The following is a 72,089-nucleotide window of genomic DNA, read 5'->3' as shown; positions in this document are numbered from 1 at the left end:
AATGAAAAAATCAAATTAATAATTTAAAAGTTGAATAAAAAAATTCATAAAAAAAAAATAAAAGTAATGATTAAAAATAAAATGAGCGATTGAGGTGTGCAATTTTGGATTTTCCAGCATTTTTCAAAATTAGGACGAAATTTTTTTTTAATTGAAATGCCTTCGATTGTAAAATTGCAATATATTATTAAATTATATTTTTATGTAAAAACAAAGAAAAAATAATAAATTATTGAAGAAAAAAATATTCGTACACAGAATAAAAGTTAACTTGATTCAAGTAAAATATTCTTGAACCAAGAATACTAGTTTAAAAAATTCAATTTTTTTTTGCTTCAAGAATTTATTTCTCGGCTCAATAAGTTTCAGGATTCTTAAATCAAGATTTGTATATGCTCGGTTCAAAAGTAAATTTTTTTCACACAATAAATCTAACTCTCAAACCAACTAACAGATTTACCTGGGTCAAGTAAAAATTTTGACGCCAGGTGGCACCTCGATGGGTACAGCGTCTTTGCTTGTTTTTCTCGGTTAGTTGTAGTTAGTTTTGAATTGTAAGTTCACAATTTGAACATCAAAACATAAATCTCGCCGTTGATAATTATTTTTGTTTAATGTATATAAATATAAACAAATTATGTTATCATAATACCTAGAGTAGTAAATAATTACTGTGTTCATACTTTAGAGATTTTCACAGTAAATGTATTTAATTTTCAATGCTTATTTACTGGGTTACCTCAAATTATCTATTATTGAAAATGTGGTCATTAAACAAAAATATTATTTAAATTTTTAGTACAAATAAATTTTTTTCTAAATAAAAATATGCATTAAACTTCCAAATCAAAAATTAGTATGAGTAACTATTGTAGTAATAAACTGATAAATAATTTTAAAAAATATATTTGTATATTTCTGAATCGAGTAAAATAACATCCTGATTCACAATATGCGCCGTACTCAAACTAAGTCGGTATCGTCCTGAGTCAATATTATCGGCCTCAAACGAAGAGAAAAAAAATTCTTGGGGGAAACAAATGTGAATCTTGATTGAAAACGAAAAATGCTTCCTTCAAGAATCAAATTTTTGAAAGAAAAATTTTTATCTCCGTTTAAGAGTAATAATTTATTTATTCAAGATTGAACTTTTTTTAATTGAAAAGTTTAGATGTTTTGAAACAAGAATGATTTTAAAAGAAAATAATTTACTTGAACCAAGTCAATTTTTTTTCTGTGTATAAATATTCATGAATATATTATCTAAAATTGTTCATTTTGCCTCTTTTTCACCTTAAATCTTTTTTTTTTCTCTTTAATTAAATTACACGAATAACGATAAATTCAACCTCTTATCAGTTGATCTTATAAATATATCTCACGGTTGAGTTGAAATTTATCTAAAGTGATGCCTATTCACACATTAATTACATTATAAATCGACATTTAAATACTGTAGGTATAACCTAAGCTGAGTGAACCTCAACCGTGAAAAGTCCTTGATATTGCTCTCAACTCTTTTCGAAAGGGATATATTGAATAAAAACAAGAAGTCTCTGTAGTATTTGTGACAAACTCTTATATATTTAAAATCCGATTGTTTTATACGATTTTTAACATCGATTCCTGTTTTTAAATTGATGAAAATAAGAAATAAATTTTCATTGCGTGCTAGATAATTTGTTTACATAAATATAACTGTCACGATAGGTGCGATATAAACGTATGGGTTATCGAGAATAAATGCTTACATTACGTTAGTTTTCCTCTTCTTCCGGGGAATCGGGATTATATTGAGTTTACGTATATAGAGGGCGTTAGAACGAGTGCATATAATAGCAGGTTCTACCGATATTTATAGTAATTAGGCGTTCTGGATAACGTATGCAAGTGGTCTGATTAAGAATACGTGGGGTATTAAGACAAAAGTCGCTATATCTTTACTGACGATCTTGCTATTTCGTATGCCAACACATTTATTTACATCTATACATATGTGTTAACAATATGCACACCAAAAAGAAACAAATATTCGCTCTCCAAAAGACCTGCTGCTGCACGTACATCTTAAATAAATGAATCCAAATGAAATTGCTGCATTAACATTTTTGCATGCAACATTTTAATGTGTACAATTTGCACACCAAAAAACAATGAAAAAAAAAAATTACGAATTCATTAAAAAAGGGCTTCGACATTGTTTAAAATAAAGTCTTTAAAAAAAAAATCCAACAGGCATTAAAGTTTAATAGAGACATTTAAAAAATTTGAATGCACACCCAAATATTATTAAAAATATCAGTATACCAAAAAAGTGTCAAAAAATATTGAGATGTATGAGAAATAAAAATGAGCTCATGTGAAATTAAAATGCACACCAATAGATAAATGAAAGCAATTGAACAGTTTTTTTGCACACCAAGACATTACTAAAAATATCAGCACACCGAAAAAGTGTCAAGACATATCGATATGTATTAGAAATAAAAATAAGCTCATATAAAATTAAAATGCACACCAATAGATAAATGAGAGTAATTGAATAGTTTTTTTTCACACTAAGACATTATTAAAAATATCAGTACACCAAAAATGTGTCAAGAAATATTGAGATGTATCAGAAATAAAAATGGGCTCTCATAAAATTAAAATGCACACCAATAGATAAATGAGAGTAATTGAATAGTTTTAATCCATAACAGGACAACGTTGGATATATAGTCATACTATTCGAATCTGAGGTAACATGAAGAGAAATAAAAATGAAATAAAAACATGCAATAGTAAATTTGGATGCACACCAACAGGCAGCAAAATTATTAATTTAAATTTCAGAGTATTTAGATAGTTTTTTGCACTAAGACATTATTATAACTATGCTCACACCAATTAAAATATAAATAAGCTGAAAACGAAGAGATACTTAACAAATAACTATTACACACCATGAAGGCAAATAATTAAGACAGCCAATGTATTTAATGCAAACTAAAAAATTTTATAATTAATCTTTATCTAGTAAGTATAAATCTCTAAAAAGATTTATAAATATTTAAATAATGAAAAAAAATATCGGTATCAGATATTTCTATACTTGCACACCAGATGCACGTACACTGTCTCTGCGAATATTAATCAAAGCTATAAAAAATTAAGCACTTATCTGAATAAATTATCACAAAAAATAAATAAAGTTGAGCTGAAAAAGTACATACTCCTAAAAATGTAGATAACAAAAATGCATACCATAAATACCTCAGTATCATATATTAACACATATAAATCTACATGTTCCACGAATGATAAAAACCAATCAGGTAAATAATTATACTGATAATCTTGTAATTTAATATGGGTAAAACAATAAATAAATTGTTGTTGTGCTTTAGCAGCTTAGCATATTCTCAAAAATAACTTGTATTAACAAACCAATATTTAAACTGTCGATCACGTGTAGATCTAACGAACCGCATCTACTCGTCGTCACGCTAAACATTTTTTTGTACTCAGCATGTGTTTACTAATTACATACTCTGTATATAGTTACTGTTTATTCCAGCCCATGTATAAGTGCACAGTAATTAAGCATTAAGGATAAACATACGCAAGTGGTACGATTAAGGATGTATCCTCTTGTAGGTAAAAAGTCCTATCGCTCGTTTTTCGAACCAACAACATTCGATATCTCGCTCAACGATCGAACACTTACATGCACACATACCCTACATATATAGATAAACTGAAGAACTAGTGGATAAAAAGTCTGGCATATATATTTTTATACTATTTGTTTGTATATGTGATTTCATCGTCTTCTGACCCTGCAGAAAAGTTTAAATCTCCTTCTCACTCTTAACCTCTTTCCCGTTTAGTTCTCTCTTTCGCTTGCAACACTCGTCGATTTAAACGAACGGATCGGTTTATCTGTCCAACCGTGTCCAAACAGCAGGACCTGGGTTACATATACTTTTTTTGTTTCTTTTTTTTTTAGTATATATTAGTTTTTTGGTTTCTTTGGTTACTTGGTTTTGCTTGTCTGGTTGCTCTTTCGCTCTGCAATTTTATGCTGTACACCAGAAATAAACTAAAAAACGACAGGGGATGTTTATTTTTTTGTGCGTTAAATTTGCTAGCTGTTTCATTGTATTTGCAATTCAATGCTCGAAATTTTTCTTTCATTTCAGTTACTTGAATAATAAAAATATAAATTAAATAAATTTAGAAAAAAAATTATCTATGGTAATTAAAGTAAACAAAAAAAAAAGATAAGGGAGCAAAAAATTTTGTAATTTTGAAATTTCAAATTTTCTAAAGATTTTGAAAATTATTTTTTTTAATTATCTGACTCTTTTTTGTTTTCGAGTCTCATATAAAAATGTGTTGATTGGACATATTTTCAGAACCCTCTCCAAAAATCAGCTCGATAAGAAATTTTTAAGAGGTCGCTCACAAAGTTTGGAAATTCCAAAAATGATTGAAATTCATTCGGATTTTTCTTTTCTAATTTTTTTCTTTCTCGTGGCAGCAATAGTTTATATCTGTAAAATAATGAATATGCTGAAAATTCTAGCCCAAAATTTAAATTACTAAACGTCACTATTTTGGACGTTTTCAAGCGACCCTTGAATATTAATATTAAAGCATCTCAATTTTTTCGCCATCAATTTTTATCATAACGAATAAAAATAGAACTCGAGACATAGAGAAAATTAGTTATTTACCCGAGTCGAAATTTAAAGCTGACATTGAGACTTCTAAGGTAGTTTTTATTTCGGACTTGCGGGATTTAAGTAGGCTCTATTCCCATATTAAATTAAGTTTGACTTTGGTCCCCAAAGTGGACAAATTTCCATTTGTACCAGATTGATGTCCAAAATCGGGCCTGAAGGGAATAAAAATTACGGTTGTCTTTGGACCCCTACAACCTATTTGATAACAATAGTAATAATAACAATAATAATAATAATAATAATAATGATAATAATAATAATAATAATAATTCTATCATTATGTTTTATTAAGACATTTTACATTTAAAAAAATGTGATCAAAATATCAATCGTAGGTTAAAAATTTTTTTTCCAGCATTAAAAACTAGTAAAATAAAAAAAGTGAATAAAAATGAAAAAACTGTTGATTAAATTGTGAGGATAATTTGGGCCATCGTCATCTAAAGTAATTAACACAGTTAATCAAGTCAACATCAATAAAACTAAGGACAACACGTATAGATCCATGGATATTCCGGTAAATAAATAAATAACATTAACACATAAATGGAAACAAATATATGAGAATGAGCATTGCACACGGAACTGAATGCTTATCCTTCAAAACAAAATATTCGCATGCCAAACTACCATTAAAACCCGCCTCGGAGAGTGCAACAGTGTGTTAGGGTGCGGATTCTCCGTATACAGTACACACAGCTTACAGATATTTTTAGTATTATATTCGTCCTTCGTTTCATCGAGGTTCAAGGCTCACAGCCGCATGTAATGAGACGTTGATTTAACTTCACGGCCATGAAGTTACGATTTTTCACCTTCCATCCACATCAGAAACGCATACCAAATACCGACATTTATCTAAATTATATACCCCTGCAATCCAATATACTTTTTTCACCCATCGTCCGTCGTCCATCTAATAGATATTTTATTATATTTAACAATAAACAATAACTTCCTGAGATATATGAAGAATAGACGTACACACACTCAAATAATAACGAGGTCGAGGTTTTTCTTATAATCCTAGACGATTTGGTATGCTCGCCGTAAAACATATCACACATGTCTACGAAAAATTCAAAATTCTATCTTCGAAGTTGGAACACACGCAAGAATATTGATGATCAAAAATATATTTTTAAAATATGTATTATAAAATACCACTACTCCAATCATCTTCAGTCCATTTATCTTTTCTCTCTCATCTTTACCTTTATTATTTATTCAATATTTCGAATAATTTATTCCTTATTTATTATTTTTTTATTTTCTATTATAATTTTATTTTATTTATTTTCATGTATCTTTATTATTTATTCGTAAATTTTTTTTATATATAGCGAAGAAAATTACGTTTTGTACGTGAGACATGTCGAGGAGAGCAAGAAAACTTGTACCGTAAGTTTATTACTAAAAAACTATTGAACAAGAAAACATCACCTAACTTAAACCGCCTACGTTATTTGTATTTGTGAAAAACAAATTAACCTGAGGGATTCTGGTTAAAAATCTTTAACTCAAGGTCTTTATGCTAGTTATGTATATATAAATATATGTGTATTTATATATATTTACAGTACAGTAACAGTTAAAGTGTGGGTAACGTGAATTGTGAATGTTGCTGTCTACTATATAGTAACCCACGAACGTCTACAGAATAGTATACTAAAATAATGTGCATTGAGTTGGTAGGTATTTTCAGTATGATAGTATGTACTTTACTTGATTTCTGCCTTTACTCTTTACTTCCTTCTTTTATAATATATATAAGATACAAAATCACAAGTTATTCTTGACGTATTTCATGCCGAGATCAGGGTTTTTTAAACTTGCTAGAGAACTTTTAAATTTATGAAAAAAGTGAAACGTTAGTGATTTCATGCGATTGAAATGGAGGAATTTCATATTTATAAATCTAAATAATTGATTGTGATTATTTAAAACTAGATGTGTGTATGTTTTCGTCTACCCGAGTAAAAATGAAATTATTATTTTTACGAAAAAATTATAAATTTTTATCGAACGCCGCACCACCGCTGCACCATACCGCCGCTGCACCACCGCCGTTTGGCGGACTATTCCGCCGCACGCTAAAAATATATTCTGCCAGCACCGCCGCACCGCCGCTGCACAACCGCTGCACGACCGCCGCACCAATGCCTAAGCATAACCCCAATTTCAAAAAAAAATGGCATTTATATGCCAAAATATCTTGTGATTAATTAATTAATTTACCCGGTTTATGGTGAGAGAAATTTAATTGTCCGGTAAAAGTGAATTATATATGGCCATACATTAAAATTTTCAATATATACATAGCCATGTATATAAATTTCAACTAAATTAAAAAAAAAGACTTACTCAATTTTAGTAGTTTTTTTTTTCTTTGATGATGCGGAAATCAATCAGATTTGTGATGAAATTAATTTCTAACCGAATAGAAATTTTTAATTTAGGGAAAAAACGCTATAAATATCAACCAAACGCACACGATTTAGTAGGATTCGAACCCGGGACCTTATGCACGAAAGACCGACGCTTTAACGACTAGGCTACGCTACCGACAGTGACTACTAAGTTTACTTGTGCTATATGAGATTGAAAAGAATGTACCACTTTTAAATCACTAATCAAAAATAATTTACAACAAAATATCACAGCTATGGTGCGGCGGTGGCGCAGCGGTGGTGCAGCGGTATGGTGCGGTAGTGGTGCAGCGGTGGTGCGGCGGTCGACAAAAATTTATAATTTTTCCGTAAAAATAATAATTTCATTTTTACTTGAGTTGTCACGGCGGTGGTGCGGCGGTGGTGCAGCGAATAGATAAATCTTTAGTCGTCACGGTGGTGGTGCGGCAGTAGTGCAGCGAATAGATAAATTCTTTAGTTGTCACGGCGGTGGTGTGGCATTTATAAAATAATCGGAATTGTCACGGCTATAGTGGAGCAGTGGTGCGGCGCTTAAAAAGCCGTGCAGCGGTGTTGCGGCGGTGGTGCGGCGGAATTCTGTTTTTACTCAGGTATATATATATCTATCCTAAAAAGTTTGGTGTTATGTCACCGCTTATAGTTGTCATGGCAACAGTTGCTATGGAAACTGTTGCCATAGCAACGGTATCTATGGAGACTGATGACATAGCAACCGTCGCTATGGAGACTGTTGACATAGGAACGGTTGCTATGGAGACTGTTGACATAGCAACGGTATCTATGGAGACTGATGAGATAGGAACGGTTGCTATGGAAACTGTTGCCATAGTAACGGTATCTATGGAGACTGATGACATAGAAACCGTCGCTATGGAGACTGTTGACATAGGAACGATTGCTATGGAGACTGTTGACATAGGAACGGTATCTATGGAGATTGATGACATAGCAACCGTCGCTATGGAGACTTTTGACATAGCAACGGTTGCTATGGAAACTGCTGTCATGGCAACGGTTGCTATGGGGATGGTTGGTCATGTTAGCAGCTAATAGAGACAATAGACATTTATGATGAATATTATTAATTACAAATTTTTCATAAGGGGAGCGTGGAAGATAGTTATCAAAACATTAAAAGAAGTAAAAAATAATAGGCACTCGTCATTTCACGATTTAACGATTTTTCGCCTGTGGCTCGTAGCAACCACCATACTCGTCCTCATGCCAATACATCATAAGCCTCACACTCATGTCGCGACATCATGATTGTCAAATTATTCGCTCCTTATTACACATAGAGCATAAACTACCATTAACTCATATGTTTAAATAAAGTTTCCTATAATTTTTCTCCGTGTCCTATATAAAAATATATGTTTTTCGTCTGAGCGGAAAAAAATATATATTCTGAAGTACACGAGGAAATATAACGTTAACAATTTATTGAAAGGGAAATTTTGAGTTAAAAATTAGAATAAAATTTTGTGATTCAAAGTTGTAGTTAATAAGCGAAGAAGTTTAGTAACTTTTATCCGGTGAGGATTAAAAAAATAGATTTCAGTATGATTTTTTTATCTTCGATCTATAATTTAATAAATGATTAATTAACAGAATTGTCAATAGAGCACACTTGGAATTAAATTTCCGGTAGATAAATAAAATAAATTTTAATTTTATTGATAATATAAAAATAAAAAATTCGAAAAAAAATTATTTAAATAATTAAACAAGCAAAACTGCATAAATAATGAACTAAAAAATAATCTGGAATCATAAAACTAGAAAAAAAAAAATCACGCCATCAAAGCCAGCTGGTTTATGTTAAGATCTACAGTGTCCCAAGTGTAATCATGTAGAATAAAATTTTTTTAGCCATTATAAGAAATCCGATATACCACAACTTTTTTATTTGTTTATCTTCTTTTTTAAAATCACGTAAGTCAAGAGGCTTGAAAAAAAAAAAAAAAAAAAACAAGCTAAAATGTCAGAAATAAAATTCATAAAATATGAATGAAAAATAAAAGTAAAATAAATGTTGGCAATATGACAATTTAACGTGTCACTTTATAGATAAACTCGTCGAAATTTAAATCTATAGTGTAATTTTCCTCGTCCATGATCTCTGTTGTATACACAGTTTATATGTGCGGGTAACAGTGTTGTTATTAATAGCTGCTGCGCATTATCGTTCATGCATAGCCGTGCGAAAAAGTAAGGAGTCACTAATCTTCATGAATCAACCCAGCGAAATGTATTCGTATGGGGCAACTTAATTGCATATACCGTCACTTTTGTCGTGCACACAAGTAGAAATGCAAGAAAAAAAAAATACAGAAGTTAAGAAAAACGCAAATGAAAAATAATATATATATATATATATATATATCTATATATAATCTACCGGGGTCGATATTGCTAATTCTTGTTATTTATATTTCGCGTTTTTTTTTTTTTTTAACACGATAACGTGGGACGATGCCTCTATGCGATATACATATCAAAGTGCGTAATGACCTCGTACGAATTGTTAACTCAGCTAATATATTAAGTGAACATGAAGGAAAAAAAAATCAATCAACTTTCCATTTTTACGTTTTATTAAATGAAAATACATTTAAGTTTTATTCATAACATTTTTATTTAATGTCGGTTAACTTTTTTTTTCTTCTAATACGAAGTGCATCCATTTTATATTCTACCGCTATAAATTAAGAGCTCAAGTACACAATGGTATCTTTATTTTTATAATTTCTTATTTCTTGTTATTTTTTAAAAATATGGTCTCACGGAAATAAGAAACTGTTAAGCTATTGTACGTACTGGTAGTTGTGATCATTATTATGTGATTTTATAACCTTAAATAAAAATATAATAGCCTAGAATTTTTTCGTATGGTTAGTTTGTTTGAAAATAAATTTATTGTGGTTGAAGTATTAAAAGTGAAATTTTATGCGAGCTATGTCAGTGCGTTTAATTTGGATATAATTGTGCACACCTAAAATGCAACAGCCGTACTCTATATCGTTTATTGTTAGAAATTTTTTAACGGTTCCGTGTCGTTAAATTGTTTTCATAATTTATTGCCTAAAATTATGAGAAATGTCTATTATTTAGATTTTTATATTTATATCAAAGTTAATGAGTGAAAGATTATAATTTTCTATTAATCAGTACACAGAAAAAACAGTTAACTTGGTTCAAGAAAAATAGTGTCTTTTGAATTTTCTTTCTTGATTCAATAAAAGTAAAACACTTGATTCAAAAACGCTTTTTTGATTTAAGACAGTAAATTCTCTTGCTCCAAAAAAATTTATTTTTGAAGCGAAATTGAAAATTTCTTTGTTTAAGAAAAAAAATTCTTGGCTAAAGAAAATAAGTCATCTCTTGCCAAAAAATCAACGCTTTGAACGAAAAAAAGTTTAACTTCGGCCAAAAAACTTTTTCTTGCCTCAAGAAAAAAAATTGCTTACTCCAAAAAATCAAAGTTTTGAACGAAAAAAAGTTAACTTGGGCTAAGAAAAAATTTCTTGGCCCTAGGAAAAAATTTTCTTGCTCCAAAAAATAAACGTCTTGATTGAAAAAAAAAATCCCTTGGGCCAAGAAAAAAATTCTCTTGCTCCGAAAAATAAATTGCTTAAGTGAAAATAAAAGTTGCTTGGGCCAAGAAAAAAAAATTTCTTGCTCCAAAAGTTTGCTTCTTCAATACAGACTTGAATTTTTCTTAGTCAAAAATGTATTCTCTTTCCGACGGATTGACGTGTTAATTCTTTTTTTTTTTTTAATCTGAAACGTAATTTTTTGTGTTTTTTTTTTCCGAGCAAAGTTATTCAAGACTTGAATTTCAAGTAAACTTTAATATTAAATATTAAAGTCATGATGTATTATAGGATACACTATAGTACAATTCAAAAGGGTACGTGTAGTTCTGTCAAATGACAGTAGAGTATTCAAACAGAATCGTAATGAAATTTGGAATATAAAACTTCTGAAATAAATGTCTTACCAGGGACACTACATGTCGTAGGCGCGATCTCGTGGCGAGCACTGAACTACTTCCGCTGCTGCTGTCTAGCACCCGTGACTTTCCCCTTCTCCATATCGATCTTTTCTCCCAAGAAATTTTTTCTCTTGGCTTAAGCAACTTTTGTTTTCTTGGTCGGAGAATACAAAAATACTTGCGTAAAAAGAATAGTACATAGTTCCAAGAAATTTTATTTTCTTTAACCAAAAATATGCAATATTGCTACAAGAAAATAATGTATCTTGCTTCAAAAAAAATATCTCTTACTTTAAGAAATATAAACTCTTAAAACAAGTGAAAATTTTTTGATTTAAGCGTAAAAATATGTTGACGTGAGAAAAAAAATTTTGATTCAAGATAAAAATTTGAAGATAATTGTTTACTTGGGGCAAGTAAATTTTTATTTTCCGAATCGATCAAAAAAAATTTCAAGAAATTTTCATTCAAGAAGAATGAAGAATATTTTCCTTGATTTAAGTTAACTGTTTTTTCTGTGTATGCTTATTATGACTGAGGTGTGCATTTTTTCAAACTATGTTAAACGTTTAAATAAGTGAAAAATCCATGAACAAATTAATCAATTACGTAGTTAACATATTACATTTATGTAGACTAGGGTGATCCAAAAAATGACAAATTTTATTTTTTTCTCGGAAACTTAAAATCGACTTGAAATCGATCAGAAGCCAATTTTTTTTATGAGCTTGACATTAAAATGAAAATAACTAGAAAACAATGCAAAATTCGAAAAAACTTTATTAGAAATAACTTCTAGGGAATAAAATTGTCTACAAAAAAAGTCCTATGATATTTTGTAATAGGTCTGATAGTTTCGCCGGAAAAGTAAAAAGATCTCAAAATTCAATATTAATTCGACTTCAACCTCAAATAACTTTTGAACAAATAGATTTATCAAAAAATGATAAGATACTTTTTTTGTAAAGCATTCAATTACCTACAAACAATTTCTTCCAATTATTCCCATGATGCATCGTTAGAACCTTATAAAAATCAGAAGACGTAAAAAAAATCTTTTCCATGTTACTCTTATGGAAAACAGAAAAGTGCGATGAGGAATCTCTTAATGTTAATATTAAGAGCTCTAATTTTCACAGGCGTCTTCTATTATCTAAGTAAAACTTATGAACCTGTTTCCAAAAAAAAAAAAAAAATTTGTCATTTTTTGGATCACCCTAATGTAAACGTAAAGCAAACAAATTATCGAACTAATAATTTCGAATTTTGATCCTAATGAGATTTTGAAAACTTCTATAATTTTAAATCTATAAATTCTTATAGAGATTTTCATCTCTGAGTAATTTTACATAAACATATTGAGATAAATGCAGACTAAAATGTTTTTAAATTAGATCTACGTTCATCAATTAAATTCCATTAGATCTTAAGGGGGTTCCCCCGTGTGATGGGTTCAAAAAATCGATTATTTATTTTTTGCATAAATTGATTCCTTAACATGTGTAGAATGTGCTGGTAGTTGATTTTTAAAAATTCAGAGTCGTTATAAAGACAGTTAGAAGCAGTCAGAAGAAGCAGATATTCGGAGCACTGATGAGTCAACTAGTAGGAGGCCTATTGTGACGAGTAAAAAAAAACCAGAATTGAAGCAAGAATAGAGCAATCCACTTTGACAGACTTCTAAAAAGAAACTGAAACTTCAAACGTGTTTTTCTCAAAACTGTGTTTGTCAAGCTTTCCTCTATTATATCTCGAGAATGGTTTCACCGATTCACTTGAAATTTATTGGGTAGACTCAGCGATGTAGGCGCACGGAGTGAACTAGAATCATCTAAAAATTTCGAGTATTTCTATTTTTTTGTAACGGAAAAATAAAAAAAATTATGCAATTAATAACTTTTTTTTCAGAAGTCTGCCGGAAAAACTTAATTTTCAATACTTGCAAACGATTCTAGTTCACTCGATGCATTTAGACTTACAGATTAAAATGTCGCTTTTTAACTTCCCGCTAAGCAAATTGTAAATTTTCAAAAATTCGGGAAGTTATTGGTTTCCGTCCGATTTACGAAAATCAAATTTGCATCAGATGTCGACGTTTTGAGGTCCTAGGAAGCTATTCTGACTAATTTCAAGATGATGTCCGAGTGTATGTATGTATGCATGTACGTACGTACGTATGTAAATACCTGTATCTTTTGAACGGATGAACCGATCTTGAACTTTAAGGTGTCATTCGGCGCGGCTTGTCAATATCTTGAAGCTGTAGGAAAATTAAGCTTGATCAGTAGGGCTCGTTCAGAGATATTCAAAAAAAAAAATTTTTTTCAAAAGTGTTTTTTTCGGATAACTTTTAATGTGCTCGATGGATTGATTCCAAAATGGACTGGGCTCTAGAGCTTTATAAGCCGCGTCGAATGCCACCTCAACCATCAAAATCGGTTCATTCGTTTAAGAGAAACCGTTGTCGAAAGAATTAAAAAAAAAAAATTTTTTTATTTTTTTTGAAATATCTCAAAAACGACTCGATAAATCGAATTCAAAATTCGATCAGCTTTAGAACTTGATAAAACGCGTCAATTGCCACCTAAACCGTCTTAATCGGTTGATTCGTTTGAGAGATATCGTTGGAGAAAAAATGGTAAAAAACAATTTTTTTCGAAAAGAACGGCATACAAAAGTATTTTCGAGCTCGAAGAGCTTGAGAATATATTTACGACAAAGTTTTCGAGCTCAAGGAGCTCGAAAACAGCGGGAAGATTTAAGGCTGGCCCGCAGGGTCAACCGATAGACAGATTTTTTTTCCAGAAGCCGATGAACCAAAAGCTCGGAGGAAGTGAGTCTACTAAAGTAGAATCTCGCTATATTTGACCGCTCTCTGTATTGGACCAAATTCTCTCTCTATATTTGACAATCCTGTCTTCCTCTAAGACTTTTCATTCGGTCAATCAAAAAAAACTGAGTGGCAGATAGATTTGAATGTTCTTGGGCTATGAATACAAACATTAAGTTCTATTAATCTAATAAATTTTAATCACTTACTTTAAAGATATATAATATTTAAACTTACTTTACAATTTTCTGAATTATTTGACCTTTTTTATTGCACAATACAATATTCTATTTAGTAATTGAGGTTATATACAGATAATATCATAGAAACTGTTTTTGCACACTGCGCATAAGAGACAATAGTGTTGCTGTAGTGCAGACGAAAGGACGAATCAAATACAGAGAGAGATTTTACTGTAATACTTTTTTTATCATGTGAGTATTTTGCAAGGGGTGTGCATTTTGTGTCAACACTTGTTTATCTTTCATAAACAATTATTAGTATGCAAGTAAATGAATAATATATTTATTATAATCTAAGCGTTTACGAGGGTGTGTATTTTGATAAAATATTTTAATTTATACTTGCTTATCTTTTTTAACTGATCATAATTATGTGAATGCGTAAATACTGAAAAATATATACTTACTTCAGTCACAAATGCGGTGAAATTTTGAAAAAAAAATAACTTATCTATTTTATTACTATAAATTAATATCTAGAGGTAAAGAATGCATATTAAAAATAAAGAAAATGTAATCGGTTTATTTTTAAATTATTTTTTTATTATTTTGATAAAAAATGATATAAATCGGGTACTTAATAACAAGATAATAAGTATTATAAACAAGAGGACTAAATACAAATGTACAGTGGTTTTTTTTTTTTTTTTTGTATTTTTCATCATATTTTTTTCTCCTTCAAAGTTAGTCATTACAACTTCTTTTAGTTATTATTAATAGTTTATATAACTTTATAAACTAGAATTCATAACTTAGACACTGTTCTGTATTATTTTGGTTATTATTATAAATATTTTATTACTTTTTTTTTAATGAATATCCTTTATTACGTTTAATGATAAAATCTGACATATTCCAGCTTGTACGAGTACATGCTCATGAATAATAACGTAAACTTCTCCATAATTATTTCTTACTTTGCACTCACTCTCTCTCTCTCTCTCTCTCTCTCTCTCATATTGTATTTATATTCTTTTATATTAAAGAAAAAAATTTTTTAAACCATTCTACGACTTCAGGAAATTAAGACAGAAAGAAACAAGATCAAAAACAAATAATCAATAGTACATAAAAAAAAAAAAAAAAATACATATATATGATGAAAGAAGCATGAAATTATATTTCAAAAATACAAACGAAAAAAAGAGTACATTTCATAAAATGATAAGATAAGATAAATAAATGACTGTACATAATAGTCATTGCAAATTTTCTTTGTGTAAAAATATTGCTACATTTTGTTGCGTTAATTTTTTTTTAATTATAAGCTTCGACGATGGTAAAAAAATCTGTTTAAATACACATTTTGTTTTTCACGTGCAAATATTAATCTGCGCACAAAATAGACACACCTTTGCCAAAATAGTGGATATACTTTTTGTTTAATATATATAAATTTTATTTTTTTTTATTTAATGAATCTCGTCAAGGTGTTCTCCGAATAATTATAACTGTAATCTCGCAGTAATTATTAATTATATTGCACTTTGGTGTATTCCTTAGTTAATTAACTTATTAGCATTGTTTCAACTGCTCGTAAACGAATCAAGACAATTTATTGCAACGAGTATCTATTTATTCATTTTTATAAAATACCCAATTTAAATTTTGATAGTTTTCATTCAAAATTATGTCTTACTAGTGTGTCGTTGTTCGAACAATTCAAACAATTTTATTGATATATATATTTATATATATTGCTTGGCAATTGCAATTTAAACTGGACTAGTTCAATGAGTCTTTAATTAATTAATTTATGTATTTATTTATTTATATTTTGTCATGTAACAACTGCGAGTTTTAAAATTAATCCACGCAAAAAACCTTGACGTGAAACATTTTTATTAATTTTATTTTTCTTTTCTTATTTTTTTTTAAAGACGTATCGAAAATAAGTGCGAAAAGTGAAGAAGCATGTGATGCCTTAAACTTTTTCACTATAATAATTTTACGATTAACTTGTTTTTTTTTTTTAATTAATAACCCGGGAAAAATGAATCATATATGATCATATGTTACTATTTATGGTCATACATGGAAATTGGCAATACATGGCCGCATATGACTATACATGGCCATATATAGTCGAATATGAGTACATATGGTCACATATTAGTGCATATGGTCATATATAGTCATATATGAATGCATATAGTCATATATGAGTGCAAATGGTCACATATAGTCATATGTTAGTGCATATGGTCATATATAGTAATATATGAGTGCATATGGTCATATATGAGTGCATATATGACTATATATGAATTCATATGGTCTTATATGAGTGCATATGGTCACATATAATCATATATGAGTGCTTATAGTCATGTATGGTCATATGCATTCATATATGACTATATATGAATGCATATGGTCATATGAGTGCATATGGTCATATACAGTCATATATGAATGCATATGGTCATATATGAGTGCATATGGTCATATATAGTCATATATGAATACCCACGGCCATATAGATCATATATAGTTTGTTTTTCCCGGAAATAGATGATTATAATTTAAAATAGAATACAAAGATAATAAGTTAATATTTGCGTTATCAGACCCGAAAGAAAATAAAACCTCACTCTTTTAAAAATTAATAATGATAATAATTAATAAGTATTTTAATATTCAAAATTCAAAAATTCAAGCAACATCTTTTTAATACCAAAAGTAGATTTTTAAAATAATTTTCACACTTTCTTTTTATATATATATATATATTTAATTGGACATATATACATACTAAAATTTTAAATCTACCGCCTATTGCCATTTTTAATACACAAAGTCAAGCGTGACAAACGCATCAAAATAATTATTATCAATTTCATAATTATTATTCATATTGTTATTATTTAAATATTAATTTATTATTATTATTATTAATAATATTAATATCTTTATTACTGTTATTATTAAACAAGTCCGTTTGTTATATAATTGTTATCGTAACGTGAGCAATTATCAAAAAGTATCTCGATTTTTTAATTAATTATAAGTATATATGTTTTTTTAACTAGGTACATTCTTATGTAATTGAGCATAATTTTTAAACTTGAGAATGTATGTTAAGATTTAAGTATAAAAAAAATAAATTTATTAATTATTAGTCGAGATTCTTTTTGATTATTTTTCATAAAATTCAAACTTCGAGAAGTTAAAAATAAAATTTTATGGTTTATTGTTATTTCAATTTAAAATTTATACTAAATTTGAAAAATGAAAAGTTTTTAATACATACCAATTTTTTTTTTTAATGAGTTAATATTGTCTAGGGAGTATTATATTTAATATAATATAAATATATAACTTTTTTGAAAAAATTAACTAATTTCGAATTCAGTTTTTCAATAAATAAAAGTAATTTTTCAAATCCTTGAAGTTTAGGTCATTAGTCGATAAATTCTTGTTCTTCCAAATATATGTTAACATTTATTTTAATTTAAAAATTTATTTTATTTAATTGGTGATTTTTTTCGTTTTCATTTAAAATTTTTGTCATGTTAGATTTTATTTTAAAATTCTAAGTATTTATACATGAATATATATAATTTTGTGAATAACTATGTTTCGCTAATCACTTTTTACGCAAATAACCGCTTTCCCGAGAACAAATAAGCCAAAGAAAATTAACCTCCTTCAATTTATATATTTCTCTTTAATACTCTTATTATTTTCCAAATATCAAATTACAAATACTGATACTAATATTAATATCAAATGTCCAATTGTTTTAAAATCACATAAAAAAATTTTTTTGGCACCCGAATCCCCACTGCAATATCAAAATCCAAATAATTGTTTCCTCAATTACTAATCATTTTACAGTCATTTACTTCTTACGCGTTACAGATTTTTAGAAGTAGCCAATAAAAAGCCGTTGAAAATCCATAAGGACACAAAAAATATTTTTTTTACCGATAAATTTTTTTTACAAAATATTAAAATTTGTTACATTAATTCGAATTTTTACTCAACTTTTTTTAAAAATCCCTTTGGTACCTGGGGTCTATAAGAGCGCAAATACTTTTTTTTTTTTACAGTTCGATAACTTTCTAATTAATAAGTAAGAAAAAAAAATTTAATGAATACAAATTTTTTTACCGGGATCTTTATAATTCGCGAGTGCGATAAACGCAAATAAAAAAATTCAAAATCACGAAAATTAGTTTTTGTCAATTTTTTGAATTTTCGAGACTAAAAAGACGAAATAGTTTTTAAAAAAAATTTTATACGCCCTTATGGCACTTGTGGTGCGACTTTTATTTCTTTTCATTAATTATCGTTTGATAGCAATTTAAAATTCTTGACCACTAACACGTGATTAACATACGTTAAAGTGTAAAAACGTAAAAAAAAAAAAACATTTTACGATTAATGTTAATTTTTATTTAACGTTTAATATTAAGCATCGACACACTAATAAATAAAAACAAACCTTTGGCCATTAAATAATTACTGTTACTAACTAATATTGGCCATTAAAAACTTAAAAAAAATCTTAAACGCAATAACTATTTACTCTAGTAAGCAACTGAGCGAAGACCAAAAGCGAACCAAACTACAGTGAAAATAAAAAAAAAGAACTAAAATAATTTTTGTAAAAACCGCGGAAATTAAATTGATATGTGTCCATTCTTTGATCGTAATCAACTTCGTTTACGGTACCACTGACAATTATTTTTCATGTTATAGTATATCATATATTTGAAATATTTAAAACAAAGTTTTAAGTATAAATTAAACGCAGTCAATTTATTAAAAAAAAATAAATTAAATTAAAACTATTTCATTCTGAAATCAACACGACCTCCATCAATGTGATTGATATCGTTTAAGATTATTATAATTATTATTTAGTTAATTTTTTCTTTATTAGTTTCCAGAGTTAGTCACAGCCTGTATTTGTCGTATAGTCACAAGTTTTCTACCATACTAACGCAACTAACTTATATTCTGCTTGCGATCTATTCTATCCAAATTATTTAAAATAACACGGAGAAAAAATTTAGCCTCAAGTTACCGTAAATTGTCCATAATGCTGCCATAAGCATCAAGATTATTTTTAGTATCAAATAAGAACAGCTCCATACACACATATGGTTATTGTTTACACACTAAAGAAAAGACCGAAAATTGCTGCATAGCGAAAATAACATTTTTGTGACAGACACTTGAAATCTACGACATTTAGCGCCTATAGCCGGCAGCTAAAAATATTAGATAAGATACAGCTGGTAAAAAAGATACCTAATCGTTCTAATAGTGACGTCATCATCGGATTAAAAAATATTGTTTAGTTACATGTGCGACAGCAAACGACCAAAAAATATCGAAGTAACTTAACGAGCCATCTTGTGACAAAATATATCATCATTTTAATTCGTCCACTTATCGACTTCTCTCTTATTTTCAACAAATACTCAAAATAATCTTACCAAATAAATATACGCAGATTTATAACCTGCCATTTATAGGCACTAAATGTACTAAATTTCAAATATCTGTCACAAAAACTAATGTATTTATCTAGTACAATCGAGTCTAAGACGCTCGTGTGTTGGTACCCTCGCCTTCGGCTCGGGCACCAATCTTCAAACTCGCGTCTTAAACACGATCGCACTCGATAGATAAACTACTATATTAACAATTAGAGAATACCCGGAAAAAATGCTCAGATATGGTCATATCTATTCATTTATGATCATATATAAGCTAATACATGACCTCATTTATGATTATACATGATCATATATGACTATACATTAGATCCGAAAAATGGTCCTGCAAGATCATGTATGATCATATATGACTATTTTTCGGATGTGATCAGATCTTAGTATTCAGACGTGATCGTATATAATCATATCTGAGTATTTTTTCCGGATACCAGCTTTTACTTACCGCATAAATTAAAAAAATTTAATACTTTTGATTACCCTAGCGGATCTGAATTACGATACTTACCGTAATTTACCGCAATTTACAGTAAAAATATGGTAATTTACCGCAGTCTGCAGTAAATTACGGGATTTTTACCGCAATTTACGGTAGTTCTGTTGGATACCGCAAATTGCGGTAATTATCGTAAGTTACCGTAGTTTGGATCCACTAGGGTATATGCTTCAACTAAAAATTACTACATTTTCTGAGCGTCTAAATTGTTTGGACCATACAATTATTTTCGTAAAAATTTTTTTCATACGTATATATCTTGGGAATCATTTTCATAAATATGGTTACCGCTGCCATATTATATGGAAATTATTCCTGTAATATACATAAAAATCATTTTCATGTAGTATACTAATAAGCATGGGGGCATAAGTACAGAGATCATTAGCACAATGTATGGGAACTACTCTCATATGTTTATAGTATCTTTTGCAAATTGGTCCTATAATTTTTTCTCCGTGTTTTTAACCAAAATGATAATTTTATTTAAATAATAACATGATTGTTCAAGTATCAGATTGATGTTAAGCTTTAATCCTCCATTAATAAAATTATTTTTCTTTAAATACAATCCTAAAATCACTTAAGTTTGGCCCTGCATTTAATTTTGTACAAAAGTTACATTTCAAGACCGGAGTGATAGGCACTATTTTCATTTTTTTATATATTTTTTTTTCTTCTTTACACTATTACTTATTTATTTTTGTTATATCCATTTATCGTTTCTTTCTTTCTTAAAGTCCACGAAAAAAAAAAATAGAGCGTTATAATAAAAAAAAAAATTTCATAATTAAAATTACAGCAATTATTCAAATTACTGAAACTTTTTTCGTTACTTTTATTTTTATCTTTACAAATGCGAAATCTTATAAATCACAAGTTCAAGTCATTGGGGTAGTTGTTTATTATTATTAATAGCTTTTTTTTTCTTTTAAATTAAGTGTTAATTAATATTACGTAAATGTAAAGAACATGAGATCAAAGTTTGATAATATCTCGACGCTTTTCCTTCGATGTAAAAAGTTAAATAAAAAACTTAGACGCCAATAATAATAATAATAATAATAATAATAATAATCATAATAATAATAATAATAATCATAATAATAATAATAATAGTAATAGTAATAATAATAATAATGTGTTTATATGCATATATATATTGATATTAATAAAAAACAGACAAACGAAAACCAAATATTAAATATTTTGAATCAGTCGATGACTAATTCGCGTGGAAATAAAATTTTTTTTTCTCATTGCTACAATCTCTAGCTGATCCGAATCACGGAAAAATTACCGTAGTTTCCGGTAATTTACGGCAATTTGTGGTATTTTTACCGTAATACAGTAAAATACTTCACTTTACGACGAAATACCGCAAATTTACTGTAAGTGACTTACGAATACCGTATTTTACCGTAAGATACCGCAATTTGCGGTAAAATACCACAAATTTACCATAGTTAACTTCAGAAGACCGTATTTTGCCGTAAAATACTTTACTTTACGTAATGAATAACAAAATACCGTATTTTACCGTAAAAGACCGCAATTTGCGGTAAAATACCGCATTTTTTTCAACACCGTAAATTACGATAATTACCGTAATTTACACGAATGAGCCGTAATTCGGATCCGCCTGGGAAGTAAATAATAATAATGAAAATATTATATTTATATATATAATTAAAATAACCTCGATTATTTTAATTTTACAACCATCTGTAACACCACTCATGATTAAATATTACTCACAATTTAGATAAATTAAAAAAAGATTAATGCCGAGCCATCGCATTGAAGCGACTCTCAAAATAAAATCGCGACATCGCGATAAGGGTTTATAAAAATTTTAGTAGAAAAAACTTAAATTATTAAATTGCTTTTCTTATTTTTGCAAATATGTATGAATAATTAATAATAATAATAATATATTAATGAATGTTTCTAACGATATACACAACAAAGAACTCGCGTAACGCACGGCCAAAAAACAAAGTTAAACAAAGCACAATTGTTATTGTGTACAATAATCATTAAAATTATTTATTTACTAAACAAGTCCAAGATAATTGCAATGTAAAATAAAATTGTTTGTTAAATATTTATATTACATATATATTTATATATTTAATATCAATAAAATTAATTAATAAAACTTTGTTTTCGCCAAGTCGTTAGAACAGTTCTCTCTCTTAGTTTGTAAAAAAATTCATTTTTCTTTTATAAACTAGTATACTACAATACATACAAAAACTCTTATTTAATAAACCAATTAATTATATATTTATATTTATGAAATATCAATTATTGTTGTTATATATATATCATACAAGGATGACCGATTCGGACTTAAAAATAAACAGTTTGATAACTCGTTTATTATAATAAGTTTTTAATCTCCGCTTTGTCACGTGACTCGACATTTTAAGCCGTAAATTTTTTTTTTTTTTTTTTTTTTTGCCTAAAATATTCATTCTGTACGGCAGACGGCAGTGAAAGACTAAACACACACACGCGCGTTAATTGGACTTTACGCGTTATTTTGTAGCAATAACAATTTTAAAACGCTCGCCCGAATGAGTTTCGTGGAAGTTTATTCTCATAAGTTGCGAACTAGCTTTTTATTTATTGTTAAGGATAAATAAAAAAAACATGATCATTAATCAAATAAAAAATATAACCAACTTTAAAACACATCGTGTTGGTATTCCTTAGTTATTTTCCAATATAAACAACAAAACCCGAATTAAATATGACCATAAATGTGATGAACAATCGGAACATTATAGGAATCACTCTTGTTTGTTAATATATATTTTTATTTAAATAAATATTTCTTTTCTTTTTGCATTATATTAAAAATTGGGCCATTCACTGTTTACGCCGATGCCCGAAAGCATGTCCGCGACATCTGGTGTGCAAGTAAATGGGAAAGGTGATTCCGCGCTGTTTGAACTCGCAGATTCAAACGATTCTAAATCACTTGTTATCGATTCGATGTCAAGATCAAGCGCGGAACTGTATTCTGATGGTGGAATCTGAAGCAAATCCGTAAGTGAATCTAGATCAGCCAGGCTACCATCCGTAACAGCTGCTGTGGGAATCGCCGGTTCTTCTATTTTAATTGTCGGATGATTATTCCTATGGTTATTCATGGAAAGACCACCAGTGGGAAGCATCGCCGATGTACTCCTGTCAACCGGTTCTTGCTTTATCAAAACACTGTTGTAATTGTCGAAGTGCAATGAGTTGTTGTTAGTGGACGGACACGAAAAATTGTTACTCCTCCCTAGTGTGAACTCGTGGTGAAGATTAAGTCGTTCGTTCGTAAACTCATTGCCAAAATCCATGTCGTTTTCTTGTTTTATTTTTGGTTGTAAGTTATTGTTGTGATGGTTGTTATTATTGTTGTTGATGTTGTTGTTGTTGTTAATCATTCTTGTTGCACCAGGTACATTGGTAGTTGTGGTAAGTGAAACATGATCATGGTAGTTGTCTTCATAAAAGCTCGCGGATTCTGGTGAATCCGGGGTATCGCAGGATGGACTGCTTGGTACTTTAGCGGTAACATTTGGTGGCACTGGTGTATAGTCCATAGAGATAGGCCTCTTGTCAAATGCTAATTTTATTTTTAGCCTAGACACGGGATTCGTCGTAGGTTGAGCCTGAAGCCTCTTCAAAGATGTTTGGTGGCTATTGGTGTTGTTGTTTGTGTCATTGCGTGATTTTGTGGATATTGTTGTCGTGGCAGTCGTTATCGTCGGGCTGGCTGGGGCGTAAGACGTTGGTGAGGACAGTGGCGAAGATGATGATGTTGAGGACGCAGATGAGGACGAGGAGGACTTTTTTAATTTCTTAGCGTCTTTAGATTTGGGTGGTGACGGCGGCTTTGCTGCCTTTTTCCTCGGACGATATTTGTAATCTGGATACTCCATCATGTGGAGTTGTCTCAATCGTTCGGCTTCCTCGATGAATGGTCTTCTTTCAGCGTCGTCCAGAGTCTTCCAACGTCTGCCGAGTCTTTTACTTATTTCGGCATTGTGCATGTCCGGCTGTACTTCACAAATCTTTCTGCGTTCGATTTGCGACCATACCATGAACGCGTTCATCGGTCTTTTAATATGATTGGGGTTATTTTTCTTAGTCTGTAACATAAAATAAATTTTACCGTTAGTATAATTCACGCTGTAATAAACAATATGTGCTGCTTAATGGAATTAAGTAATTCAATGTCAGAAACTCATTAATAATTTATAATTGTTTTCAGTGCTTCACACCTCATTTTAACTGTCAGATTGTGGGTATCAAGTAAAATTAGGTCAATAAGCTTTTTAAATAAAAGGATAAAATGCTAAAGGTAACTACTTGTATTGAATTACTGAATTACTATGGGTAAAGATAGGTAGATAGATAGATAGATAGTATAGTATTATATGGGTTCAAATGAAACGGAAAGAGGGTTACACATTGAACTGAACACCTGGATGTAATTTGACTTTCATATCGTCCGGCAATAAAGATCCACCCTCGCCCATTATACCGAATTTATTAACACGATTCGACCACACCTGCTCTTCTTATTTTTTTCATATTTCTTCTTGACGTACTTCCGCATTAACAAAAGTGTCATAAATTTTATTTTAGCATCACATTGTCAGATTGCTTTATGATTTTTCATTTCAAGTTAATGGATCTTGTGTTTTTTTAATCATACTTCAACCCAAAATTAAACATTATATCCCTAATGTAAAAAGGTTAATGTAATATAATAAGTATTTTTATACAGGAAAGATGGATACAAAAAAAAAACAGAATAAAATACAAATGTGGTTGCAATGGCGCCAGTGCTACCAACACATACGCATTCAAAGCCAATCAGTGATGTCGCTGGCGACTCACTGTCGTGTCTTGAAGACTAATCCGTACTTTCAGTACAGTTTAACTGTTTAAGTCTGTATTAGAGTTAAAAGTACTCTTCCGCATCAGCTTTTGCGATTATCGGGTTTAGTTTAACTTGTTTGTGTATTTATGTATCTACTGATGGAAGATGAAGACACACGCAGTGCACTGTCTACTATATATCTACGGTATGTAATACGGGAATCGCTCAAAGAAATCGCATTCTCACGTTTGTCATACATTAACCAGTTAATGGACATACAGTGCTTGAGTAACTATTATTTTATATGCATAAATATTTGAACATTGAGGGATATATATTATTAATTGGTTAACTTATTCATTATTAATTATATTGAATATATGGTGGATATGTTAATAAAGAGAAAACGAAGGTATTTTCTCTTATTGCTTAATAACGCAAGTTAAACCCACAAGTTCTCACGACAACTTTTGTCACCTCTGACGCCACTGGAAAACTCGTCAGTCTGGTATTATGATTATACATATATATATATATATATATATATATATATATATATATATATATATATATATATATATATATATATATATATATATATATGTATAATACTCCACAGATAGTGTAAATATAGTTAGTAGTTGTCTCAACAACTTGTTCTTATGATGTTTCTACTTTTATATGTTTCTATGTTTCACAAACAACTTTTAAACAGTGATGATTTCTGTATGTATGTATGTTCGTATAGTTGGTTAGATACACGACATTGTGATCAAGTTCAATAATGAGAAAACGCGTGCAGACTTTAAAAGTGGGTATTGTGCATCTGGTTTGTTCTGACTAAAACTCGAATCGTCTCAACTGTATAATTAACTATTAAGAACTTATATTCAATCTTTGATGCATTGAATATTGAGTCATATCGGAATACTTCAAATTACTACAATTAATATGTAAAAAGTGCTCACCGCATTGTAATAAAAATACTTATTAAATTGCATAGAATGTTTTGTTTTCGTTTTAATTACCCAAGTCTTTTAATAAATTTGTCAAGTTTTAATTGTAGCGGCAAAGTTTGTTAGATAAATTCTGAGCACACCTTTTGCTTTTAGGTGGTGTGCATTAAAAAAACCGTTTTACGATGTTATAGGTTTCTTTTCTTTTTAAATATGAAAATTAGGTAAGAAATGAACCATAAAATATTTAAAACCAAAAATAACTTATAAATAATAAAAAAAAATTCTTGACTGTATAAGAAACTTTTTATTTTTTGTTTGTTTTTTTTTTTTTTTTTGTTTATATATATATGCTATTATTACATAGTTTTTTTTAAATATATATACATATATATATTTCCTATTAACTCGGCTTTACTTCATAACGGTAAAAGCAATAAAAGTTTGAGGAAGAGGCGTCATAAAGTTAATGGTTAAAAGATGCCGAATATGTTGGAAGATTTCCTATATCAATTTAATAACACCGGGGTCATTATACTCTAACCCGTTACAAGGGAAAATATTTAACAAAACAATATCATAAAAATAAAATTTTTCTTTCTGTCTTACGTTTATTTATTCTCCCTCACAACTTTACTTTATTTTCGCGTGCCATTTTTCAAAAATCCAACGCAAATTTATGATACTTCATTTTAACAATAAATTTTTGTTTTCATTCACAAAAAAAAAGCAATAAATAATTATATTAGTGCTAAATTATTTTCATCTGTATCACAATTTTTTATTTATTTATACTCATAACATAAAACCGGTGTCCTCTTAAATCACTTTTTCTTTAAAGAAAAGAACAGTAACAAAGAGCATAAAAGTACACCTCTTTAAAAGTGTGTAAAATCTTTAGTTCTCATTTGATTTCCCCGGTGAATAAAAAAAAGTAAATAAATAAAAGCAAACGGGGTGGCAAATCTATTTCGGGGTTACGCTTTTATTTAATATAAAAGATAAAATGAAAAAAATAAAAAATTAAGATAAAAATAAATCTTCAAATGTAACAAACACACACGCAACTTATACACGATATGACTGACTTTGTGTTAAAACTCGGCCATAGATCTCTTGATCAAAAGAGCATGCTTTCATTTTCTTTATTCTTTTCATTTCTTTCATTTTTTATTCAACTTTTTTTTTCATTTTTATTTTTTTTTTCTGTTCACCAATCAACGTCTGGTCGTAAAACTGTATATAAAGACATGGTCCAGATCCCAGAAGTGCACTGAGAAAAATGAAGCCAAGATGAAAGGAAAGGGAAAGAAAAAAAAATAAATAAATAAAAAAAAAAGTCTATAATAAAAAATGTTGGAAAAGCGTTACTGGCATTGAGTATGGATATGTGCCAAGTACGTGTTAACCCTAGTTTATGTCTGGTTTACCACCTGGCCTACTATGCTAATAATTTATATTATAAATAATAAATAATAAATAATATAAAAAATGAATATTAGTACGATTAATTATTATTTAAAATTGGCTTCTATAATTAATGCGGATTATAATTGATAAACATGTACTGAGAGTATGCAGAGAGGATGAACTGATAATTATGCACAAGTGCGTGTGCTTGAGACATCACATCAAAGTTACTAATAATGTAAGCGATTTAAAACGCTTACAATGACGCGGCTTGCAAGGTCTCACATAATTATTACCAGCTATTGCAACGTTGTGTATCTGTTTGCTTCAATTGCTTCTACTATGCCCGTTTGTCTATGTTTTGATACTCAGGTTGTGTGTACGCATATTATTGCGCCCTATTTTTAACAACAACAACGATAATAACAATAGTAGTAGTAGTAGTAGTAGTAGTAGTAGTCGTAATATTAGTAGTATGGTATGCATATTATAATATGTATATCAAATGTATTATATGCATCACCATGAAACTGTGGTACATATGCACATTCGGGGGCAAATTATATTAGCTTTGGTTAGCAATTAGCATGATAGTAAGTGTGCGGTTTCAAAGGACATGCGGCTACCATTTATGTACCGATCGGATTTCTTAAGAGTTATATATTTTTTTTTTTATTTCAAAGTCGCATAAACAACGAAGATTATGAGCGACTTCAGTAGTATACATATGGCACAGTTTACATAAGGTAAGAATTAGATTTTATTGAGCAATTTTAAGTTTATTAGCAGGTTTAGAACTGTAATTAAATTGTTTTTGTCATTTAAACATTCTGTTATTTCCGTTAGTAGTTTGATGGTCCTGTCTGTGGTGCCTGGACCTTTACTAGAAGATGTTGGATTGTTAGTGTTGATTCACATTTTGGACATTTATTGGTGGGTGCTCGTGTCATAAGATGATTGTGTGTTATATTAGTGTGACCAATTCTTAACCACGTAAAAATTACTTGATTCGTACGGTTGTTAGATGATGGAGGTTCTTCCCATACATTATTTCTTACACGATGTATTATAAATTTGGAGTTCCTCCACATAATGTTCCATTTAGCCCAGATGAAGTTAATTATATTTATTATTCAAATTTTAACTATTATTGTTGTAGGAGAGGCGGGAGGCAAAACTCGCCTCCTACCGAAAAAGCAGCAATAGTGTTTGAATGACCCATTCTACCCCTTATATCTCAATTTAATGAAAAATTTTAAAGTCTTGATTCCGGGTCTTCTATTGAGTGGGTTATTATTATTAGAGGAGTGAGTTTTTAAATAAGGCAATGAAGAATCGTGAATTTGAACTTCAAGTCAAGGTGGTTTTATTAAAAACTTAAAATACATTTTTTTAAAATAAGTTGAACATTTAGAAGTGACTTCAGATATTTAGATGATTCAAAATTATGTGGCTTCAGACAGTTTTCAAGGGAGCGATGAATATAAAAATGGTCTAGCGCAATTTCAAAATGATGCTGTTGCTAATTTTTCCGCTTATTTACTTTGGACGAAAATGATTTTTTAAAATTTTTCAAAAAAATATTTTTATAAGCTTTTAAAAATTAAGCCTTAGTTTCTGTCAATTTTTAAATTGGATGTTTAATCTAACGCAATGTTAGTTTATTGTCTATATATATTTATATATTGAATACAGCCAACGGAAATTTTTATTTGATTCCTATTACTCATTTAATTATTGAAAATTTATGTAAATACTTTTAAAATTCAATTATGTAATTTCTAATCTAAATAATGTTTCATAACAATATCTATTGGAATAACTTTATTATAAAAAATAAATATATATAATATGCTGTCTTATTGAATTTAAAATTAAATCCAAAAACTTTGATAACAAAACTATAAATTTTGAAAAATTGTCATTCAATTATTGTTAAATATCCAGAACTTGAATTATTTTCTTTCAACTACAAACGTCTTTAATAAATTTTTCATAAAATGTTGATTGTAGGTAATTTAAAAAATTTTTTTTGCAACGAAAAAAAAAAACAAAGTTAGAATTATAGTTTTGAAGTTATAATATCGCATTTCGTAAATTTAAATTATTGATGGTAAGTATAAGTTATTGTGTTGTAAAGAAGGAATAATGTATAGAGAAATTATAGGATTCGTAGACCCTATTCGTGAATTATACAAATGAAGGGGTCAGAGAAAAGAGGGAATAAGTGCTGGTTTATTTTTAGCTTTATTTTTATAAATTTATTCTACTTGCCACGATAAAAAATAAATATAAATTAAGATAGTTAACAATAAAATAGTAAATATTTGAATGAATACAAAGTACACGGAAAAAAAAATTGCAGTTTAATTTAAAATGCTAACATCGTAATTTTTCCTATTGATTATTGTAGTGTTGGACTATATACCTTTAACATGGGTTCTTACTTTTTTTTTTCTCGCACTCAAATAAGCGAATGGTATTATATTTGTTGCACTAATACAGTAATCACGAAATTTGGCCAAGTTTCCCTCTTCAACAAACGAATATTATCAAAAAATTAAAGCGCACTTCGCTAAATTAGACAGTAGTTACGTCGTTTTACAACAGAGGCAGCACTGTAATATTTATTTTATTTAAAAGTAAATAGACAGATAAATAAAGGAGTAATTATAGTTTTTGAATTGTAATTATTATTTTATTATTTTTACGATGTTACCATTGTAATTTTTGAAATAATTTTTAATCCAAAAAGTCTGTTTAATTTACGATGTTAGATAGTAAAAAATGTAACCTACCCGAGGCAAAAAACAAATTCGGATTTAAGTCTCAAAGTTCTCAATGAGATTTTTAAGGATCAATTTAGAATGTTAAGATTGACAACAGCATAGAAAGTTATCCTAGTTTAGCCCTCAAAGTAGTAGTTACGACCAATTTTACCTCTTTGAGGACTAAACTGAAATAACATAATCTGGATTAGAGCCTCAAAATACTCAAAATATACAGAAATAATTTTATTCATATTTGAACCTCAAAAGTCTCATTCAAGTACTAAAGTAGAAATACTTTCTGGGCGGCAAATAAAATATCAAAGGAATTGAGGCTTTTGAGGACTAAACTAGAATTTGTGTTTTGACTCGGGTACATAGTAAATTTTGAAATAAGACATTTGAAAATTGATGCTAATGAAAGTATAGTCCACGATTACGATGTCAACATCGTAAATTTTATTGGAATTTTCTTTCCGTGTGAAATAATAATTAAACTTAATCATTTTAAATGCTGATAAATAATAACAATAATTATATTTTTCATTTTTCTTTTTTTCTTGTTTATTAAGAAACAAAAATTTAAAATCGTTATAGACACGTAGTCTCGGAATCTTGTTCTACATGCAGTAGATAAGAGTGATCTCAGTGATGAGGAGAACGCGAAACGTTGTCACGTACGCACTTTATGCTCTTATACACGCAAAGTGGATATAATAGACACCAGCGGCGACGTCTGAGCAAATCAGTACGCACACTACTACTCATTACTCAGTACACTCAGTACTCCCAGAGAGTTATTGCCGAAGGCCATGATACCGAGTTGAGATGCAGGCTTGCCTCTCCAAGTGACCTTAAGTCTCCTTACTTCCGTCAGCTGCAGGCTAATGGTGAATAATATATAATAATATTCATGCGCTTGTCATGTTTTTCTTATTACACTAAACTTTTTATTTATTTACTTATTATTATTTTTATTACTTTTTTATTCTTTTGTCTTTAATTCTACTCAATCATTTATCACAATATTTACAATTATTGTCGAGTAAAAAAAAATAATTTGTCACACCATATTTTAATCATTTAATTGCCGTCTACATTAATCACACTAATTAATTATAATTATAATTTTTAATTGTGAAAAAAAAATGTTTTTTTTTTTTTTTTAATTACAGGTCGCGGACTGTACACGGGCAATTGAACTTGAAAATAGATAAGTATTGTATATTGGTGGCAAAAGACTAAGTAGGAAGTAGAAAAAAAGACAAATGTGCGTACAAGTGCCACTAGATTGTACTGGCAAGGATCAAGGCTTTTGCGCAACAAACCGCGGACTCGCGGAATCTCTTTGTCGCTTCCTAGTCGGGCAACGCACGTCCATGGAGAACACGGAATTGTCATTTTGTCTTGAGAACGTGAGAATAAACTTCAGGGTTTTTTTTTATTTCGTTTATTTATTTTTTTTTATTTTTACTAGTCCTGTAATGACTGCAAATTTTTTTAAAGGCATAAATTATTATCAGCTTTTACTATTCTATTGATTGAGCAAAATAAAAGCTGGATGTAAATTAACGATTGAAATTAAAACGTCACACACCGGAAATCTTATACTACTATCGTGATTACAGGGAAATGGCAAACGACAATTGTACATATAGTAGAGTATTGTGTACGGAAGTCATAATTCTTTTAAGTGTTTTGATGATTTATCGGTTTGTTTAGCAAATTTTTTTTTTTTTTAAGATTCATGAAGAAAAAATAAAGTAAGCGGAATTGTAAATTGACGAGACGATTGTTCTTTTTTTTTAATGTAAATAAAATTTTCACACGCGACTCATTAAAAATTTAACATCATTTAAAAAAAAAAAAAACAAGTCTTACAGTTTGGTTACAAAATTTTTCTAATAATTAAAAAGAAAGAAAAAAAATGATTAGTAACTAAAAATACTTAAGTAAGTTGTCCGAAAAAATAAATATCACAATGATCCAAGCCGACGTAATTAAATTTTTTTTTTATTTATAAAATTATTTCAACCTTGACAGTCATCTTTTAGTTTAATGTTATTTCGTTTTTTTTATTATTATCATAATTATTAAATTATTAATTTTTTTTTATTTTGTTTAGAAAAAAAAATTTTTTTTAACGAGATAATTTAAAATTAGTGGGATATCTAAGTCTGATCTCTGTCAGACTAATAAACGTGAGTAAGAAAAATTATGAAATCGTTTATCACCCGCGATCGAATCTCAAAATGTATTTATTCTTGAGACCTTGAAATCGCGTGAGTGGATTGATCTGTCTGTCTTTATTCCGCTCGTTTTATCTTTTTAATTTTATTATTTTATTATTTATGATGAGACATAAATAAAAAAAACGTCATAAAGTTTAATGAAAAAAAATTCAACATTTAACAAAAAAAAAAGTTTAACAAAAAAAAAAAAACAATTACAGAGTACGCCAGAGAACCAGTATTAGTTTAGAAGAAAATAATCAATTAGATACACTTTACACACCTTGTTTCCAATAGGTGCAGCAGCTAATGTTACTTATTATACAAATATATAATAATAACAATAATAATAATAATGAAATCTGTATTTAGCATTTGCTACATAATTCACAACTTTCAAAGAATTAATTTATCTTCAGTAATAAACAGTATTTATTTTACATTAATGTTATTCTTAATATGATATTTAAGAAATGTTTTAAAAGCCCCAATTTCCTCTTCTCTTATATTTATTTGTAGATCATTATACCACATAAACCTTCTATAGACACCAAAAAAAATTAACTTGGTCGAAGTAGATTATTTTCTTAAAAATATAATTCTTGTTTCAAGCCATCTAAACTTTTCTATTCAAAAAAATTTCAATCTTGAATAAATAGATTATTACTCTTCAATGGAGAATACAAAATTTTCTTTTAAAAATTTTACTCTTGAAAGAAGCATTTTTTGTTTTCAAAGAAGATGCATATTTATTTCTCCCAAGAATTTTTTTCTTTTAGTTTGAAGCCGATAATATTGACTCAGGACGATACCGACTTAGTTTGAGTATGGCGCATTTTTTGAATCAGGATGTAATTTTACTCGATTCAGAAATATACGAATATATTTTTTTAAATTATTAATCGGTTTATTACTACAATAGTTACTCATACTAATTTTTGATTTGGAAGTTTAATGTAAATTTTTATTTTAAAAAAAATTTATTTATACTAAAAATTTAAATAATACTTTTGTTTAATAGCCACATTTTCAATAACAGAAAATTTGAGGTTACCCAGTAAATAAGCATTGACAATTAAATACATTCACTGTGAAAATCTTTTAAGTTTGAACACGGTAATTATTTACTACTTTAGGTATTATGATAACGAAATTTGTTCATATTTATATACATCAAACAAAAATAATTATCAGCGGCGAGATTTATGTTTTGATGTTCAAATTGTAAACTTACAATCCAAAACTAACTACAACTAACTGAGAAAAACAAGCAAAAACGCTGTACTCATTGAGGCGCCACCTGGCGTGAAAATTTTTACTTGACCCAAGTAAATCTGTTAGTTGGTTTGAGAGTTAGATTTATTGTGTGAAAAAAAATGTACTTTTAAACCAAGCATAAACAAATCTTGATTGAAAAATCCTGAGACTTCTTGAGCCGAGAAATAAATTCTTGAAGCAAAAAACTGGAATTTTTCAAACTAGTATTCTTGGTTCAAGAATATTTCACTTGAATCAAATTAACTTTTTTTTCTGAGTAGCAATTAAATTTTCATTAAAAATAATAATCATTTTTTTTTCAACTGTCAGATCAAATTTTAAATAACAAAAAAATATTTAAATTATTAAGCAACTTTTTTTTAGTGGTATAAATAACAGTGTGATTAATCTTTAATAGAAGGTCCACTCCCACTCATGTCAGTCCTCATTTTATTTAACGTGTATGCATTTTATTTACGTTAAACATAATTCAGGCGCGGTGTGTAGTATAAAAGTATAAAAAACCAGCGATTACATATTCCAAGGCCTCGACCGAGAGTGATTAGTCGGTAATACTATATCCCAATCACTCTGTGCGATATATGCTTCATTTCAGGTTACACCGTGACATTATTTTATTCGAGACATAAAAAAAAAAAAACGTAATAATAAATAAATTAATTAATTCAAATATAAAATTTTTAAATTACAAATTAAACTTTTGTATATTTAAATATTTAATGTGATTGTTATAGATAACAATCAATTATTTAAAGTGAGAAAATAATGTATTTCTTCTCACCTCTGGTAGTGCGACAAAGTAAAGGGAAAAAAAATAAAACGATTAATGACGACATTTAAATTTGTGTAAATAAAAGACATATCCATGAATATGTTAATTATAATCACGAAAGCACGTTTTTTTTATTAATCAAAACAATGTGACATGAATTTAAATAAAAGGACAACAATTGATTATTGTAGAATGTAATTTTTGAATTGAAAAGTTTAGATTTTTTGAAACAAGAATGATTTTTTTAAGAAAATAATTTACTTCCCGTATGAAAAAACAATATATGGTTAAAATATATAAAATCATATATGATTGCAACAAAAAATATATGATATACTCTATTGTATATTATAAAAAATCATATAGAGATTTTGGCCGATTTAATATAAAATTATATACAGTAGTAAATAAATGTATTCCATATATGTAACATATGTTTTGTATATTAAGCTATATACATTTACATTTAACTTATAATATATTGTATTGATATATTTCCTTTTATATTCAAAAAATATAAAATTTTCATATGAAATGAAATATATAGTAGCATATGATGAATATTATATTTTTTAATATAAAAAAAAAATATATTAGAAAATATAGTTAAATTGGTCACATATATTTGCTGATATTTATCATATATTTTTACATATATTTTGACCATATATGTTATTTTCATACGGGTTGAACCAAGTTTATTTTTTTTTCTGTGTAAAAATTTTTGTTAATTCGAGTTAATATTCTGAATAAAAAAACTTGAATAATTGAATATTTTAAAAATAAATCTAGTTATTTAAATAGCAACAATAATAATATTATATATATATTTATATATAATAGGGACTTGGCAATCAATCATTTTAAACAAGTAGTAATAAAGAAAAATTAATAACAAAAAAAAATGATTATTTAATTATACTCTGTACTAAAATAATATTCATTAACTCGTTCAGCATAAATTGAAGTTGAAAAAAAAAAAAAAAAAAGTTAAACCGGTTATAAAATAGGCTCAAGTTAAAATAAACAACCGCCGATAGATTTGTTTTTTTTTTTTTACACCATGAAAATTTGAATAGTGGAGTGAAAATTTAAAAACTAGTATGTATAAAGTATACGGAGATATATTATTATTAAGTAGTATAATAACGTGTTTTTATTGCTATTGGAAATAAAGGAGGTCAACGGTAATGTAAAATAGTAAATAATAAAATTCTCGTGGGATCTAGGATTCTTCCTTACATTACATTGATTTTAGTGTTTTATTTATCTTCTTATTATTTTAAGCCTGATATACTATTGTTGTAAGTATCGATAGCAACTAGGGTGGGCAGGTCTTTACAACTTAAGAGTAACTGCATACATTTTATATCTTATGAGCTATATAACTATAAGAGCGATATTTTACCTACCGCCCGTCTTTCCTTGACCGACTATAGTGTAATGTCGAGAGTGACTTTCATCCGCGGTTTAATACTGACTACCTAACCATGGAAGATCGCGCAGGTACCGAATCTAATCAACCGTGACAAGCAAAAAGTCGAAACTTTAAATTGTCTCTTTTACTGTTTTAATATTCGTTGTCTTTTTTTTTCTCATAATTATTGTTATTATTTAATGTTACCAGAATAATAATAAGTTGACACAAAAAAATTGATTATTATATTAGGCAAGAAAAATGATATTTTGAATTTTAAAAAATAATATTGGCAGATGGAATGGAAGGTAAACTTGAAAAAAATTTGAATCATTATATAAATATAAAGAAAAAAAAATTTCATCATACAACTCGACGTAATTTGTACAGAATTGATCCAGGTTCCCGGCTGTCTGATTTCAGAACCCAGTAAGAACTGATTTTTTTTCAACTATTTTTTACATTCTATAATCTCTTACATTTTTTTTATTAACATGTTTTTATACTGACATATAAATTTTTATTAAGTCGAGTGTTTTTTATTTGTTTTTTATAGGACTAATAATTATGTAAGAAAATTGATCTAAAGATCGATTCTGCTCATGTTCGAACTTAATTACCAAAAGAAAGAAGATCGGAACGCTTTTCACGCAACAAAAATGAAACTAATTCATGAAATTTGTGTCTAAAGACGAATTAAGGGGTAGTTGGGGTGGCCTTTCATTTTCGGATGACGTGCGAAGCATTTCCGAAATCTAGACCCAGTAGATTTTTTACTTTTTATTTCTTTTTTCTTATTTTCGTTCCGCGAAAAAAGTTCCGATCTTCAGGTGCATCACGGACTGTGCTCACTGCTATTTAAAAACTACATTACCGATTTATTTCAAACTTGGTACACACTTTCTACGTATGAAATACCTCCCTCCAACCTTGAGTTATAGAATTTTTTTTACATGAAGGTGGTTTTCCAGCTCCAATCGGTGCAAATTTTTGTAAAAAATAGCAGTTTTCACTTTAAATGATTATTACAAAATGAAAAAAAAAAATAATCAGGGAACTTTGGGGGGAGGTTTTAATAATGCTTTGACTAAATTTCAATGGTTTTTTGTTTCAGATAATTTCCAGTTGAGATACACTGCTCACCGCAAATCATCTTTTTTTAAAGACGTTCTGGGAAAAGCTCCGTCACCGGCCGGCTTGTTTGCGGATACTTTTACATAAAAAAATTACCTAACATTGTTGAATATATACTTAATAATGTTCAAAAGGTTTTAATAAATTAGCTCAATCCATACGCCTAAAAAAAAATTCATAAAAAAAGCGGTTTTTTAACGATTTAGTCCGAACCCCCCCCCCCCTTAATAGTAATTGATAAAAAACTTAAAAACTGATTATTCACGAAAAATTTAGCTGCCATCTATCATCTCTCATTTACTCTCCATCAACCACTGGCAGCAGCACTAGCGTGGCAGTAAGATTGAAAAAAAAGAGCGACATCTAAGACAAAAAGGCGGGACATTTAAAAAATTATTATACTACTTAAAATAATTATCAGATGTCAAGTAAATATTTCATTAATTTAATAAAATGATGATTTATCTCTTTCGTTTAAGTAGGACAGATATTTGTAACATCTTACCTACGACTAAATAATTTTTACTATCGAACGTGTAATCTCTCTCCCATGAAAGATCAAATTACTAGATTTTTTGACCGTTTCTAGTTCACTCACCTATATAACGATATTTTGCTTATTTTTTTACCCGTGTGCCAGATCCTCTACAGAACTCTAATAAATATATCTACAGTGTAGTACTCACACTATATATATTTATATTTATTTTTAAACTAAACTTAACTTGATGGCTTGTGCCCTCGAGAGAAGAAATTGCAACTGACATATGCCGATTTCATGACTAGTATTAACCGCACGAGCGCTTGTAGGTGCAATATATAAATCGAGTAATGTTTATACGATTCAAATGGGATCGTGTATCGGTAAAAACCCTTCTACAAGATGAGTTTGCTGTTGTTGTACATTTAGATGTACTTACACTACGTACTTTTGTTAAGATTCCGTTTGATCTACAGTAGTCTTAGTAAATGTAATAATAGATTTGCTTCTACAGAGTAAAAGTTGAGTACTCAATTTTCTGTATCCATGTATTATATTCTCAAAGCAGTATTCAAATAATGTTATTGAATTTCATTCTGAATCAGGATATTGCTTCTGCGAAGTAATTTATATCTACTTTTATTTACCATTCATATATATATATATATATATATATATATATATATATATATATATATATATATATATATATAAAGTATATTATAAATATAGATAAAAAATTATAAGAATGATTTATCTTCAATAAAAAAAAATGAAATAAAATAAAAAAAACGTCATCTGGCAGCCAGAATGGAAAGTAGATTTTTCGAAAATATTTAGCATCTCCCTGACTTTTCGGTAGTTCGAGCCTAGTTTAGAACGAAAGTGGCCCTTGTTCATTTTAACTAAGTTTGAAACCAATTTTTGAAGGTCAGAAAAAAGTTTGGTTCTCCCATGCGCATAGTAAAATATACTACTCAATAGCCCATACAAAGTTGGCGAGCTTCGAAATTTTCCCATAGATTGGCCGATGCCTGGTTTGCAATTATTGGCCAATAAATGACCAACTATACTGGCCCGTGCATGGTGAATCATTGGCAGCCGTCTTTTTGTTTATAAAAACGGCGCACAATTAACCGCCATTCGTTGGCCAACGGTTTGATCAAGTGTTCTTGATACCAAGCTTTGGCCGATGATTGATTGCCAAGATTGGCCAATGCTTGCGACTGCCATGCTTGGCACACCGTTATCATCCGATATTTAGCCGATGCTTGAAAATTGGCAGTCATTCACGACCCAGTAATGGGCCGATTCTTTTCTTTTGTAAGGGAGCATATAAATGAAGTGTAATTTCTACTAACAACATAGTAAAAATTTAGTCATTGGCTAGATGTCCTTACAGTACCAAACTTTATGGGTAATTTTTACTCAAAAATTCTTTGCGTGCAATGCAAAATATTTCTCGTACCAAGAAATCCTTTTTTTCTGTGTAGTTTTAATTCAATGAACGATAAAATTTATATATGTGTGTAATAAAATTAAAACCAATGCTGATGATATTTTCTTATTGACAGTTAATAACGCGATTATGCAATTATCGAAACGGGCGCGGGCAAGGGCATCGCAATTCCGATCTATTGGCGACGATTTGCGTTTCTTATTAGACACCGGCGTATTATAATACTGTAACAACAGTACATTATACTTTTAGATCTCTCTCTCTCTCTCTCTCTCTCTCTATATATATATATATGAGAATAGTTATATGTACACAGTTCGACGTACGAGAGATTATACATCAATGTAGGTTAAAGAGAAATATAAAGAGAAGGGTGTTAACATTAAAGACGATACGTACCAAGTAATGAAATATAAATTAAACTATTATTTTCTCTTTAGTCGGTATGTAAAACGATAAACAAAGATGGGAAATAAATATGACCGATATTAATGTAATATATAATTTTATTATCGACACCGATTACTTGGAAAATGTACGCACCTAATAATTTACTTTTTTTTTTTACTCCTATTTTACATTTACATTAACATTAGATTGTTTTTTTAAATTATACTGCTATTGACTTTTTTGTAATTTTATTCATGGGAATCTCCCACTGCATAGATCATCATGTAGAAAAATTAAAACTTTTTATTATTTATTTAATTATATTATTAAAAATTAAACTTGTGCTAGAAAAATAATTCAATTTTACTAGATAATTTGTGTAGTAAAAATTGTTACAATAATTTATTAAACTAAATTGCGAAGTAATTTGCAATGAAAATTTTCTTGGAAAAAAATGGAATGAAAATACCATTGTTTAAAAAAAAAAAAACTAAGTGCTACTGCAGATGTTACAATTTATTTAAAGAAAAAACATTATTATGGCTGTCACTAATTAGTCAAGAAATTTTTTTTAATGATTTTTGTCCTTCGTTTTCTATTCAACGTAAATAATTTTAACTCAAAATGGCTTTAGATTGCAATAAAAGTTTAAGAAAAAAACCTTCACTTATAACATTGAATTAAACCTTGAGGTTGAGTATTTATTTATTTTTATTGTCATTAAATTACTGATGATTTACACTAATTAGTGTAAAAAATAACTGTTTATTATTATGGCACGACTCATAATGCAAAGCATTAGAGAGTGCTTTACTATCGAAAAATTTTTTTCGCCTCTTTTCTACAACTATTTCTGTTATTATCGTCTTGTTAGTACACAGAACCATTCCAAATTATCCACCATTGAACAGATAATGTAATCGAGATTATTTCTGCAATTTTCAAAAACTAATTTTTCTGCCCTCCGGCCGGAAAGTAGCAACTTTCGGGCCGCTGCCCTGAACGAAGTTGCAACTTTCCGGCTTCGTCGAGCAGAAAAATAGTATACGCACCTTGGCCAGTAAAAAAGAAAGCCTCAGACCACATGTTTGTAAGCCTCGGCTTCGCCTCGGCCAACAATTACATGTGCTCTGAGACTTTTCTTATTTTACTGGCCTAGGTATGTAATATACTATAGCGCAACACAAACGAGAAAACCATTGAAATAAACTAAAGAATTTTCCCGTCAAACAGTAAAAAACTTTTGTAGTTTGAAGACTCGATATCTCGAAAAAAAATCCATTATTTCTCATTTGTTTTTTTTTTTTTAAAGACTCGTTTTGCCACAGAAGGATTTGCTATTGAAAACAGATATTTAACTTTGTGTCATTTAATTATAATTAATGAAGAATTAAATCGCATTTTCTTTGATTTTTAGCCTAAATATGTACGGGCATTCGTCTCAACAAGTGCGCATGCGTGGTATTTTTCTAAATATATAGATATGTTCTGTTAAGGGCCTTTTATCGGTGCTGCACCCAGTCGACTTTTTTGCACACCTCTTTCCTAATTTCTTTCTATTTTTTTGACGCTAAATGTTGACGTAAACAGTGGCGTAATTGTAAAAAATGTTTTTCTAGTTTTACTCTATAATTCAGCAATACAATTCATTTTCACTTCAAAATTAAATGAGCGTTATGAGATGTGCACATTTGGATTTTCCAAACTTTTTTTTTTGTAGGGCTCAATATATTAGTATATATAGAGTTTGTTAAAACTATATTGCGAAATTAATAAATAAAATATAACTAAGTGTAGGTAAAGTATTTACAGCAAAGAGTGGGTTGTACTTGGGGCCATAGATTATCTCAACTGATGCAAAAATACTCTCAGACACTTTAGATCACATCAGATATACACACATGAACTAACCAACATCAGCTAATGCCACAGATCGTGGGAAAATTGTTCTCGCAAGTAAACTTAAGCCGGCTTATTTCTAATTCTCGCGTCGTCTCAATGTATATATATTTCTTTTTCTATAGATCAGAGTTGTATAAGTTTAGTAGTTTCACTTGATATTTTATTGAGCAGTTTTAATCATAAATCGTAAATATTTTAAGAAATATAAAAAAAAAAAAACAATCAAAGTAATAATAATAAAAAAAAAAAAAGATTTGCATACGAATGCAGTTAAAGAATATGACCAGGGCTTATGACGATATTTCGTAAGATAATTATTGACTTTCAAATGCGAGACAGTGACTTGCGTTTGATCATAAATGTATATAGCAACAGTACTATACAGCTAAATGTATATTATACAACGCAATATTATTTTGAAAATAACAACCGAAAAAATAATTAAACGTTGATAAATATCATTTTCTGCCCTCCGGCCGGAAAGTGGCAACTTTCGGGCCGCTGCCCTGAACGAAGTTGCAGCTTTCCGGCTTCGTCGAGCAGAAAAATAGTATACGCACCTTGGCCAGTAAAAAAGAAAGCCTCAGACCACATGTTTGTCAGCCTCGGCTTCGCCTCGGCCAACAATTACATGTGATCTGAGACTTTTCTTATTTTACTGGCCTAGGTATGTAATATACTATTAAATATTGTGTAAATACAGTACAATGTATCAATTATCTATAAACGTTTATTAATCATTTATTCTTGACACATTTGGATTTTTATAAATTTCTTTATTAAATAACCAAGTGAATCTACACTGAGAGAAATTTATGGTAACCGTACCTAGTACGATTATGAAATATCATCCCATACTGTTATGGTAATGATTACTTGGAATTATGGGATATAGGCCTATACTTTCTGGGAAAAATTCCCATAAATGTAGGAACTATTCCCATCATTATGGAACAGTTCCCATATCGCATGTGAAAGAATTACGGTAATCGTTACCGTTATACTATGGTAAACGTAACCATAGTATTATGGTAACGGTTACCATATATTATGGTAATGGTAATCATATATGTAGTAGTGGTTACTATAATGCTATAGTAATGGTTCCTAAACTGTTATGGTGATGGTTACCATATATATGGTAATGGTTACCGTAATGTTATAGTAATGGTTCCTATACTATTATGGTAATGGTTACTATATTTATGCTAACGGGTGCCATGTATATGGTATTGGTTACCATATATATGGAAATGGTTGCCATATATATGGTAATGGTTGTCATATATATGGTAAAGGTTACCATAACGTTATAGTAATGGTTCCTACACTATTATGGTAATGGTTACTATATGTATGTTAACGGATGCCATGTATATGATAATGGTTACCATATATATGGCAATGGTTGTAATATATATGGTAAAGGTTACCATAATGTTATAGTAATGGTTCCTATAATTATATGGTAATGGTTACCATGTATTATGTTAATGGTTACCATATATTATGGCAATGGTTACCATAATTTTATGGTAACGATTACTATAATATTATGGTGACGATACCCTATCCAAAAATTCCTATAGAATCCACTCAACTGCGACAAAAACCGCATAGAATCCTATGGACTGAATTGGTTTCTATGCGGCTTTTGTCGCATTTGATTGGATTCTATGGGAATTTTTGGATAGGGTAACTATAATATTATAGTAATGATAACTATAATATATATGGGTGCCGTTCCTATAATCAACATTTCAAAAAAAATAGTTAGGATGCATTATGGAAACCATTCCTATAATGTATTGTCATTATTACCATAAATTTCTCTTTATGCAATAACTATTTTTATTGCACACCTCAAGCGCGAAAGCGCAGGTGTGCTTTATGGACGGTTTTTTTAAATTCAATTTGGTTACTTAACCAATAATTTTTTTGTCAAATATTAAAGATATTCATAAGTATGTATTTGAATAAACGATAGTGTGTTGACAGTTACTATGTATTTAAAAAAGAAAAAAAAAAGATTAAGTAATAAAAAAAAAGTATAAAGATAAATAATAAGCATGATAAGAATAAAATTATATAGAGGTGGACAAACTAAGTGCGTTAAACTGATAGACATACGAGCTATACATATCTAGAGAACATGAGACTTAGTGAGATACAAAGTAGCTGAGGGAACTAACCAATAAGAGTTAAGTACACTTAGGTAAACTTATCTCAGTACAACTATAAAATATATCTATATCTATAGTGGACTATATATATGTATACAGCACATTAATGTATCAAACGTCAAGCCTTGCACACTCAACACTCCCGATCGCGAATAGAGTTTACTATTTTACGAGCTACATCTGTGGGTACAACGCGCGTGCGACAATTCCTCATATTTATTATTGCTGTTATTTTATACGGACATATATCCGGGTAATTTTAAAAAATCTATTTATTTTCGTTATGAACAAAAGCTTGAAACGATTTCTGAGTCAAAATTTGTTACTTTTGAGGATACTCTCAATATTTAAAAGAAATTGTATTGTGGGAAATTTTGAATAAAAATCATTTAGAGTGAACTATTGAAATCAAACTAAAAATTTTTTTACCATACCTGCACCAAAAGTTAAAATTCCCGCCCTGATTAGAGAGAAGAAAATCGCTCTTTTTATTAAGGAGAAAAATAATAAAAATTAACGCATGCGCTATTATTCCCACGAACAGATGCAACAATTTGAACTTTCAGGTGTAGATTTGGTGAAAAGTCGTATGCATACCACAGGGGAAGGCAGGATCTCCCAATCCGCGTGTTCGCTACTTTCCTCCCTTGGTGTGCAATAGACTATTTATCAATTACGATTCTTTTTTTACTTACTCCTAAAAGAACAAATAGTAGGTTTCTTTTTAATCATCTTAATATATATATATATATATATATAAATATATTGATATTTAATATTAATAGCCCTTAATACCACTCATTAGGATGTTAATTATTGCACTGGGATAATTAATTGCCGATTATGATTAACACACACGTGGACAAAGAGTACGTGGGCATTAAATATGTAGTCATGCTGATATGTGTGTTTAATGTATTTACATGAGTATAGCCCACGCGGATAACGATACCTAACCGTGAGTACATGAGTATAATAATAATACCAAGTTGCAAACGTTGCTGCGGACGAATATCGTTTGGTTATTAATTACCTCGAGCGTAGTAATTAATTCACTGGCCGTCCTTTTCACTCATGATATATATATATATATATATATATATATATATATATATATATATATATATATATATATATATATATATATATATATATATATATATATATATATATATATATATATATATATATATATATACAGAGTATATGTTGGATGAGGGAGCACGCCAGTCGAGCGCGATATTCCACGGAAAATGATTAACGATCGTTTTGAAATCTTGAAAGTATTGAATTATAGTGTAGACTTGTTAAATTAATAATAATATTCAAGTGTGAAAATGATAGTGAGTTGTGCTAGTTACTAGATTATTTTTTAGCTTTGATTAAGTACACGGAAAAAAATAGATAGGAATGGTTACTGTGCTACACAAGAATGATCGTCAAGGTTGTAAAAATTAATCTTAGCACATTACTAGTTCTCGTTATAATAGGAATGGGTCGTTTTTACATACGACTGAGTACAATCCAATATAGCAACCATTACTATGTTACACATTATGCCGAAAACATGACTGGTTATCGTGTTCACAGTCATCATTCGCTTTCCAGATAATACAGGTTCCCATCCGCAGTCGATGTGTTACTATATAAAATAGGTATAGGTCCTGTGTGGAGATGCGAAAGACTCCCCGGACGAATGCGTTCCATTGTCGTTCAGCATAGTAACCATTTCTGTGCTGGACAGGAACTGTTGCTTTCAGTCACATGTCTGAGTGCTGTTTACAACATTAGTTCCCGCTAAACAGTAGTCAAGCATGTGACTGAATGCAACAGTTCCTGTCCAGCACAGGAAGGGTTACTATGCTGAACGACAATGGAACGCATTCGTCCGGGGAGTCTTTCGCATCTCCACACAGGACCTATTTTATATAGTAACACATCGACTGCGGATGGGAACCTGTATTATCTGGAAAGCGAATGGCGACTGTGAACACGTGTGTGGGGATGCGAAAGACTCCCCGGTCAAATGCGTTCCATTGTCGTTCAGCATAGTAACCATTCCTGTGCTGGACAGGAACTGTTGCTTTCAGTCACATGTCTGAGTGCTGTTTACAACATTAGTTCCCGCTAAACAGTAGTCAAGCATGTGACTGAATGCAACAGTTCCTGTCCAGCACAGGAATGGTTACTATGCTGAACGACAATGGAACGCATTCGTCCGGGGAGTCTTACGCATCTCCACACAGGACCTATTTTATATAGTAACACATCGACTGCGGATGGGAACCTGTATTATCTGGAAAGCGAATGATGACTGTGAACACGATAACCAGTCATGTTTTCGGCATAATGTGTAACATAGTAATGGTTGCTATATTGGATTGTACTCAGTCGTATGTAAAAACGACCCATTCCTATTATAACGAGAACTAGTAATGTGCTAAGATTAATTTTAACAACCTTTACGATCATTCTTGTGTAGCACAGTAACCATTCCTATCTATTTTTTTCCGTGTAGTAAGTAATTGAGAAAAAAAAGAAAATTATTTTATTTTCCTTCACTTGATTAAATTTTTTTTAGTGTAATTACTTAGAGTTTATTAAGAAGTTACATGGAGTAGTTCAATTTTTTTATTTCTTTTTTTTTTTGTTGTTACTCGAGAGTAAAAGAGAAGGGAAATGGATGCAGATGATATGCAAAATAATGCGTGGCAGCAGCCCATGAAGCTTAAGAGAATCGCGTGTACATGCGTCACGCGTCACATCCGCATCCTCGGTTACGAAATGTCGAAAACCACATCACTTTTAAACCCGACCGCACACTACTCGGCTTCTATATACCGATAGTGTTACCAACCAACCGACCAGTGGTTGCATTAAAGCTTACCAGCTGCTGCCTCGTTCGAGTACTTGATACTCTTTAATCTCTTTCTCTTTCTCTCTCACAATCACAAGCACATCCACATGCAATCCATTGCAACTGAGCACTGGCTATTTAATAATTATTCCGTGATTTGATGCTGAGTTCTCAGAATTGCATTCAAACCTTCAACCTTCAATTAAAATTTATTCATTTCTCTTCTTTTTAATTGATATTTAATAATTTAAAATAAATATATTTGTGGTTTAGTTGTTATTACGAGATATTATTATGAGGATGATTAAATATAAATATATAAAATCGACATTGATTTATAAGAGTGAGAGGGACGATGAATCATCAAGGAAATAAATCCTTGGAGAAATAAAAGAGGGAGTGAGTGAGTGAATATATATATAGAGATGAATATATCGTGTAAGGAAGCTAGCGTTATATGCACTATCACAGCGTATAACGGGAGTCGATCGTTCGCAGAATCGATTGTATAAGGATCAACGTTTAAAGTTTATCTCTATATGTATAAATATATAGATATAGATATAAATGAATTGAATGCTTTCTCGTAACTCTCTCGCGTTCTCATCATAGTGTCCTCGTCTTGCCACTTAGAAAGGTAGTTTACAGACAACACAACCTCTTCTCCTCGAGTTCGAGTAGCTGAGAATAATCGTGGAACGAAACGAGAATCGGGTGAGCTTGTCCTCGTTCCGTGCGATTAGTTCCGTTAACTCGTGCAATTGAGGTTCGATGAGTCGATACTTCGGTAAGAACAACAATAATAACATGCTCAATTCGTACCCGCTATTTAACTCGAAACCATTATTTTTCTTTTCCTCATCCTAATCCTCATCCTTATTCTCTTGTTCATAAACATTTTCATGCTCTTCACCTTTTACTTGTTCGTTATCTTCTTCTTTTTATTCTTACACTACTACGGTCACAAATTTCAGTAGGATCACAGAAGACGTCGGGTAAAATCTGAGCCCTTAATATTAAGTATTCCCTGATTGCGATTCTCTATTTCCTGTTTAAATAACATGGAAAAAAAATTTAAGTTTGGAAATTTATATCTGCGTAATGACGTATTGTACAAATAAGCCCAGGGTATGTTTTTATAGGAAATTTAACTCTCTACAAAAAAGGTCTCTTATGATTTTTTGATAAATCCATCTGTTCAAAAGTTATTGGAGCTTGAAGTCAAATTTATAGTAAATTTCGAGATCTTTTGACTTTTCCAGCGAAACTATCAGACTTCACAAAATGTCATAGGACCTTTTTTGTAGAGAATTAAATTTTCTATGAATTATTTTTGATAAAGTTTTTTGAAATTTCGCATTATTTTCTAGCTATTTTCATATTAATGTCAAGATTTTAAAATCGATCCGAATACTATTTTTTTTTTTAAGATCTTGACATTAGAATGAAAATAACAAGAAAACAATGCAGAATTTGGAAAAACTTTATAAGAGATAATTTGTAGGAAATAAAATTATCCACAAAAAAGGTTTCATGACATTTTATGATAAGTCTGATAGTTTTGCTGGGAAAGTAAAAAAATCTCGAAATTTACTATAAATTTGATTTCAAGCTCAAATAACTTTTGAACTGATGGATTTATCAAAAAATCATAAGAGACATTTTTTGTAGAGCGTCAAATTTCCTGCAAGAATGTGCTCTGGACTTATTTTTACAATACGTCATTTCGCAGATATAATATTTCAAACTTAAAATTTCTTTTTCTCCATGTTATTTAAATGGGAAATAACAAATCGCAATCAGGGACTACTTAATATTATTGTTAAGGGCAGAAATTTTAACAGGCGTCTTCTGTGATCCTACTGAAACTCGTGAGTGTGTGCTTGAAAAAAAAAATAGTCGATTTTTTTGAATCGGTCTTCTATATAATAATAAAATATAAATTGACTATTTCATCCCACGAGCCCGACACGCGACTCAATCAGCTGGGCAACATCCTGAGCAACTACGATAGCCCGATGTAGGACATCACAAGCTAATCATTTCAAAAAATAAAACCCAACTGATATTAAAAACATCTAAACGAATAATTATTTTATTTACAATTTACATGGGTACTTTCAGATGTAATTACACAAATAATTTAAGTTAAACGAAACAGTTAAATAATACGAGCTAAGGAAATGAGAAAGTTCTTGTTAAAACGCAAGAGAAAATTGAATTTTTTAAAATAACCTTTTTATTTCTATTTCCATTTAATATATATGATGTGTAATTGGTGGTACTTGTGAGGAAATTGCGATACTCTGAGAGTATTTATGCACGTATATTACAAACAAGATTGCTCAGAGCTTCTTTAAGATTGTAAGAAAATAATATGTTTTTACGAGTTTGAGGAAACGCCTTTATGTTTATAAATACTATGAGTTTTAAATATATATTTTATTTAATATCTTGCATTATCTATACTCAGCTAAATTCATGTATATTTAAATATATCTGTGGTTAATTTAATATTAATATACATCAACATCAACATGATAATATACTACTGTACTATATATATATATATATATGTATAGATATAAAAGCAATTTAAAATATATATACGATGTAACGACAGATTAAAAAACGATGATGATCCCAAGACTCGATTATGAAAGTACACCCGAGGATAAGAATCATGCTATAATGTAACGTGTTTGTAACGGCGGTGTAGTGTGCGGGCAACGGTATTACAAAAGTGACAGTGAGATGCCGAGTACCAACCGTGTGGTTTCACTCGCTTGAAAGCGATGCGTGCGTTCGCGTTCGCGTAACAGTATTAAACCAATGCACTCTTTTATAATTATTATTATACGCCTCATATCTACACAATATCCATACATATATATTTATACGTAATACGTATACATATAAGTATATGTAGTAAATACTTGCCGCGACTTACATTAGATTCTAGTTCGATTTGCTTGCCTGACTCTCAATCATATATACACAGAAAAAAAATAAACTTGGTTCAAGTAAATTATGTTCTTCAAAATATCATTCTTGTTTCAAAACATCTAAATTTTTCGATTCAAAAAAAGTTCGATCTTGAATAAAAAAATTATTACTCTTCCATGGAGAATAAAAATTTTTCTTTCAAAAATTTCACTCTTGAAAGAAGCATTTTTTGTTTTCAAACAAGATGCATATTTATTTCTCCCGAGAATTTTTTTCTCTTGGTTTGAGGCCGATAGTATTGACTCAGGATGATACCGACTTAGTTTGAGTATGGTGCATTTTTTGAATCAGGATGTAATTTTACTCGATTCAGAAATATACAAATATATTTTTTAAAATTATAAATCAGTTTATTACTTTAATAGTTACTCATACTAATTTTTGATTTGGAAGTTTAATGCATATTTTTATTTTAAAAAAATTTATTTATACTAAAAATTTAAATAATATTTTTGTTTAATGACCTCATTTTCAAAAATAGAAAATTTGAGGTTACCCAGTGAATAAGCATCGACAATTAAATACATTTACTGTGAAAATCTTTAAAGTTTGAACACAGTAATTATTTACTACTCTAGGTATTATGATAAAGAAATTTGTTCATATTTATATACATTAAACAAAAATAATTATCAACGGCGAGATTAATGTTTTGATGTTCAAATTGTGAACTTACAATTCAAAACTAACTACGACTAACCGAGAAAAACACGCAAAGACGCTGTACTCATCGAGGCGCCATCTGGCGTCAAAATTTTTACCTGACCCAAGTAAACCTGTTAGTTGATTTGAGAGTTAGATTTATTGTGTGAAAAAAAATGTACTTTTGAACCAAGCATATACAAATCTAGATTTAAGAATCCTGAGACTCATTGAGCCAAGAGATAAATTCTTGAAGCAAAAAAAATGGAAGTTTTCAAACTAGTATTCTTGGTTCAATAATATCTCACTTGAATCAAATGAACTTTTTTTTCTGTGTATATATATTTATATTAACATATTAAGAAGGGGCGCATTTACTCATAAGCTTATCATAATAAAATATAAATGCATTTGTGTAACATGAAACTTTATGAAAATGAATAAAAAAAAAATTCGACACTGTGTAAACACTCATCTACTAGTTATCTCGTGTTACAAATGTATATTTTAAATGCATTAGTTGTCAGCTTGACTAGAAAACATGACATGAAAATATTATTTTACTCAATTAAAAAATTTTAAAATGTCTGGTCTAGTTGTTAATGTTTAGCTATAGACTTTAAATGTATAAATAAATAATTATTTAAATATTAATGACGGCGAAAGGTCGGATTACAAAATCTATAAAACCAAATAAGATAGTTTGTTGAGGCTTAAAGAACGGCTGAGACTTTTTTAAAAAATTTAGAAGAAAAAGAAGAAGAAGGTCATAAAGGAAGGGAAATGAACCGAGATTATACAGTGGATTGCGGCGCTCCTGTTTTTTTTATTTTATTTTTATATATATTAAGAGTGCGTAGGACCGGTAGGTAGCTTATCTATCTCAAAAGTTATTTTTCGAGGACAAACAGTCTAAAGTACTTGTCTGAAAGAATTAAAGACCCATGTCTTCACAACTTAACGTATACATGCATACATATCTATATTATAAATATATGTGTGTGTGTGTGTGTGTAAAATATATAAAAATCCGTGGTGAATGTTGTTCCCGATAAACGCCCGATAACAGAGTCCCAAAGTCTTCAGATGCATCGAGAAAAGATTCAACAGAAAGCCTTGAGTGGTGACTGCAGTTCATCCATACATTTAATTTTAATCTACAAATCTTATCTTTTATTCTCCGTGACATTGGCATATCGCACTGAGTGCATTGGACTCTGGTGAGCTTCAGTGTATTAAAATAATTATAATTATCAACGAAAAATAAAAAATAAGATATATATAAAAAGTATGTATGTGTGGATGGACATATAATAAGTATTATTTAGCGTGATAAAAAAAAAATATATAAACTTATTGAGGAAGAAAATGTTAAGACGAAGACAGGCGATAAACATTGCTCGTAATACCCTCGTAAATCGAGCGCATGTATGCTGGTACTCTCATCTCTACTTGGTTTATTGTGGACAAGCATACCAGGATTCTCGATTAACAGAACGATATATATCTCAATGTACTAGCATCAACAGCGATAATAATAATAATAACAACCACTCCCTCTTAGGTTACTCGGTGTGCCACTTTTTCAATTAACCACTCAATAAATGAATGACTGAAAACTCGCACTTTAATAAATTTCTTTTTATTGCACGACTCATAATGCGAAGCATTAGAGAGTGCTTTAATATCGAAAAATTTTTTTCGCTCCTTTTTTTACAACTGTTTCTGTTATTATCGTCTTGGTAGTACACAGAACCATCCTAAATTATGCACCATTGTACAGATAATGTAATAGATTATTTCTGCAATTTTCAAAAACTAATTTAGCGCAACACAAACGAGAAAACCATTGAAATAAACTAAAGAATTTTCCCGTCAAACAGTAAAAAACTTTTGTAGTTTGAAGACTCGATATCTCGAAAAAAAATCCATTATTTCTCATTTGTTTTTTTTTTTTTAAAGACTCGTTTTGCCACAGAAGGATTTGCTATTGAAAACAGATATTTAACTTTGTGTCGTTTAATTATAATTAATGAAGAATTAAATCGCATTTTCTTTAATTTTTAGCCTAAATATGTACGGGCATTCGTCTCAACAAGTGCGCATGCGTGGTATTTTTCTAAATATATAGATATGTTCTGTTAAGGGCCTTTTATCGGTGCTGCACCCAGTCGACTTTTTTGCACACCTCTTTCCTAATTTCTTTCTATTTTTTTGACGCTAAATGTTGACGTAAACAGTGGCGTAATTGTAAAAAATTTTTTTCTAGTTTTACTCTATAATTCAGCAATACAATTCATTTTCACTTCAAAATTAAATGAGCGTTATGAGGTGTGCATTTTTGAATTTTTCAACTTTTCTTTTCTTTTTGTCACAAGCGGTGTGTTTAATTTATTTGTGCATTAGAGTTTGCACTCCGCGATTAGACATAAATATTGCGGAATATTGTAGGCGATTGTTAAATCAATGTTGCTCAAAAGTTAACAATTATAAATTTTTCACGTGGCGTAACGCTTTAATTTAATTCTATTTTTACGTTTCATCCTAACGCTAGAAATAATTGGGAGCATTTTATTTTATTTAAAATATTATTTGGTAAAAGTGTATGTAGATGAGATTCAGTACTGAGATTAAATAAATATACATATAACGGTATGAAGATAAAAAATTTAATAGCGAGATATATTTTATTTATATTCATAAGTGTGTGAATGTGTATGTATGCATACATGAATTTATTGTATGGGTCGCGACAGATTTAACTCCCGCGGTGTCACGTTTGGTTAATGATTCGTAAATCCCGTCGCTTTAAGGCCGGACACGATGGTTAGAATGAGGCGTCACACTTTGCTGCGCCACACTTTACTTTGCGAATCTAATTGTTCTAGCGCTTCCATTCTCTAATATAATGTACAAATATATACATGTATGTATAATATACTTTTTACTGTCGACAAATATACTGGCTACTTTGTTATAAATTAACGCGCTTATCGTGATACTGAGAATGATTTTTTAAATTATTTGAATTTACAAAATTTTCGTTGATATTTTTATTTTTATCTTTGCGTATATTAAATATGTTTATATATATATATAGATATATTAGGGAGTTTTCGAGTCTCATATGAACATTTGTTGATTTAACACATTTTCAAAACCCTCTCCAAAAATCAGCTCGATAAGAAATTTTAAGGAAGTCGCTCACAAATTTTTAAATTTCCAAAAATTATTGAAATTTGGGTTTTTTTTTCTTTCTCGCAGCAAAAATTAATTCAAAGTATTAGTGACCTATTAGGAGTTAACATTCAAAATTCTTGAGCGACGTTTAAAAATCTATATTTTGAGCTAAAATTTTCGGCATGCCATTGATTTTACAGATAGAAAATATTTCTGCCACATTTCAGTCAAATAAAAAATCAATATTTTCTAAGATTTGATTCGACATTTTATGGGAATTCAATGCTACGTAAGCTTCAATAATTAATATCTCAGAAAATATCATTCTGAGTGATTTTAAATTAAATTTCCTATAAAATTGTCATTTACATTTTTTCTGTAGGTCTTGTTGTTTATGAGATAATGAGAGAAAAAAACAAGAATTCTATGAAAAATTCGGTTTAGCGGTCCGTAATACCCCACCCATATGAGTTACGATTTCGCGATCTCGGGCACTTTTGTAGAGCATTTAATTCTGAGAAAATCCCAACTTTGGGCAAGATGATATTATGAAATGCCGCGGAGTTATAGAAGTTTAAAAAATAAAAACCCAAGTTTACGTGTATTTTAAATGGGAAATCTTCACCTGCTCTGGGAAAGTACTTAATATTAATATTAAGGGCTCAAACTTTCAGGGAATTTTTTTGGGGGTACTTCCAACAAAATTTCGGGATGGGAGCGAAAAAACAAAAAATAGTCGCAAAAAAAAAGCAGTTTAATACATACAAACATTTTTTTTTTTAACTGAAAAACATATGACGATTAAATGTAAATATTGTTAAAAGTAGTAATAAAATTAAAAAAAAAAACTAATCGTGTCCAATATAAAAAAAAAAAAAATTGCGTATTAAATTTTGTTGTATGAAGATTAACGATAATTGTATTAATTTGATTTAAAAAATAAATTGATCATAGTGACGCACAATTTAATAGAATCATTAGTATCGTGTAAAAACAAAATATAATAACCGTCTGAACGAGGTGCAAGTGATAAAAAAAAAGTAAGCATTTGATTATTATACATTGGCAAGTAAAAATATTTAAGTGGTTTAGTAGACACGTCGTTTAAAAATGCAAATCGTGTTTAAAAAACTGACCATTTATTCAGAGTTATATTATTATTTTTATTTTCTTACACTAAAATTTAATCTCCCAAAGCATTGGTATGGCCTGACTAATATAATAAACTGAGTGACTGGTAATTGCCGTGCCTATCGTATCGCTTGCTTAGATAAGCAACGACCAGAAAGAGGTCTCTGAACTTTTTCAAGGGAACTAATTATAGCAATCAACCATTCAATGGTCATTCACGAGGTCCTGACCTATGAATAAACGAGGAAAGGTGGAAAATATAAATATACACATATTATTTTCTCGAAAAATTTATACAAACGATCATGTGTGTCTAATATTATTTAATCTCAAGCCTCATATATTATTAATTGAGGTCATACACGCTTAATTAATTTATTTATTGAAACTAGTTTATTTAAAAAAAGATAAAAATTATTATTATAATAATAATAGTTAATGTATGTTTATATATTTGTTATTTTATTAATAATTATTATGAAATTACGCCTGACTAAATATAGTTTATAAGTATAGTAGTTTAATAAAAAATAAATTAATAAAAACTATAAAGTTGTTTATGAGATGCATCAGGCGTTGCTGCAAAACCGGATGCTGACGACTAGATATCGTAACTTGTGTGAAATAAATTTAAAACGAGTAATTTTATTAGTTGGATTTAATGTTGTCAATAAAATTATAAATTATTTGAATATTTAATTTTTTTTTTTTTTTTTGACATGTATGAAGATTAAGTTATTGAGTGTACACAAAAAAAAAATAAACTTGGTTCAAGTAAATTATTTTCTTCAAAATATCATTCTTGTTTCAAAACATCTAAATTTTTCGATTCAAAAAAAGTTCGATCTTGAATAAAAAAATTATTACTCTTCCAAGGAGAATAAAAATTTTTCTTTCAAAAATTTCACTCTTGAAAGAAGCATTTTTTGTTTTCAAACAAGATGCATATTTATTTCTCCCAAGAATTTTTTTCTTTTGGTTTGAGGCCGATAATATTGGCTCAGGATGATACCGACTTGGTTTGAGTATGGTGCATTTTTTTAATCAAGATGTTATTTTACTCGATTCAGAAATATACAAATATATTTTTTAAAATTATAAATCAGTTTATTACTTTAATAGTTACTCATACTAATTTTTGATTTGGAAGTTTAATGCATATTTTTATTTGAAAAAAAATTTATTCATACTAAAAATTCAAATAATATTTTTGTTTAATAGCCACATTTTCAATAATAGAAAATTTGAGGTTATCCAGTGAATAAGCATCGACAATTAAATACATTCACTGTGAAAATCTTTTAAGTTTGAACACGGTAATTATTTACTACTTTAGGTATTATGATAACGAAATTTGTTCATATTTATATACATTAAACAAAAATAATTATCAACGGCGAGATTAATGTTTTGATGTTCAAATTGTGAACTTACAATTCAAAACTAACTCCAACTAACCGAGAAAAACAAGCAAATACGCTGCACTCATTGAGGCGCCACCTGGCGTGAAAATTTTTACTTGACCCAAGTAAATCTGTTAGTTGGTTTGAGAGTTCGATTTATTGTGTGAAAAAAATGTACTTCCGAACCAAGCTTATAGAAATCTTGATTGAAGAATCCTGAGACTCCTTGAGCCAAGAAATAAATTCTTGAAGCAAAAAAATTAAATTTTCCAAATTAGCACTCTTGGTTCAAGAATATTTCACTTGAATTGAGTCAAATTTTTTTCCTGCGTACAGATGTGAAGGTTGTTGTTGTAGGAGGAAAAGAACTAAACAGCGTGTAGTGTGAAGATGGCAAAAGAGTTAAAAAAATAAGTGGGAGAGAGAAAATAATGATAATAAAAAAAAAGAAATGAGACGAATGAGGTGCAGACCTCGGTTTCCCTGAAGCGATAAAAAATACATGACCCGAGACTACCTGGGGCCGTGGCAAAATCTAGAATTAGTATAGAGGAACAAGCATTAAAATCCAGAAGGATAATTGGCCAGTGTCTGGCACGCTCTCGTTCCTTTAGTATTTTTAAAACTATTTTTATTATTTATTTTATTTTTATGGCTGCTGATCAATTTAAGCCTCAGAAGAAAAAAAAATGCTTTGACTGAGAAAAAATGTATCCATATCAGAATATCAGGTTATTTATTTATTACTGAGAATTTGGATTAATATAAACTCGTTTTTGAAAAAAATTTTTTTTTATTTCTGCAATAAAAAATTGTTGAATGTGACCTGATAATCTTAATGTATCCATAAGTCAATCTCATAAATTTTCGCCTGAATTTAAACATCACGAAAAATATATTGCTGTCTAAATTACATACTTTTGTTAACACAGCTTTGTTTTAATCTCGTAAATCTGTAAGATTTTTGTAAATATTTTTAATCTTTAGATTTCTTTAAAAACAACAAATTGTAAAAAAAAATATTTAAAAAAATTGCACCTAGAGTTTTTGGGATTTTCTACATGTGCATTTAAAAAAATTTTTTTTTTTTGTCATTAAGTTGTTGAAAAAAAAATCCAAAAATTGCTGATTTGGTAATTTATTGTCTTTTTTTATGGGTCTATTTAAAAAATTACATCATAATAATTATAATTAAAATAAAAACATTAGATTCTATTGATCGACTTTCAACATCGATATACAATTTTATTTCAAATCATAAATAGTTTTTTTTATTAAGACAAAAAATTAATGATATAAAAAATGTTAAACAAAATGATCGATTTTTCCTGAGCAACAGATTGGAGTAATGGAAAATATTCTAGACAAATATACATATACGTATATATGTACATATATTTGAATTGAAACTCAATATCTTACAAGTTTACCGAACCCAAGGAAACCGCAATAATGACAGTGAAGGTAAAAATAAATACCGAATATCGAAGTTTAAATTATGCTGATGGAAAACATCCACGAAAATATATGGAAATGAAAAAAATAAAAATAAAACATTCTCACAAATAAACATATAATTTTTTTTGTTGAATTTTTTATTTATCTTAAAATCTCTAGTGTATTGTACTTAAAATATTTTTTACCCACATTACAACATGAGACAACTAAAACGACTATAAGTAAAAGAAACGGAGGAGAGGAAAGAAATAAAGAGAAGCAACAAAAGTAAAGATGCGAGTAACTTTTTGTCTGGAAGCAAACAGCGCACGTTAGGTAAAAGATCGAGTAAAAAAAAGCCGAATGGTTTTATACATATATATATATATATTTAAGAGAGCTTGCTTTTGCTTTCGCTTCATATTAGTGATATGATGGTGTAGGTACGACGACGAGAGAAAAGAAACAGAATTAAAAAATCTGACAGTATCGAGGCTGGATTATAAAAGAAATCGATAACATCGAATTTGTTGAGTAGACAGGAGTCTTCAGGGTTAACTGCCTGTCAACGAATGTTTCTTCTACTTTTTTTATTCTCACTCTAGACTTATATAATTCCCTTTTGTTCAATATTTACGCGGACTCATCTGGTCATGATATTTTTTTTTTTAACACGGAAGTGTGATTTGAAATAAAGCATTTTAATTATCATTAATGTCGAGATAAATTTTAAGATTAATGTCAAATTCAAAATTATATGTTTAGCATAAAATAACAAACATTTGAAATATTGGAAACCACTTATTTAATCGAGAATTTGTTAATTTGCCAATAATGATTAATTTTTCAACTCTAACATTTAAATAAATTTAATTGATTAATTATGTCGACACTTAATATAATCAATGTTACTATAGCCAGAATGTTAAAATGTCATTGAAAAAATTTATTGCCTAAATATTCCCGCGTCGAAAAATTCGATCTGTTTCTGATTTTTCATAAAAATTTAAAGCTGTTTTTGATCTGTTATTTTAAAAAACAATTGCATTATGGGCAGACAAAAATAGATAAATTCTTAAACTTTGAAAAATTTTAGTTCTGAAAATTTGCAAGACAAAACTATATTAAGTCAGCTGTCAGCAGTCTAGCTGTTTTGGTTTGCAGTTCGACATCGACTAATCTCAGGAAAAACGAAACTTAACTTTATTATTAAGACATTAGAACATCGAGTTAAGCGCCAACTGTACAATAAAGAATAAGAGTGAGCACGTGAATTTGAATCTTCTGACAAGCATTTCTCAAATATAAAGAAAATTAAAATAAATTTATAAATCTAGATTATTGTTATTATTCGTATTTGTATAAAGTCCTGTATTTGATCTAAAGGCGAATAAAAGTAAACTAAAAATTACACGGAAAAAGATGAACTATATAAATTGAGAACGACACGTACATAGTAAAAAATCGTCAAAGTGTAAAAAAAGCGTATGTTAAAATTCTGTGTGTTGAATTTTTAACACTTTTGTGTGTCAATTTAACACAGTTTTAATATTGTTTGAACTGTCGCAATCGATTGATTTTTTAACACACAAAAATGTTATTTTATTCTAAAGTAACACTTTTTATATGTTACTGTAAAATCAACACACCAAATATGTTAAAAATAATGTCGACCATCACAAAAGAATACTTGGAAAATTTTTACTTTTAAAATATGCGTATGTAACTTTTTTTAACACTCACAACATGTTAAAATAACACATAAATAAGTGTAAAACGTTCGTTTTACACATGATATGTGTTGATTTTAATGGATCCTTTTTTACTGTGATAATATAGTGATAAAGTGATCAGTGAATACTATCATTCTAAATAGTAATGTTTTTATTTATGATTTTATTTATGATTAAAACGTGAATAGTTACAGACTTAGTATGAAAATTTATTGTCTGTAAGAAAAATTACGAATTGAACTTTATAAATCGTAACTGATACTTAGAAATTGACGACACGTATCATAAAATTTATCATTTGAGATGTTAAAATTCCCTATATTGATATCCGGCTTTCGGGTTATAATTTCAAACACTAATTTTTAAAGTTTATTTTTTTCCGTGTATAGTAAAAATAAGTATGTTTTTGTCTTAAAAACAAATGAACACAGACCAACAATTATAACAAGAAAGTATGCTTTCAATTTAAAAGCGATTCAAAGCAGACTGGATAGAGAATAGTTCTGACAAAAACCGATTAAATTCCCACATAAAATAAATACGATTTTAAAACCTAAATAAAATAAAAAACATTTTAATTCATCATTTATTTTGAAACAGATGTAATTTTTTGACCCGGGTTCTCAAAGTGAAAAACATAATTGGTAATATAAAAAAATAAAATGTAATTACTCTAGTTCTAATGGAGAAACCTTGATTTTAATTATATCATTATTGATTGATATAATTCGATATCAAACCGAAAAAAACATACGAACGGCTCTAATTGATTTATTAAATATATGACTGTCAGTATGACCGGTTTATTAGCAACTGATACAATAACATATTTAGTTTGAAAATAATCGGCGCCTGTGATCTGATTGATGAAATTTCAAAAAAGTTTCGTGTTTGTAAAATTAAAAAAAAAAGTAAAATCTATCCGTCATATTAATTTATAACTTAAAAAACTAATTCGTATTTATATTTTGTCTTGAGGGGAATTAACGAACCGTCACGACGTCTTCTGAGATACCAACAACAACTCGTTTCCTGTTAAATCTATAACTATTTTTTATGGTATTCCACATGTTTTTTAATATATACATAGACACTGTTATTAATTTATTAACTCACGAAAAAAATATTTCTTTTTAAATTTACGACGGCGACTAAATTTAAAAACTCAGTAGACCGAAAATTTAAAGACCTGATTTTCTTATATTTTTATTTATTTGTCTTATGATAGAAAATTAATTTTTTTTTTAAATCTTCCATTTTAAGACAAATATATAAAAAAGTAAAAGTTAAAAATTGATATTAGTTTTGAAATAAGACAGCCGACTCTTTAGAACTTAAGCACCTACTTGAGAGTCTGTTTTAAATATTTTTCTCAAAATTTTTATTTTTACGAGTTTTAATGATCATGAAGTCATCATGAGTGTAAATGTATCAGACATCAGACAAATTTAATATTATAAGTAAATAGGGTAAATATTAAAAAAAAAAATTTATAAAAAATGAACTTAATGATTTTTTAATTTTTTAAATGTGCAATTTTTTAAAATTTTATTTTATTAATTATTTACTCTAGTTATTTATAATTTTTAAATTTGTCTGATGTCTGTTACATTTACACTCACGAAGTCAACAGACAATTAACAGTTATCGGATTTTTTTTATGTCAATTCCGAAAAAAAAAAAAAAAAAAAATGCACATGTAGAAAATTAAAAAAACTACAAGTGCAATTTTTTTTTTCTATAATTTATCGATTTTAAAAAAATCCAAAAATTATTAGACGTCAATCTTCAGTGTCATCCTGAAATTAACAGATAACAATTTGCGGATTTTTTTTTTCAACTATTTAATTTAAAAAAAAAAAAAAAAATGCACTTGTAGGAAATTGAAAAAACTATAAGTGCAATTTTTTAAAATGTATTTTTTTTTTCATAATTTATAGTCTTTAAAAAATTTCAAAAATCATTTGACGTCGGCAAACTTCAGTGTCATGATTTTTAAATAATTACTGTCTGCAATTATACATTTTGTATGAGTCCAGTATTTTTATAATTTAAAAACAAGTGGAAAATTTTTTTAAATTCAACTCGAAGTAAATTGAAATTTTTGTATCGCGTCAAAGTAAGTTTTACAATTGAGATACTGGAGTTAACCGACGTCTAATAATTTTTGAATTTTTTGTCAAAATGGCAAATTATAAAAAAAAAATATTTTGAAAAAAGCACCTGTAGTTTTTTGTATTTTCTACATGTGCATTTTTTTTTTTTTAATTGATTTCTTCGGTCTGATGATTTCCGTGGTAAATATTTATATTTTCCCAGTATATTTAAAAATACTTGACATCTGAAGATTTATTTATTTTTATAAGCAAATTAAATATGATAAATACGTAATTTGAAAACATGACAAAAAAAATATTTTTGAAATTTTTATTTATCGATATTTTCATATTTTTGTTTTTTAATCAATATTTAATTTGTTAGTGGCGTGATTTAATTTTCTCTCATCATTAATTAAACTGAAATTAATATTTCCACACAAACATGACTTTTAATATGGATTCATCTCGATTACTTTTAATTATCAGCGCGAAGAATGTAATCAAGATTTAATTAATTTATAGTAAATCTCGTTTATTACTTGCAACTGTATAATCAAAGTTGATATTAAACTCAAAATAAAATCTCCGGACAAATTTATAAAAAGTCATATTTGTGTAAAAATCATCATTTGCAATTTTTCATTCAAGCTGACAGAATTTTTTTCCCACGTAATTTAAAAATAAATAAACTCTTCCTTCAAATATACGAAACTTTATTATGACACTGAAGTTACCCGACGTCAAATAATTTTTGAAATTTTTCCAAAACGATAAATTATAAAAAAAAAAATATTGTAAAAAATTGCACTTGTAGTTTTTTTAATTTCCTACAAGTGCATTTTTTTTTTTTTTGTAATTTAATTGTTGAAAAAAAAATCCAAAATTGTTCTCTGTTAATTTTATTATGATACCGAAGTCAGCCGACGTCATATAATTTTTAGATTTTTTTAAAAACGATAAATTATAAAAAAAAAATGTAAAAAATTGCACTGGTAGTTTTTATAATTTCCTACAAGTGCATTTTTTTTTTTTTTTTTTTTTTTGTAATTTAATCGTTGAAAAAAAAATCCAAAATTGTTTTCTGGTTGACTTCAGGATAATTTTATTTTTTACTGACACTAGTTAAAAAAAAGTCACAAAATTTTCACTTGGTTGCACTCACTTTTAAAAAAATGTAAATAATGAACTTCAATTAATATAAATTCATCAGATCGACAAGGCGATTAAAGAGTTTTTGCTGTTTATCTCCGCGCGATGACACAAATAATAATAATATTTAATGACCTCTAAATTAAACACTTATTTTTTTCCGAGAAAACTTAAAACGCGCGTCTATTTTTCTACCCAATTCTTTTGCCGTCTTCAAGTTTTAATCTCACGGAAAACATACATATATATATATTTCAAACTCGGCAGTCTGCCATATTTTCATATTTAAATTTCGGGATACGGAAACGAATATAAATAAAGTTAAATTAATTTTTTTTTGTCGGAACAAAAAAAAATAACACGTGTATTACCTGGGTCGCATCAGAGTAAGGAGTTGACGAGTTTTTATTAACTCTTAGAGATCCAAATTGTTGAGTTCCCAAATTAGCTGGGTTATCTTGTTGTTGCGGCACCATTTTACCTCAATATATTTAAATATTACTATAGTATTAATTAAACACTTGACACTTTAACACAGTCACACTAAATATTAAATATAATTGTTAATATTTAAAAGGTCGTTTTTTTTACAATCGCACAAATCCTGTTGGATAAATGACGTGACGAAACGACGACAATTTATTTAAAATTCAAAATTTATTTTTAAAAAACCATGTGTCGATTATAGTCTAATATTTTTTAAAAAATCCGTTAACACGCCTTAGCACCACGGGCTGTTTAGTCCCTTACGAGATCACGTTGCCGCAGAAAATTAAAGGGAAAAATTGCAACTAAAATTTAAATGTCAAAAAAAATAATATATTATTTAAAATAAAAACGTCGGGTTATTTTGAAATGTAGTCCGTTAATTATAAATAATAAATATTAATCCGAATTAAATATCCATTGACACAAGATCTCGATTTATGGGATGACATTTTATTCCCGGTGGCGAGACGACGCTACGAAACTCGCTAGACGAGCGCTCATGTGCTACTGATTCGTTTTTCAGAACTGACTGGTGTCTATACACTACACGACTACACTCTACAAGACTAGAACCCAACGTCTGCTCTGCATCAGCTGTGCGATCTGTCCCCACCACTCCCACTGTTATTGTCTTGGTAGTGGTGGCAGTGACGGTGGCGGTGGTAGTGGTGGTTGTTGTTGTTGTTATACACCGCAAGCACACACTCACACTATTATAAATATCAACCAATAGGAGCTGCCCTGTTGTAAGCTGTCTCATTTTATCCTTGAAAGCTCCTGTCTTTTCACTCTTGCGCACGCATATGTAAGATTTTTTTGTCCCCACCTTTTTTTTGCACCCACACAATATATATCATGTGGATCATCACATATTCTCTTATATATATTCATATATATATGTAGTAGTGTAAAAGAAACAAGTTTCTAGTGTAGAGTAGAGAGTGTGTGCTGAGTTAGATGATGTGTGCAACGCACCTTCCTGGCAGACACACTGGGAGACGCTTGAGGGCAGCAGCCGGTGTCAAACACATGCGATCGCGTATTTTTCATTCGCACGGGGGTGGCCTCGAGGCCGTGAATCTGTGGGCACGGTGATCTGTGACCTCGACGTCTATCGCCCTCAAGGAATTCATCACTGACCGTATTGCGTGTATGCGAATTTGTATGAGTGTGTGTGTGTGTGTGTGTGTGTGTGTGTGTGTGTGTGTGTGTGTGTGTGTGTGTTTTATATGCGATGGGTATCTTTTAAATTCATCTGCACTCTGCAGTCAATTTATTTTTTACATTCGCTACCAATGTAATGTAATTAAATTTTTTTTCAATAATTTAATTCTACGATTCTACCGATTTGAAATTATCCCAGGTTTTAATTTTTAAATATTTATGGCACCCGCATGAAAATACCATATATGATAAATATATAGGGGAAGGTGGGGCAGAGTGGCCCCCCTAAGCCAATTATTATTTTTTGTGGCTTTCAACCATAAGATCACTTTACTTTTGTCCTATTTCGAACAAATTTATGGACATTTTGCCAAAATTCTGAAAAAAAAAAATTTTTTTTTTGTGGGGCAGAGCGGCCCCCCTTCAAAAAGTGATAAAAAAATTTTTTTTTTTCGTTTTTTTTTTTTTTTAAATTGTTTTCATCATTAAGAATGTATTTCTTTCTCTTGACAACTATTTTTGGTTTTATATTACTCGAAAAAAATTTTTTAAAGCGTAAAAAATCGTTCACTCTTGATTACCTTAATTACTAATTGTTATTTAATAAAAAAAAAAACAATTCTATAATTTTACTTTATTTCAAAAATTTATCAACTAAAAATAAAAATTTAATTTTTATAAATTTTTAGTGACCAAATTTGCCTCTTACATAGAGAAACGGCCGAAAAATATGAAAAAATAATTTTTTCGGACGTTTCGGCTGGTCCATTTTGCCCCAGGTGTTATGCGTAGGGCTAGAAATGTGGAATAATAATAATTTTTTTTTAATTTGACGATAAAAATATGAAAAAATCACTTTTTCAAAATTTTGGGCTTGTCCATTTTGCCCCAAATATCGTGCGTAGGGGTAAAAAGGCGCAAACATATCGGATTTATAGTAATTAGTCGAAAAAAAAAAAATTTTTTTTTTGGTCAAAATTTCAGGGGGGCCGCTCTGCCCCATGGGGGCCGCTCTGCCCCACCTTCCCCTATATGGAAAAATATATAATCAATATGGGACCATATAAGTGGCCAAAAACGATATATATTTTCTTATATATAATATAGTAAGTTTTAATATAATTAATTATATACGTAAGTTTATAAGTTAATACATGTATTATAAATATTTATAATCATATATGTAAACTTATAAGTTAGCACATATATGTATTACATATGTTGATAATTATATATGTAAATTCGTAAGCTAGCACACATATATATATATATATATTAGGGTGATTCAAAAAACAAACAAATTTTTTTTTTTCTTCCAAACAGGTTCAAAAGTTTCGTTTAGATAAAAAAAGATGCCTGTAAAAATTAGAGCTCTTAATATTAATATTAACATTGTCCGCGTTGCACTTTTCCCTTTCCCATAAGAATAACATGGAAAAAATTTCTTTTACGTCTTCTGATTTTTATAAGTAGCTAACGATGCTTCATAGGAATAATCAACAGGCATATTTTTGTAGGTAATTGAATGCTCTACAAAAAAAGATTCTTATCATTTTTAGAGGAATCTATTTGTTCAAAAGTTATTTGAGGTTGAAGTCGAATTCATATTAAATTTTGAGATTTTCTTACTTTTCCGGCGAAACTATCAAATCTATTACAAAATATCATTGGACTTTTTTTGTAGATAATTTTATTCCCTAGAAGTTATTTTGAATAAAGTTTTTTCGAATTCCGCATTGTTTTCTAGTTATTTTTATTTTGATGTCATGCTCATAAAAAAAAATAGTCTGTTGATCGATTTTAAGAGCTTGACATTAAAATAAAAATAACTAGAAAACAATGCGGAATTCGAAAAAACTTTATATATTTAAAATTCTTGAGCGCCGTTTAAATATTCAAATTTTGGGCTGAAATCCTCAGCGTAGTCGTGATTTCACAAAGATAAACTATTGCTGCTACGAGAAACAAAAAAATTAAGAAATAAAAATCCGAATTTCGATCATTTTTGATATTTTCAAAATTCGTGAGCGACCTCTTCAAAATTTTTTATCGAGTTGATTTTTAGAGAGGCTTCTCAAAACATCTTAAACTAATAAATTTTCATTAGAGACTCGAAAAAAAAATAGTCGGTTTTTTTGAGCCACCCTATTATATATTCTAAACACAATGTTTGAATCTTATAACAGAGAGAGGAAGACAAAAGAATAGATTTTATTTATTCTTACATATACGGGAAGACTTATATGGTTCAATATATCGAAAAATATACAAAAATTTATAAAATTAAATATAGGGTACATATATCGTGCCATATAATGATGAATTATATATGTATTTTTATTTGTTTCAATATAGTAATAATATGTATTTTTGAATATATTAAAATTATAAGTTTTCAAATATACAAATAATATATTGAAGTTATACGGAAATATATGAAATCATATAAGAGAAAAGATATATACACAGAAAAAAAGGAAATCTTGAAACAAGAAATAAAATGTCTTCGAAATTTTTTTCTTGAACCAAGCAAAATTTCTTACTTTATTGAAGTAAAAAAATTATTTGGATCAAGAAATTATTTCCTTCGCGGAAGACATAATTTTCTTAGTCTAAAACATAAATTCTTTAAACCAAGAAAAAAATTTCTTGGTCCCAAAAAATTTTTTTTTGGTTCGAGAAGATTTTTTTTTCAATTCAACAAATTTTTTTTTTGCCTGAAAATTTTTACGTTTTTAAGTCAAGAAAAAATATCTTGAGCTGAAACGAAAAAGTTTTTGAACCATGAAAAATAATGTTTTAAACCAAGAACAAACTTTCTTGGCCCAAGAAAGTTTGTTCTTGGTTTAAAGCATTATTTTCTCGGGCCAAGAAAGTTTGTTTTTAACTCGAGAAACTTGTTTCTTATCTAAAGACTGTTACCTTATCGAGTCAAGAAACAATGTCTTGAGCTAAAAAAAAAAGTTTTTGTACTAAGAAAAAAAATTTTTTAAACCAAGAAGAAACTTTCTTGGGCCAAGAATTTTTTTATTTGTCGCAAACAAAAAAAAAATTTTCAGCCAAGAAATTAATTTCTTTAATTAAGCAAATAAATCTATCGAGCTAAAAAAATTTATTTTTTTTGTTTCATTTTTTTAATGAACAATTTTTTTTTTGTTTAAATATTACAAACAATGCTGTGAAGCAAATAAATACTGTATCAGAAGCATTTATAAGGGATCGGCAAGTTTCGCAATGAGTTAATATTTGAACAAATTGAGAAAAAACAATTATCGCTTAAACGAGGAATCGAACCCAGATCGATTCGGCGTCACGCGAGAGCTTTACCAACTAAGCCATCGCAGCCTTTGCTAGGCTACGTTTACTTTGCCCACATATACTGAACCACACTGGCTTATGTTCAGTCACATTTTTAAATCCTAAACCCAGAATTAATATTACAAATGTTATCGCCAATAATTTAGAAAAATGTTAGTTTTGACATTTTACCAAAATACTGAACGGATTGTATGAATCGTTCATAAATGAATTTCGACATAAATATAAAAAAGTTAAAACAAAAAAAAAACAAATTTAATTACAAAAAAAATTGAGAAATTATTCAATATTATATAATTACATTAATCAATTAATTTATTATAATAATATAATTTGGTTATTTAATTTTTAATTTATTTAAAATAAAAAGGTGAACTCAAAATCCATTTGCTGCGCTAGTGTGAGAAAGAGAGAGAGTGGGGAGTATTCATTCCTTCGGGTGCGAAGGAGGGAGCATCTATGAGTGAGAATCCAAGAGAAAACTTTCTTGGCTTGAGACTCTAGTAATCTTGGTTTGAGATTTTTCGTGTGATTGGTCAGAGAAAGTACACTATGCTCAAACCAAGAGTTTAAATTTCTTGAATCAACTCCCTTTATTTTTAGTTCGAGTTCGTACCGTTTATTGTTTCAAAACATCATAGTTCTTTAATTAAGTGTATAACTTTCTCGAACTAAATATTTATATTTCTTGGTTTAAGTAAGTAACATACTCAGATTAAGAAAAATTATTATTAAACTAAAAACTGCAAGTTTTTAAAACAAGTAATTCTATTATTGGACCAAGTATGAAATATGTATTGGCTTAAGGATTTTTTTTCTTAATTGAAGATTTAAAATTCAAGAAATTATTTCACTTCGTTCAAGAAATTTTCGGTTTTCATTCCACTCGCTGAAAAATTTCTTGGTTGAAGAAAAATTTTCTTGAGAGAAGATTTTTTTTTTTCTGTGTAGACATATAATAAAATCGGCCGAAAATATATATATAGTTCTATATAAGATTCCATGTATTGTCACATATATATTTATATCTCTAACAGATATTTTTAACTTCCCGCTAAGAAAATCGACGATTTTCGAAAAATTGGGAAGTTATTGTTTTCACCCCGATTTGCGAAAATCGAAATTTCATCAGATGTCGACGTTCTGAGGTCCTAGGAAACTATTCTGACTATTTTTAGAATGATGTCCGAGTGTCTGTATGTGTGTGTGTGTGTGTGTGTGTGTGTGTGTGTGTGTGTGTGTGTGTGTGTGTGTGTGTGTGTGTGTGTGTGTGTGTGTGTGTGTGTGTGTGTGTGTGTATGTATGTGTGTGACCGGTCTAACTTTTTAACTAATGAACCGATTTGGATGGTTAAGGCGGCAATCAAAAGAGCATGTTGGCCATCAACTTTTCTGAGAATTTCAGATCGTTTGATCAAGTAGACTCGAAAATATTGGCGAATTACGGAAAAAAAGATTTTTTTTTTTTTAGTTTTTTATTGATTTCTTAAAAACGACTAAAACGATTGACTTTAAAATCTAATCAGCTCTAGAACTCACTAAAACGCGTCGATTGCCGCCTTAGCCATCTCAATCGGATAATTCGTTCGAGAGTTATCGCGGGAGAAAGAAATGCTAAAATCGGTTTTTTTCGAAAACAATGGAATACAAACGTATTTTCGATCTCGAAGACAGCGGGAAGTTTTGGGACTGGACCGCAGGGTCAACCGATAGACAGATTTATTAATATGTGTTTACCACACATGATATGTCCATGCGGGCAGTTTTAGGATTTTTAAAAAGTCCTGGTTTACAGAAATTTTTGGGAAATAATCTGCGAATAGAGTCAAATTACAAATCTATGATAAAAAAATTATTATTTTGTTTCAATTATAATAGATATTAATGTGGCATCTATAGGTGACATAAAAAAATGAATTTAAGTTACATTAATAATATGAGATCGTAATTAGGTTATCTATATTATTAAGAGAATAAGGAAAATTTTGTTCCCACCATATCTATATGATAGAATTAGTTAATGTTATTGAAATTGGTATCAATAGATAGGTTTTGACTTGAATTTGTGCCTTTCCATACTTTAAACTCTTTTTAATCGCCAAGTATTGAAATAAATAGATTGATCTATATCCTTAGAATTACATTTAAATCACGCGAGAAAAAAGACGATCGTATTTATTTTCTTTAAATAAATTAATACTTTAATCATTCTGTCACTAAATATGACTGAATGTCACTGATGTATAGCTATATATTATTTATATCGCGTTACGTATTCCAAAATGACAGATTTTTATACTCCCTTTTGGTTTTACACTGTGAAAAATTTGCGGAGTGAATGCGGATTAAATCCGGAGTGAATGCGGAGTGAATGAATTTTTAATTATTCACTCCCCTCGGAGTGAAATTCACTCCGGAGTGGAGTTTTGTAAATATTATTAATAAAAAATAACTCCACTCAATAAAATCGAAGTAAAAACTCGCGTATTAAATAATTAATCAGCTGATACGCACACACATATTAAGACACACACGCGCACTCGCATACACACGCACGCACACATTTGCACACACACACACACACATTTGTACACACAAGCACACATTTGCACACACTACCACACATTTGCACACACATACACATTTGCACACACACACACACACACACACACACACACACACACACACACACACACACACACACACACATTTGTACACACAAGCACACATTTGCACACACTACCACACATTTGCACACACTACCACACATTTGCACACACATACACATTTGCACACACACACACACACACACACACACACACACACACACACACACACACACACACACACACACACACACACACACACACACACACATTTGTACACACAAGCACACATTTGCACACACTACCACACATTTGTACACACAAGCACACATTTGCACACACTACCACACATTTGCACACACATACACATTTGCACACACACACACACACACACACACACACACACACACACACACACACACACACACACACACACACACACACACACACACATTTGCACACACACACACACATTTGTACACACACGCACACATTTGCACACACACGCCCACATTTGCACACACATACACATTTGCACACATGCACACATTTGCACACACGCGGACACACATTGTTTAGTAGTTTAATATAAATTTATTTAAGTATTAAAACTTCGGACCGGAATGAATTGGGAGTGAAATAAAATCCGCGTCACTCCGCAATCACTCCGCTAAAAAAAAACTCCCAATTCACTCCGCATGCGGAGTGATTTTTTTTAAAACTCCGGAACTCCGAGTTGCGGAGGGAATGCGGAGTGAATTCGGATTTAATTTCACTCCGAATTCACTCCGGATTTTTTACAGCGTAGGAAGCTTCTCAAAGCCGAAAAAGTGTGCATAGAAAAAAAAAGGATTCATTGACACAAAAAATCTTTACCCGCTTAAAAAAAATTTTACTTACCCCAAAAAATTTTTTGCATCGTGAATTGAAAACAAAAATTTATTTAAAACTAGAAAAAATTACTTGGTGCAAGGGATTATTTCTTGACCAAAAAAATCTTTTCTCGCCCCAAGACAATTTTTGTACTTAATTGATAATGCATAAAATTTCTTGGTGCAAATTAAAATTTTTTGCGGCAAGATATTTTTTTTTTTCTGCGTATTCTATAAATTTAGTAGTGATATTTGGGCATTGGGTTGCTCGTTCCCAGGTAGGAATCGCCAAGGCTGACGATAGGCCGAGCCTTGACCCTGTTGTCACTTGCCAAGCTTCGGCAGCTGACCATTGGCCCAAGCCTCGGCCAGGGCTTGGCCCAATGGTTTGATTACGTTAAGCCAAGTCTTGGCAGCTAACCATTGGCCCAAGTCAAGGCCGAGGCTTGGTCCAATGGTTTCGTTTAATTAAGCCGAGCCTTGGGTGGTGACCATTGGCCCGAGCCTCGGCCAGGGCCAGGCCCTATGTTTTGATTTTTGTTAAATCGAGCCTTAGGTAGTGACCATTGGCCCGAGCCTCGGCCAGGGCCAGGCCTGATAGTTTAATTTTGGTTAAATCGAGCCTTGGCCGCTGACCATTGGCCCAAGGATCGGCCGAGGCTGGGTCCGATAGTTTAATTTTTGTCAAGCCGAGCCTTGGCAGCTGACCATTGGCCAATGCCTCAGCATAGGTTAAATTTTTATTTAATATTAAAATTATCAACTTTACATGTATCTGTATATATGTATATAGAAAAGACCAGGGCATAACGGTCTACCGAGTATACGATTAATATCAAGAGTTGAAATTTTCAAAAAGTAAAATTGTTTGATATACAATAATTTTCATTTAATTAGTTATTGCTATGTACAAAACTTTAGTTAACATGAAATTTTTATTTTCGGCGGGCGAAATGGGGTATCCTTTAAAAAAGTTGAAAAAAAAAATTTCTGAAAGTTGATCAAATTTCATTAAATTCAAATTTTTTATATGTAATATACATAAAGAAAAATTACATTTCACATCATTGGTGGATACAAAGGCAAAAAAAAAATTTTTTTGTGGGGCAGAGAGGCCCCCCTCCAATAAATGATAATTTTTTTTTTTATTAAATTGTTTTCATCATTAAGAATGTATTTCTTTCTCTTGACAATTATTTTTGGTTTTACAATACTCTAAAAAAATTTTTTTAGGTGTAATAAATCGTTTTCCCTCGATTAGCTTAATTACTAATTGTTATGTAATAAAAAAAAACAATTCCATATTTTTTATTTGTCATTATTGTGAACCCAAAAAACGTGTTTTTTGATTTTTTAGACTACAGATTATTTTGCATTATTTCAAAAATTTTATCAATAAAAAAATAAAATATTATTTTCGAATATTTTTAGTGACCGAATTTGCCACAGCTATAGAGAATCAGCCGAAAAATGAATTAATTTATTACATTTTTTTTAATTTGACGATAAAAATATGAAAGAATCATTTATTCAGAAT

At 29.4% G+C, this 72,089-nt stretch overlaps 1 protein-coding gene across 1 annotated transcript; it reads right to left on the bottom strand.

The window, feature by feature from the left end:
- Positions 1 to 15,626: 15,626 nt before the first annotated feature.
- Positions 15,627 to 63,164, bottom strand: LOC130676421 (probable WRKY transcription factor protein 1). The gene is made up of 2 exons (XM_057482648.1): positions 62,476 to 63,164; positions 15,627 to 24,349 (listed from the first exon to the last, which is right to left on the bottom strand). Exons 1-2 carry the CDS (start codon positions 62,578 to 62,580, stop codon positions 23,060 to 23,062), a joined length of 1,395 nt encoding a protein of 464 aa, XP_057338631.1. The 5' UTR covers positions 62,581 to 63,164; the 3' UTR covers positions 15,627 to 23,059.
- Between the last annotated feature and the right edge of the window lie 8,925 nt (positions 63,165 to 72,089).

The sequence above is a fragment of the Microplitis mediator genome, chromosome 1, assembly GCF_029852145.1.
Source record: "Microplitis mediator isolate UGA2020A chromosome 1, iyMicMedi2.1, whole genome shotgun sequence".
Classification (NCBI taxonomy): Eukaryota; Metazoa; Arthropoda; class Insecta; order Hymenoptera; family Braconidae; genus Microplitis; species Microplitis mediator.
This window is presented reverse-complemented; position numbering and strand designations above follow the sequence as displayed.

Bases quoted from the DNA above. Each gene is read 5' to 3' on its own strand.
- LOC130676421 (XM_057482648.1), bottom strand. From the start codon at position 62,580: ATGGTGCCGCAACAACAAGATAACCCAGCTAATTTGGGAACTCAACAA. The intron at 24,350-62,475 runs GTAATACACGTG...TTTATGTTACAG, and splicing joins CTTACTCTGATGCGACCCAG to ACTAAGAAAAATAACCCCAA.